This window comes from Triticum aestivum, chromosome 5B, assembly GCF_018294505.1.
Source record: "Triticum aestivum cultivar Chinese Spring chromosome 5B, IWGSC CS RefSeq v2.1, whole genome shotgun sequence".
In the NCBI taxonomy this organism is placed as follows: Eukaryota; Viridiplantae; Streptophyta; class Magnoliopsida; order Poales; family Poaceae; genus Triticum; species Triticum aestivum.
Window position 1 is genome coordinate 415,330,043 of NC_057807.1, and position 71,725 is coordinate 415,401,767.

General features: G+C 47.0%; 3 protein-coding genes across 3 annotated transcripts; 1 reads left to right on the plus strand and 2 right to left on the minus strand.

The window, feature by feature from the left end:
• Nucleotides 1-30,897: 30,897 nt before the first annotated feature.
• LOC123112173 (dipeptidyl aminopeptidase BI) lies at nt 30,898-38,590 on the minus strand. The gene is made up of 11 exons (XM_044533105.1): nt 37,937-38,590; nt 36,557-36,779; nt 36,335-36,476; nt 36,056-36,253; nt 35,678-35,812; nt 35,272-35,400; nt 33,741-34,144; nt 33,278-33,494; nt 32,524-32,714; nt 31,874-32,193; nt 30,898-31,759 (listed from the first exon to the last, which is right to left on the minus strand). The coding sequence occupies exons 1-10, from the start codon at nt 38,472-38,474 to the stop codon at nt 32,013-32,015; spliced, it is 2,358 nt and encodes a 785-aa protein (XP_044389040.1). The 5' UTR covers nt 38,475-38,590; the 3' UTR covers nt 30,898-31,759; nt 31,874-32,012.
• Nucleotides 38,591-38,883: 293 nt separating this feature from the next.
• On the plus strand, nt 38,884-42,948 carry LOC123112174 (probable N-succinyldiaminopimelate aminotransferase DapC). Its single transcript, XM_044533106.1, has 2 exons — nt 38,884-39,300; nt 41,657-42,948. The coding sequence occupies exons 1-2, from the start codon at nt 38,899-38,901 to the stop codon at nt 42,806-42,808; spliced, it is 1,554 nt and encodes a 517-aa protein (XP_044389041.1). The 5' UTR covers nt 38,884-38,898; the 3' UTR covers nt 42,809-42,948.
• Nucleotides 42,949-47,939: 4,991 nt separating this feature from the next.
• LOC123112176 (junctophilin-1) lies at nt 47,940-50,012 on the minus strand. Its single transcript, XM_044533107.1, has 3 exons — nt 49,010-50,012; nt 48,544-48,772; nt 47,940-48,446 (listed from the first exon to the last, which is right to left on the minus strand). The coding sequence occupies exons 1-3, from the start codon at nt 49,846-49,848 to the stop codon at nt 48,282-48,284; spliced, it is 1,233 nt and encodes a 410-aa protein (XP_044389042.1). The 5' UTR covers nt 49,849-50,012; the 3' UTR covers nt 47,940-48,281.
• Between the last annotated feature and the right edge of the window lie 21,713 nt (nt 50,013-71,725).

Consider the following 71,725-nt stretch of genomic DNA (forward strand, 5'->3'; position numbering starts at 1 on the left):
ATTGGTTCCTACATATTCTACGAAGATCTTTATAGGTCAAACCGCATAACAACAAATGATATTCCTTTTGTCATCGGCATGTTACTTACCCGAGATTCGACCGTCGGTATCATTGTACCTAGTTCAATCTCGTTACCGGCAAGTCTCTTTACTCGTTCCGTAATGCATCATCCCACAACTAACTCATTAGTCACATTGCTTGCAAGGCTTATAGTGATGTGCATTACTGAGAGGGCCTAGAGATACCTCTCCGATACACACAGTGACAAATCCTAATCTCGATCTATGCCAACTTACCAAACACCTTCAGAGACACATGTAGAGCATCTTTATAATCACCCAGTTACATTGTGACATTTGTTAGCACACAAGGTGTACCTCCGGTATTCGGGAGTTGCATAATCTTATAGTCAGAGGAATATGTATAAGTCATGAAGAAAGCAATAACAATAAAACTAAATGATCATAATGCTAAGCTAACAGATGGGTCTTGTCCATCACATCATTCTCTAATGATGTGATCCCGTTCATCAAATGACAACACATGTCTATGTTGGGTAATGCAGTAATTTCAAAAAAATTCCTATGCAAACGCAAGATCATGGTGATGCATAGCAAAGAGAGGGGAGAGTGTTGTCCACGTACCCTCGTAGACCGAAAGTGGAAGCATTAGCACAACGCGGTTGATGTAGTCGTACGTCTTCACGACCCGACCGATCAAGCACCGAAAGCACGCCACCTCCGAGTTCTTGCACACGTTCAGCTCGATGACGTCCCTCGAACTCCGATCCAGCAGAGTGTCGAGGGAGAGTTCCGTCAGCACGATGGCGTTGTAGCAATGATGATGTTCTACCAATGCAGGGCTTCACCTAAGCACCGCTACGATATTATCGAGGTGGACTATGGTGGAGGGGGGCACCGCACACGGCTAAGAGATCCAAGGGATCAATTGTTCTGTCTATGGGGTGCCCCCCTCCTCCATATATAAAGGAGGAGAGGAGGGGGCCGGCCAGGAGGAGGAGGCGCGCCCAAGGGGGGAGTCCTACTCCCACCGGGAGTAGGACTCCTCCTTTTCCTACTTAGAGAGGGAGAGGGAAGGAAGAGGAAGGAGGGAGGAAGAAAAGGGGGGCGGGCCCCCTCCCAATTCGGATTGGGCTTGGGGGGCGCCCCCTCCCTTGCTCCTTTCCCCTCCTTTTCTCTAAAGCCCATTAAGGCCCATATACCTCCTGGGGTGTTCCGATAACCTCCCGGTGCTCGGTATTATCCCGATCTCACCCGGAACCATTCTGATGTCCAAATATAGTCATCCAATATATCAATCTTTACGTCTCGACCATTTCGAGACTCCTCGTCATGACCATGATCACATCCGGGACTCCGAACTACCTTTGGTACATCAAAACACATAAACTCATAATATAACCGTCATCTAACTTTAAGCGTGCGGACCCTACGGGTTCGAGAACTATGTACACATGACCGAGACATGTCTCCGGTCAATAACCAATAGAGGAACCTAGATGCTCATATTGTCTCCCACATATTCTACGAAGATCTTTATCGGTCAAACCGCATAACAACATACGTTGTTCCCTTTGTCATCGGTATGTTACTTGCCCGAGATTCGATCGTCGGTATCTCAATACCTAGTTCAATCTCGTTACCGGCAAGTCTCTTTACTCATTCCGTAATACATCATCCCGCAACTAACTAATTAGTTGCAATGCTTGCAAGGCTTATAGTGATGTGCATTACCGAGTGGGCCCAGAGATACCTCTCCGACAATTGTAGTGACAAATCATAATCTCGAAATACGCCAATCCAACAAGTACCTTTGGAGACACCTATAGAGCACCTTTATAATCACCCAGTTACGTTGTGACGTTTGGTAGCACACAAAGTGTTCCTCCGGTAAACGGGAGTTGCATAATCTCATAGTCACAGGAACATGTATAAGTCATGAAGAAAGCAGTAGCAACATACTAAACGATCAAGTGCTAAGCTAACGGAATGGGTCAAGTCAATCACATCATTCTCCTAATGATGTGATCCCGTTAATCAAATGACAACTCTTTGTCCATGGCTAGGAAACATAACCATCTTTGATAAACGAGCTAGTCAAGTAGAGGCATACTAGTGACACTTAGTTTGTCTATGTATTCACACATGTATCAGGTTTCTGGTTAATACAATTCTAGCATGAATAATAAACATTCATCATGATATAAGGAAATAAATAATAACTTTATTATTGCCTCTAGGGTATATTTCCTTCAGTCTCCCACTTGCACTAGAGTCAATAATCTAGATTACACAGTAATGATTCTAACACCCATGGAGCCTTGGTGCTGATCATGTTTTGCTCGTGGAAGAGGCTTAGTCAACGGGTCTGCAACATTCAGATCCATATGTATCTTGCAAATCTCTATGTCTCCCACCTGGACTTGGTCCCAGATGGAATTGAAGCGTCTCTTGATGTGCTTGGTTCTCTTGTGATATCTGGATTCCTCTGCCAAGGCAATTGCACCATTATTGTCACAAAAGATTTTCATTGGACCCGATGCACTAGGTATGACACCTAGATCGGATATGAACTCCTTCATCCAGACTCCTTCATTTCTGCTTCCGAAGCAGCTATGTACTCCGCTTCACATGTAGATCCCGCCACGACGCTTTGTTTAGAACTGCACCAACTGACAGCTCCACCGTTCAATATAAACACGTATCCGGTTTGCGATTTAGAATCGTCCGGATCAGTGTCAAAGCTTGCATCGACGTAACCATTTGCGACTAGCTCTTTGTCGTCTCCATAAACGAGAAACATATCCTTAGTCCTTTTCAGGTATTTGAGGATGTTCTTGACCGCTGTCCAGTGATCCACTCCTGGATTACTTTGGTACCTCCCTGCTAAACTAATAGCAAGACACACATCAGGTCTGGTACACAGCATTGCATACATGATAGAGCCTATGGCTGAAGCATAGGGAACTTCTTTCATTTTCTCTCTATCTTCTGCAGTGGTCGGGCATTGAGTCTGACTCAATTTCACACCTTGTATTACAGGAAAGAACCCTTTCTTTGCTTGATCCATTTTGAACTTTTTCAAAACTTTATCAAGGTATGTACTTTGTGAAAGTCCAATTAGGCGTCTTGATCTATCTCTATAGATCTTGATGCCCAATATGTAAGCAGCTTCACCGAGGTCTTTCATTGAAAAACTTTTATTCAAGTATCCTTTTATGCTATCCAAAAATTCTATATCATTTCCAATCAATAATATGTCGTTCACATATAATATTAGAAATGCTACAGAGCTCCCACTCACTTTCTTGTAAATACAGGCTTCTCCAAAAGTCTATATAAAACCATATGCTTTGATCACACTATCAAAGTGTTTATTCCAACTCCGAGAGGCTTGCACCAGTCCGTAAATGGATTGCTGGAGCTTGCACACTTTGTTAGCATTCTTTGGATCGACAAAACCTTCTGGTTGCATCATACACAACTCTTCTTACAGAAATCCATTCAGGAATGCAGTTTTGACATCCATTTGCCAAATTTCATAATCGTAAAATGCGGCAATTGCTAACATGATTCGGACAGACTTAAGCATCACTACGGGTGAGAAAGTCTCATTGTAGTCAACCCCTTGAACTTGTCGAAAACCTTTCGCAACAAGTCGAGCTTTGTAGACGGTCACATTACCATCAGCGTCAGTCTTCTTGAAGATCCATTTATTCTCAATGGCCTGCCGATCATCGGGCAAGTCAACCAAAGTCCACACTTCGTTCTCATACATGACCTCCATAATAGGATTACCGAACCACTCTGGTGCGGATCTTACTCTGATTGACCTACGAGGTTCGGTAGTAACTTGATCTGAAGTTTCATGATCAATATCATCAGCTTCCTCACTAATTGGTGTAGTCGTCACAGGAACCGTTTTTTGTGATGAACTATTTTCCAATAAGGGAGCAGGTACAGTTATCTCATCAAGTTCTACTTTCCTCCCACTCACTTCTTTCGAGAGAAACTCTTTCTCTAGAAAGGATCCATTCTTGGCAACGAATGTCTTGCCTTTGGATATGTGATAGAAGGTGTACCCAACAGTCTCCTTTGGGTATCCTATGAAGACACATTTCTCCGATTTGGGTTCGAGCTTATCAGGTTGAAGCTTTTTCACATAAGCATCGCACCCCCAAACTTTAAGAAACGACAACTTTGGTTTCTTGCCAAACCACAGTTCATAAGGCATCGTCCCAACGGATTTTGATGGTGCCCTATTTAACATGAATGCGGCCATCTCTAAAGCATAACCCCAAAATGATAGCGGTAAATCAGTAAGAGACATGATAGATCGCACCATATCTAGTAAAGTACGATTACGACGTTCGGACACACCATTACGCTGTGGTGTTCCGGGTGGTGTGAGTTGCGAAACTATTCCGCATTGCTTCAAATGTAAACCAAACTCGTAACTCAAATATTCTCCTCCACGATCAGATCATAGAAATTTTATTTTCTTGTTACGATGATTTTCAACTTCACTCTGAAATTCTTTGAACTTTTCAAATGTTTCATACTTATGTTTCATTAAGTAGATATACCCATATCTGCTCAAATCATCTGTGAAGGTGAGAAAATAATGATACCTTCCGCGAGCCTCAACATTCATTGGACCACATACATCAGTATGTATGATTTCCAACAAATCAGTTGCTCGCTCCATAGTTCCGGAGAACGGCGTTTTAGTCATCTTGCCCATGAGGCATGGTTCGCAAGTACCAAGTGATTCATAATCAAGTGATTCCAAAAGTCCATTAGTATGGAGTTTCTTCATGCGCTTTATACCAATATGACCTAAACGGTAGTGCCACAAATAAGTTGCACTATCATTATCAACTCTGTATCTTTTGGTTTCAACATTATGAATATGTGTATCACTACTATCGAGATTCATCAAAAATAGACCACTCTTTAAGGGTGCATGACCATAAAAGGTATTACTCATATAAATAGAACAACCATTATTCACAAATTTAAATGAATAATCATCTCGCATCAAACAAGATCCAGATGTAATGTTCATGCTCAACGCTAGCACCAAATAACAATTATTTAGGTCTAAAACTAATCCCGAAGGTAGATGTAGAGGTGGCGTGCCGACAGCGATCACATCGACTATGGAACCATTTCCCACACGCATCATCACCTCGTCCTAGCTAGTGTCTGCTTAATCCGTAGGCCCTGTTTCGAGTTGAAAATATTAGCAACAGAACCAGTATCAAATACCCAGGTGCTACTGCGAGCTCTGGTAAGGTACACATCAATAACATGTATATCACATATACCTTTGTTCACCTTGCCATCCTTCTTATCCGCCAAATACTTGGGGCAGTTCCGCTTCCAGTGACCAGTCTGTTTGAAGTAGAAGCACTCAGCCTCAGGCTTAGGTCCAGACTTGGGTTTCTTCTCTTGAACAGCAACTTGTTTGCTGTTCTTCTTGAAGTTCCCCTTCTTTTTCCCTTTGCCCTTTTTCTTGAAAATGGTGGTCTTATTGACCATCAACACTTGATGCTCCTTCTTGATTTCTACCTCCGCAGCCTTCAGCATTGCGAAGAGCTCGAGAATTGTCTTATCCATCCCTTGCATATTATAGTTCATCAAGAAGCTCTTGTAGCTTGGTGGCAATGATTGGAGAATTCTGTCAATGACGCAATCATCCGTAAGATTAACTCCTAGTTGAATCAAGTGATTGTTATACCCAGACATTCTGAGTATATGCTTACTGACAGAACTATTCTCCTCCATCTTGTAGTTGTAGAACTTATTGGAGACTTCATATCTCTCAATTCGAGCATTTGCTTGAAATATTAACTTCAACTCCTGGAACATCTCATATGCTCCATGACGTTCAAACGTCGTTGAAGTCCCGGTTCTAAGCTGTAAAGCATGGCATACTCAACTATCGAGTAGTCATCAGCTTTGCTCTGCCAAACGTTCACAACGTCTGCAGTTGCATCTGCAACAGGCCTGGCACCTAGCGGTGCTTCCAGGACGTAATTCTTCTGTGCAGCAATGAGGATAATCCTCAAGTTATTGACCCAGTCCGTGTAATTGCTACCATCATCTTTCAACTTTGCTTTCTCAAGGAACGCATTAAAATTCAACGGAACAACAGCACGAGCCATCTATCTACAACAACATAGACATGCAAAATACTATCAGGTACTAAGTTCATGATAAATTTAAGTTCAATTAATCATATTACTTAAGAACTCCCACTTAGATAGACATCCCTCTAATCATATAAGTGATCACGTGATCCAAATCAACTAAACCATAACCGATCATCACGTGAAATGGAGTAGTTTTCAATGGTGAACATCACTATGTTGATCATATCTACTATATGATTCACGCTCGACCTTTCGGTCTCAGTGTTCCGAGGCCATATCTGCATATGCTAGGCTCGTCAAGTTTAACCTGAGTATTCTGCATGTGCAAAACTGGCTTGCACCCGTTGTAGATGGATGTAGAGCTTATCACACCCGATCATCGTGTGGTGTCTGGGCACGACGAACTTTGGCAACGGTGCATACTTTGGGAAAACACTTTTATCTTGAAATTTAGTGAGAGATCATCTTATAATGCTACCGTCAATCAAAGCAAGATAAGATGCATAAAGGATAAACATCACATGCAATCAATATAAGTGATATGATATGGCCATCATCATCTTGTGCTTGTGATCTCCATCTTCGAAGCATTGTCATGATCATCATTGTCACCGGCGCGACACCTTGATCTTCATCGTAGCATCATTGTCTTCTCGCCAACTATTGCTTCTACGACTATCGCTACCACTTAGAGATAAATTAAAGCAATTACAGGGTGATTGCATTGCATACAATAAAGCGACAACCATATGGCTCCTGCCAGTTGCCGATAACTCGGTTACAAAACATGATCATCTCATACAATAAAATATAGCATCATGTCTTGACCATATCACATCACAACATGCCCTGCAAAAACAAGTTAGACGTCCTCTACTTTGTTGTTGCACGTTTTACGTGGCTGCTACGGGCTGAGCAAGAACCGTTCTTACCTACGCATCAAAACCACAACGATAGTTCGTCAAGTTAGTGTTGTTTTAACCTTCTCAAGGACCAGGCGTAGCCACACTCGGTTCAACTGAAGTTGGAGAAACTGACACCCGCCAGCCACCTGTATGCAAAGCACGTCGGTAGAACCAGTCTCGCATAAGCGTACGCGTAATGTCGGTCCGGGCCGCTTCATCCAACAATACCGCCAAACCAAAGTATGACATGCTGGTAAGCAGTATGACTTGTATCGCCCACAACTCACTTGTGTTCTACTCGTGCATATAACATCAACGCATAAAACCTAGGCTCGGATGCCACTGTTGGGTAACGCAATAATTTCAAAAAAAAACCTACACACACGCAAGATCATGGTGATGCATAGAAACGAGAGGGAAGAGTGTTGTCCACGTACCCTCATAGACCGAAAGCGGAAGAGTTAGCACAACGCAGTTGATGTAGTCGTACGTCTTCACGGCCCGACCGATCAAGGACGGAAAGCACGGCACCTTCGAGTTCTTGCACACGTTCAGCTCAATGACGTCCCTCGAAATCCGATCTAGCCGAGTGTCGAGAGAGAGTTCCGTCAGCACGACAGCGTGGTGATGATGATGATGTTCTACCAATGCAGGGCTTCGCCTAAGCACCGCTACAATATTATCGAGGTGGACTATGGTGGAGGGGGCACCGCACACGGCTAAGAGATCCAAGGGATCAATTGTTCTGTCTATGGGGTGCCCCCCTCCTCCGTATATAAAGGAGGAGAGGAGGGGGCCGGCCAGGAGGAGGAGGCGCGCCCAAGGGGGGAGTCCACCGGGAGTAGGACTCCTCCTTTTCCTACTTGGAGAGGGAGAGGGAAGGAAGAGGAAGGAGGGAGGAAGAAAGGGGGGCCGGCCCCCCTCCCAATTCGGATTGGGCTTGGGGGGGTGCCCCCTCCCTTGCTCCTTGCCCCTCCTTTCCACTAAAGCCCATTAAGGCCCATATACCTCCCGGGGGGTTCCGATAACCTCCCGGTGCTCCGGTATTATCCCGATCTCACCCGGAACCATTCCGGTGTCCAAATATAGTCGTCCAATATATCGATCTTTACGTCTCGACCATTTCGAGACTCCTCGTCATGTCCGTGATCACATCCAAGACTCCAAACTACCTTCGATACATCAAAACACATAAACTCATAATATAATCGTCATCTAACTTTAAGCATGCGGACCCTACGGGTTCGAGAACTATGTAGACATGACCGAGACACGTCTCCGGGCAATAACCAATAGCGGAACCTGGATGCTCATATTGGCTCCCACATATTCTACGAAGATCTTTATTGGTCAAACCGCATAACAACATACGTTGTTCCCTTTGTCATCGGTATGTTAATTGCCCGAGAGTCGATCGTCGGTATCTCAATACCTAGTTCAATCTCGTTACCGGCAAGTCTCTTTACTCATTCCGTAATACATCATCCCACAACTAATTAGTTGCAATGCTTGCAAGGCTTATAGTGATGTGCATTACCGAGTGGGCCCATAGATACCTCTCCGACAATGTGAGTGTCAAATCCTAATCTCGAAATATGCCAATCCAACAAGTACCTTTGGAGAAACCTGTAGAGCACCTTTATAATCACCCAGTTACGTTGTGACGTTTGGTAGCACACAAAGTGTTACTCCGGTAAACGGGAGTTGCATAATCTCATAGTCACAGGAACATGTATAAGTCATGAAGAAAGCAGTAGCAACATACTAAACGATCAAGTGCTAAGCTAACGGAATGGGTCAAGTCAATCACATCATTCTCCTAATGATGTGATCCCGTTAATCAAATGACAACTCTTTGTCCATGGCTAGGAAACATAACCATCTTTGATAAACGAGCTAGTCAAGTAGAGGCATACTAGTGACACTTAGTTTGTCTATGTATTCACACATGTATCATGTTTCCGATTAATACAATTCTAGCATGAATAATAAACATTCATCATGATATAAGGAAATAAATAATAAATTTATTATAACCTCTAGGGCATATTTCCTTCAGTCTATGGTCAGGAAAGTTAACCATCTTTGATTAACGAGCTAGTCAAGTAGAGGCATACTAGGGACACTCTGTTTGTCTATGTATTCACACATGTACTAAATTTCCGGTTAATACAATTCTAGCATGAATAATAAACATTTACCATGATATAAGGAAATATAGATAACAAATTTATTATTGCCTCTAGGGCATATTTCCTTCATTCACCACCATTGAGTGTTTGTACAAGTTCTGTAGGGCAGGGTGGCAGTGTTTGGACCACAATACTTGCGATAACCCAATGCCGAAGACACTGCTCGGATCCTAGCACAGAATGTAGCAAGAGGATTTCCTGGGATGCTTGGAAGTGTCGACTACATCAATTGGCCATGGAAAAACTATCCATTTGCTTTGCAGGGGACGTACAAAGGTTTTCAAGGAGGTTGTGGTGTGGTACTTGAGGCAGTGGCCACACAGGACCTCTGAATTTGGCACTCCTTCTTTGGTATGCGAGGAACTCACAATGACATCAACGTACTGCAGTGCTCGAATGTCTTTACCATGCTTGTTGAAGGTCATGCTCCTCCGGTGAACTTCGAGGTCGATGGGCGCCACTACAACAAGGGATATTACCTAGCAGATGGCATGTATCCGAGATGGTCCACTTTTGTGAAGACTATCTCAAACCTTGTGTCAGGAGGCAAGAACTCCTACTTTGCCAAGTGTCAGGAGGCTTGCAGGAAGGATGTCGAGCGGGCGTTTAGTGTGCTCCGATCTCGATTTGCTGTTGTCCGGTACCCCGCTCTGACCGGGTCGAAAGATCAAATGTGGGAAGTCATGACTTGCTATGTCATTTTGCACAACATGATCATTGAGAGCGAGCAGGAAGAGCCAGTGTTTGACACTGAACCATATTACAGGCAGGGTCCTCTTGCACAAGGTGGTCTCCCGTGGCGCCAGTCATGCCTGGATTTATCCTTTAGAGCTCTCGGTCAGAGTCAGAGTTGCGATGTCTGGCCGTGGGTGGCTGAGCTTGGGCGCAGATTTTCATGCAGCTTTACGCGTCCGCTACGGTGTGGGTTGAGTTGACGATTGTCGATGTCAAAACCGGCAGATCTCGGGTAGGGGTCCCAAGCTATGGATCATGGATCGATGGGTAACAGGAGACGGGGAACACGGTGCTTACCCAGGTTTGGGCCCTCTCTAAGAGGTAAAACCCTACTCCTGCTTCATTATATTCGATGTATATGGTTACAGAGTTGATCTACCTCGAGATCATATGTTGTGGTCTAACCCCTAAGGGTATGATGAATAATGTCATAATCATCTATAGACTAGCCTAGCCTCGGCTTATATAATGCACCAAAGGCCTAGGATAACAAGAGTCCTAGTCGAATACGTCGGTGGAGAGGAGTCCTGTCTTGATCATCAAGTCTTGTGGAATCTTCCTCATGTCATTGGCTGTCCGAACTGGCCCATGAGTGAACGGCCATGGGGGTCCTCGGCCCAATCCAACTGATCGGGAGACGACGTGGTCAGTACCCCCTAGTCCAGGACACCGTCAGTAGCCCCCTGAACCGGTCTTCAAGTTGGGGACGCTCCTCGGTTCTTCCAAACTGTTCTTCGTCTTTGGTCGTTGGTCTTGAAAAATGGTTCAATAAATCTTCCCATCTTCGATCTTGAGGATTGCCGAGCTAAATCTGAAGATTTCACATGTCGCGTATCCGAGGAGCCCTTTAAGTCTTTGGCCTTTATCATTGCCTTGTTATTTTTATGCCACACCTCGGGTTTGAAATGTTTCCCGTGCGGCCGTGTCCTCTCGCGATCGAGCTCCAACGCTAGATTGCATTCGAGATGTCTTTTGGTAGCTGAGCTTCAATGTTGAACTATATCTGAGGTCCAACATCGGACTGTGTCCAAGCTCCAATGATGGACTGTATCCGAGCTCCAACGTAGGACTATATCCGAGGTGTCATAGATCACCTTGGTTCAAAACAGTTGAAGGAGTTTAGCCGAGCTTAATGCCGGAAATGCCCTCTAAGGACCAGCCACTTGCATCCGAGCTGTATGCCGGACTACATCCGAGGTGGTTTAGCATCTTGGTCATGAGCTGATTTTTTATAGAATTGTTTCCGATCGGTGCAATTTATTCACTGCCGATATGTATAACCAGTAGCCCTCAAGGTGTGTGTCAGTCTAAAACCTGAGATGCACCTGATGGAAAACATGAAACGGCTGAGCCTAGTAGCCCCTGAGACTCTGGCCTATTCATGAAATCAGCCTAAGGATCAACTCCTAGCTCGGCAGCATACATAGGAATAGAAACACAGTGTAATATATTAGAGGTAATTGTGGCCTTTGACAGAGGGTCGTGAGAAGTCGCCGTGATATATTATCTTGATGCTGGGTAAGTCCTAGATGGTACTTATTGTTGTCTGAAGACGCGCTCGTCCATAGTTCAGTCATGCCGAACACTGAGCACTTTGAATTTTCTGCATTGAATAGGCAATGCAGTAGCCCCCGAGCCACTGGTCGAGTGGCAACACCAGATCAAGGGATAGATGTGTCCCTTTAATATTTATAAATAATGAGCGAGAATCCCAGTAGCCCCGAGCCTTAATGTGAGCACGGGTGGCCGAATTAAGGATCGATATCCATTTGACAGAAAAATTTGTTGTGTTTAACACAAACTTCTCGAAAAGAGAATAAAGATCTGCTAGAGCTAGTGAAAGCTGAGCTCGTCAAGGTCGGCCCCAAGGGGCTTAATAGATAGGAAATCAAGGCCAAATAGGGAATGAGAGTGTTATGTCAGCCGCTCGGATGTCTCAGCGAGATTGTGCCCTTAACTTTTAGAAGGGCTGCAATAAATTTACTTTTGCTCGCAATTTATGTGTAATGATTCTATGTACCCAAGTACTTTACATCATTAATGCTCGGATCTGTATTGTACAAAACTTTGTTGACCGACCATCGGCTTCAATCTCCTCAGCTTGAAATATTATTATTTTTATGTCAATATTAAACTTTTCTCTTGAATCTTTTGGATCTGAACAATCATGCCACAATAAATAAAAATACATTGAGAATTATGTTAGGTGGCATTCCACATCAAAAATTATGTTTTTATCATTTACCTACTCGAGGACGAGCAGGAATTAAGCTTGGGGATGCTTGATACGTCTCCAACGTATCTATAATTTTTTATTGTACCATGCTATTATATTACCTGTTTTGGATGTTTAATGGGGCTTTACTATAGACTTTTATATTATTTTTGGGACAAACCTATTAACCGGAGGCCCAGTCCAATTTTTTGTTTTTTGCCTATTTCAGTGTTTCGCAGAAAAGAAATATCAAACGGAGTCCAAACGGAATGAAACCTATGGGAGAGTTATTTTTGGAACAAACGCAATCCAGGAGACTTGGAGTGGACGTCAATAAGCAATTGAGGAAGCCACGAGGCAGGGAGGCGCGCCCTAGGGGGTGGGCGTGCCCCCCACCCTCGTGGGCCCCTCGTGGCTCCCCTGACCGACTTTCTTCGCCTATATACACTCATGTACCCTGAAAACATCTAGGAGCACCACAAAACCCTATTTCCCCCGCCACAACCTTTTGTACTTGTGAGATCCCATCTTGGGGCCTTTCCCGGCGCTCCGCCGGAGGGGGAATCGATCACAGAGGGCTTCTACATCAACACCATAGCCTCTCCGATGAAGTGTGAGTAGTTTACCATAGACCTTCGGGTCCATAGTTATTAGCTCGGTGGCTTCTTCTCTCTCTTTGGATCTCAATACAAAGTTCTCCTTAATCTTCTTGGAGATCTATTTGATGTAATTCTTTTTGCGGTGTGTTTGTCGAGATCCGATGAATTGTGGGTTTATGATCAGGATTATCTATGAATGATATTTGAATCTCCTCTGAATTCTTTTATGTATGATTTGTTATCTTTGCAAGTCTCTTCGAACTATCAGTTTGGTTTGGCCTACTAGATTGATCTTTCTTGCAATGGGAGAAGTGCTTAGCTTTGGGTTCAATCTTGTGGTGTCCTTTCCCAGTGACAGCAGGGGCAGCAAGGCACATATTGTATTGTTGCCATCGAGGATAAAAAGATGGGATTTATATCATATTGCTTGAGTTTATCCCTCTACATCATGTCATCTTGCCTAATGATTTACTCTGTTCTTATGAACTTAATACTCTAGATGCATGCTGGATAGCGGTCGATGTGTGGAGTAATAGTAGTAGATGCAAAATCCTTTCAATCTACTTGTCACGGACGTGATGCCTATATACATGATCATGCCTAGATACTCTCATAGCTATGCACTTTTCTATCAATTGCTCGACAATAATTTGTTCACCCACCGTAATACTTATGCTATCTTGAGAGAAGCCACTAGTGAAACCTATGGCCCCGGGTCTATTTTCCATGATATAAGTTTCTGATCTACTTTATTTTGCAATCGTTACTTTCCAATCTATATCATAAAAATACCAAAAATATTTATTTATCTTATTATCTCTATCAGATCTCACTTTTGCAAGCGGACGTGAAGGGATTGACAACCCCTTTATCGTGTTGGTTGCAAGTTCTTATTTGTTTACGTAGGTACGAGGGACTGGATTGATACCTTGATTCTCAAAAAATGAGGGAAATACTTACGCTACTTTGTTGCATCACCCTTTCCTCTTCAAGGGAAAACCAACGCATGCTCAAGAGGTAGCAAGAAGGATTTCTAGCACCGTTGTCGGGGAGGTCTACGCACAAGTCAAGACATACCAAGTACCCATCACAAACCCTTATCCCTTGCATTACATTATTTGCCATTTGCCTCTCGTTTTCCTCTCCCCCACTTCACCCTTGTCGTTTTATTCGCCCTCTCTTTCCCGTTCGGCTCTTTTTCGCTTGCCTCCTATGTGCTTGTGTGTTGGATTGACTGTCACAATGGCTCAAGATAATACTAAATTGTGTGATTTTTCCAATACCAACAACAATGATTTTCTTAGCAATCCGATTGCTCCTCTTACCGATGCTGAATCGTGTGAAATTAATGCTGCTTTGTTGAATATTGTCATGAAAGATCAATTCTCTGGCCTTCCTAGTGAAGATGCCGCTACTCATCTAAACAACTTTGTTGATTGGTGTGATATGCAAAAGAAGAAAGACATGGATAATGATATTGTTAAATTGAAGCTATTTTGGTTTTCGCTTAGAGATCGTGCTAAAACTTGGTTTTCGTCTTTGCCTAAAAATAGTATTGATTCATGGAATAAGTGCGAAGATGCTTTTATTTCTAAGTATTTTCCTCCCGCTAAGGTCATCTCTCTTAGAAACGATATTATGAATTTTAAGCAACTTGATCATGAACATGTTGCACAATATTGGGAGAGGATGAAATTAATGATTTGCAATTGCCCTACACATGGATTAAATTTATGGATGATCATACAAAAAATTTATGTCGGATTGAATTTTTCTTCTAGAAATCTTTTAGATTTGGCTGCGGGAGGCACTTTTATGGAAATCACTTTAGGAGAAGCTACTAAACTCCTAGATAATATTATGGTGAATTATTCTCAATAGCACACCGAAAGATCTACTAGTAAAAAGGTTCATGTGATAGAGGAGATTGATATTTTGAGTGGAAAGATGGATGAACTTATGAAATTGTTTGCTAATAAGAGTGCTCATATTGATCCTAATGATATGCCTTTGTCTACTTTGATTGAGAATAATAATGAATCTATGGATGTGAATTTTGTTGGTAGGAATAATTTTGGTAACAATGCGTATAGAGGAAACTTTAATCCTAGACGTTTCCTAGTAATTCCTCTAATAATTATGGTAATTCCTACAACAACTCTTATGGAAATTTTAATAAGATGCCCTCTGATTTTGAGATTAGTGTTAAATAATTTATGATTTCTCAAAAGAATTTCAATACTTTGCTTGAAGAAAAATTGCCTAAGATTGATGAGTTGGCTAGGAACGTGGATAGAGTTTCTCTTGATGTTGATTCTTTAAAACTTAGATCTATTCCACCTAAGCATGATATCAATGAGTCTCTCAAATCTATGAGAATTTCCATCGATGATTGCAAGGAAAGAACCGCTAGGATGCGTGCTAAGAAAGATTGCTTTGTAAAAGCGTGTTCTTCCAGTTTTCATGATAATAGGGATGAAGATCTAAAAGTGATTGATGTGTCTCCTATTAAATCTTTGTTTTGCAATATGAATCTTGATAATAATGGGACTGGAGATGAGTCAACTTTAGTTAAGAGGCATCCCAATGATTCGGAGTTTTTAGATCTTAATGCAAAAATTGGTAAAAGTGGGATCGAAGAGGTCAAAACTTTACATAGCAATGAACCCACTATTTCGGATTTCAAGGAATTTAATTATGATCATTGTTCTTTAATAGATTGTATTTCCTTGTTGCAATCCGTGTTAAATTCTCCTCATGCTTCTAGTCAAAATAAAGCTTTTACTAAACGTATCGTTGATGCTTTAATGCAATCTTATGAAGAAAAACTTGAATTAGAAGTTTCTATCCCTAGAAAACTTTATGATGAGTGGGAACCTACTATTAAAATTAAAATTAAAGATTATGAATGCTATGCTTTGTGTGATTTGGGTGCTAGTGTTTCCACGATTCCAAAAACTTTGTGTGATGTGTTAGGTTTCCGTGAATTTGATGATTGCTCTTTAAACTTGCACCTTGCAGATTCCACTATTAAGAAACCTATGGGAAGGATTAATGATGTTATTATTGTTGCAAATAGGAATTATGTGCCCATAGATTTTATTGTTCTTGATATAGATTGCAATCTTTCATGTCCTATTATTCTTGGTAGACCTTTCCTTAGAACGATTGGTGCAATTATTGATATGAAAGAAGGAAATATTAGATTCCAATTTCCATTAAGGAAAGGCATGGAACACTTCCTTAGGAAGAAAATCAAATTAACTTATGAATCTATTATGATAGCCACCTATCAATTGAATACCAAAGATGGCAATACTTAGATCTATTCTCGCTTTTATGCCTAGCTAGGGGCGTTAAACGATAGCGCTTGTTGGGAGGCAACCTAATTTTATTTTTGTTCTTTGCTTTTTGTTCCTATTTAGTAATAAATAATCCATCTAGCCTCTGGTTAGATGTGGTTTTATGTTTTAGTTAGTGTTTGTGCCAAGTAAAACCTTTAGGATAACCTACGGTGATAGTTAACTTGATCTTGCTGAAAAAACATAAACTTTTGCGCACACGAGAATAATTTTCATAAATCACAAAGACGTGATTTTTAGTTGATTCTTTTTGAAGAATATTAATAGACTAATTACCTAGAACTTACCAATTTGGTAGGATTTTTGAGGTTCTAGAAATATTCGAAAGTTACAGATTGCTACAAACTGTTCTGTTTTTGACAGATTCTGTTTTTCGTGTGTTGTTTGCTTATTTTGATGAATCTATGGCTAGTATCGGGGGGTATGAACCATAGAGAAGTTGGAATACATTAGGTTTAAAACCAATATAAATAAAGAATGAGTTCACTACAGTACCTTAAAGTGGTGGTTTGTTTTCTTGTACTAACGGAGCTCATGAGATTTTCTGTTGAGTTTTGTGTTGTGAAGTTTTCAAGTTTTGGGTAAAGATTTGATGGATTATGGAATAAGGGGTGGCAAGAGCCTAATCTTGGGGATGACCAAGGCACCCCAAGGTAAAATTCAAGGACAACCAAAAGCCTAAGCTTGGGGACGCCCCGGAAGGCATCCCCTCTTTCGTCTTCGTCCATCGGTAACTTTACTTGAGGCTATATTTTTATTCACCACATGGTATGTGTTTTGCTTGGAGCGTCTTGTATGATTTGAGTCTTTGCTTTTTAGTTTCCACAATCATCCTTGTTGTACACACCTTTTGGAGAGACACGCATGAATCAGAATTTATTAGAAGACTCTATGTGCTTCACTTATATCTTTTGAGCTAGAAAATTTTGCTCTAGTACTTCACTTATATCTTTTTAGAGCACGGTGGTGGTTTTATTTAATAGAAATTATTGATCTCTCATGCTTCACTTATATTATTTTGAGAGTCTTTTAGAACAGCATGGTAATTTGCTTTGGTTATAAAACTATTCCTAATATGATGGGCATCCAAGTTGGGTATAATAAAAACTATCATATAAAGTGCATTGAGTACTATGATAATTTGATACTTGATAATTGTTTTGAGATATAAAGGTGGTAATGTTAGAGTCATGCTAGTTGGGTAATTGAGAAATTGAGAAATACTTGTGTTAAAGTTGGCAAGTCTCGTAGCATGCACGTATGGTAAAAGTTGTGTGACAAATTTGAAGCATGGGGTGTTCTTTGAGTGCCTTCCTTATGAGTGGCGGTCGGGGACGGCAATGGTCTTTTCCTACCAATCTATCCCTCTAGGGGCATGCGTATTAGTACTTTGCTTCGAGGGCTAAACTTTTGCAATAAGTATATGAGTTCTTTATGACTAATGTGAGTCCATGGATTATACGCACTCTTACCTTTCCGCATTTTGCTATGCATTGCCCTTTCTCACCTTGAGAGTTGGTGCAAACTTCGCCGGTGCATCCAAACCCCGTGATATGATACGCTCTATCACACATAAACCTCCTTATATCTTCCTCAAAACAGCCACCATACCTACCTATTATGGCATTTCCATAGCCATTCCGAGATATATTGCCATGTAACTTTCCACCGTTTCGTTTATTATGACACGGTCCATCATTTCATATTGCTTTTGCATGATCATGTAGTTGACATCGTATTTGTGGCAAAGCCACCTTTATAATTCTTTCATACATGTCACTCTTGATTCATCGCATATCCCGGTACACCGCCGGAGGCATTTACATAGAGTCATATTTTGTCCTAAGTATTGAGTTGTAATTTTCTTGAGTTGTAAATAAATAGAAGTGTGATGATTTCCATTACTAGAGCATTGTCCCATGTGAGGAAATGATGATGGAGACTATAATTCCCCCACAAGTCTGGATGAGACTCCGGACTTTATGAAAAATAAAAGAGGCCAAAGAAGCCCAAAGAAAAAAAGGCCAAAGAAGCCCACCAAAAAAATGAGAGAAAAAGGGAGAAGGGACAATGTTACTATCCTTTTACCACACTTGTGCTTCAAAGTAGCACCATGATCTTCATGATAAGAGAGTCTCATATGTTGTCACTTTCATATACTAGTGGGAATTTTTCATTATAGAACTTGGCTTGTATGTTCCAATGATGGGCTTCCTCAAATTGCCCTAGGTCTTCGTGAGCAAGCAAGTTGTATGCACAACCACTTAGTTTCCTTTTGATGAGCTTTCATACATTTATAGCTCTAATGCATCCATTGCTTGGCAATCTCTACTCCTTGCATTGACATCAATTAATGGGCATCTCCCTAGCTCGTTGATTAGCCGCGTCAATGTGAGACTTTCTTCCTTTTTTGTCTTCTCTCATAACCCCTATCATCATATTCTATTCCACCTATACTGCTATATACATGGCTTGCGCTCATGTATTGCGTAAGAGTTGAAAAGGCTGAAGCGCATTAAAAATTATGAACCAATTGCTCGGCTTGTTATCGGGGTTATGCATAAGGGGAGCATTTTGTGTTACGAAAATGAAGCATGGCCAAACTATATGATTTTGTAGGGATAAGCTTTCTTTGGCTATGTTATTTTGATAAGACATGATTACTTTGTTAGTATGCTTGAAGTATTATTATTTTTATGTCAATATTGAACTTTTATCTTGAATCTTTTGGATCTGAACAATCATGCCACGATAAAGAAAAATAGATTGAGAATTATGTTAGGTAGCATTCCACATCAAAAATTCTGTTTTTATCATTTACCTACTCGAGGACGAGCAGGAATTAAGCTTGGGGATGCTCGATATGTCTCCAACGTATCTATAATTTTTGATTGTTCCATGCTATTATATTACCTGTTTTGGATGTTTAATGGGCTTTACTATACACTTCTATATTATTTTTGGGACTAACCTATTAACCGAAGGCCCAGTCCAAATTGTTGTTTTTTGCCTATTTCAATGTTTCGTAGAAAAGGAATATCAAACAGAGTCCAAACGGAATGAAACCTTCGGGAGAGTTATTTTTGGAACAAACGCAATCCAGGAGACTTGGAGTGGACGTCAAGAAGCAATCGAGGAAGCCATGAGGCAGGGAGGCGCGCCCTAGGGGAGTGGGCGCGCCCCCCACCCTCATGGGCCCCTCGTGGCTCCCCTGACCGACTTCCTACGCCTATATATACTCATGTACCCTGAAAACATCCAGGAGCACCACGAAACCCTATTTCCACCGCCGCAACCTTCTGTGCCCGTGAGATCCCATCTTGGGGCCTTTTCCGGCGCTTCGCCGGAGGGGGAATCGATCATGGAGGGCTTCTACATAAACACCATAGCCTCTCCGATGAAGTGTGGGTAGTTTACCACAGACCTTCGGGTCCATAGTTATTAGCTAGATGGCTTTTTCTATCTCTTTGGATCTCAATACAAAGTTCTCCTTAATATTCTTGGAGATCTATTTTATGTAATTCTTTTTGCGGTGTGTTTGTCGAGATCCGATGAATTGTGGGTCTATGATCAAGATTATCTATGAACAATATTTGAATCTCCTATGGATTCTTTTATGTATGATTTGTTATCTTTGCAAGTCTCTTCGAATTATCAGTTTGGTTTGGCCTACTAGATTGATCTTTGTTGCAATGGGAGAAGTGCTTAGCTTTGGGTTCAGTCTTGCGGTGTCCTTTCCCAGTGACAGCAGGGGCAGCAAGGCACGTATTGTATTGTTGCCATCAAGGATAAAAAGATGGGGTTTATATCATATTGGTTGAGTTTATCCCTCTACATCATGTCATCTTGCCTAATGCGTTACTCTGTTCTTATGAACTTAATACTCTAGATGCATGCTAGATAGCGGTCGATGTGTGGAGTAATAGCAGTAGATGCAGAATCCTTTCGATCTACTTGTCGCGGACGTGATGCCTATATACATGATCATGCCTAGATACTCTCAGAACTATGCACTTTTCTATCAATTACTCGACAGTAATTTGTTCACCCACCGTAATACTTATGTTATCTTGAGAGAAGCCACTAGTGAAACTTATGGCCCCCGGGTCTATTTTCCATCATATAAGTTTCTGATCTACTTTATTTTGCAATCTTTACTTTCTAATCTATATTATAAAAATACCAAAAATATTTATTTATCTTATTATCTCTATCAGATCTCACTTTTGAAAGTGGCCGTGAAGGGATTGACAACCCCTTTATCGCGTTGGTTGCAAGGTTCTTATTTGTTTATGTAGGTATGAGGGACTTGCGTGTAGCCTCCTATTGGATTGATACCTTGGTTCTCAAAAACTGAGGGAAATACTTACTCTACTTTGCTGCATCACCCTTTCCTCTTCAACAATACAACCCTTAGTCGACGTCTCGGTGCCCGAAGGCGGTTGTGTTTAGCGGAAACGAGGCATCATATATGTGGGCTCTATAACTTTCACTTAGTCATAGGAGTTTAAATTTTGGGGCCAGTTACTAGACCCCGGTTAGTGTTCGGCGTCGGCCGAGGTTAAGTTGTTAACACTTTGGCTAGTTTTATGGAAGGTCCGTCATTTAACACGGTCGTCGGATCGTTGACCAGTTTACGCTCATCATGACAGTCAATTTTCGGCTTTCTCCACTGAGGTCTTGACCAGCTTAACCGGAAGTACAATCGCAGTGGTTCTTCCTTTGCACACCTAGCCAAACAAAACGTAACATAGGAGGCAAGCACAGGAGCCAGGCAACCCAATTATTGGCTAAAGACACAAATCGAAACTCATGCATATAAAGCAATATCCGAAAACATTTTGCCGAGGACTCCTCAGAGTACCTTGGCTTTTGGTGGGTTCGGCTCAAGTCGCAACCCCCCGTTGATATTGTCGATGCTTAAAAAGTTTCCAGCAATGTGCTGCGGGATTTATGCTCGGACCCAACACCGAGGTGCAGGTCGGCAGGAAAAATGCTGAACTATGGGTCGAAAAAGATTTCCCAAGCTGGATTATTACGCAGGGTACCTTTGTCAAGAGGATGTCCCACCTCATAAAAGAAAAACACACAAATAGATTAAAAGTGCCATAAGCTTAAAAAACCAAAAAACTTATGGGAAAACTTTACGTCCGAACTAAATCAAGTTTTTTTTGTGCCAATCCAAAAATTGGTCTTAAAATTAGTTTGTGCTTCTGTCGTGCTTTAACATGACACATCCGATCTCAAGACTTCGAGTGGGTCAGGCTTCGGCTTCAACCTCCTATCCCAAAGGCAGAGTGCTTCTCAGGCAGTTTAGCAAACTAAACTCGAGCGGCTTTAGAGAGAAAACAGGCTATCCGGCTATTAACCACACATTCGAGTCGAGGAAGGAGCGATAAAAAAAGACTTTGCATGAACAAGAAGAAAACACATTTATTATAAAAGGGCTCATATAAATTTTAAGAGCCCCCAGTTAACATGGGTAAAGGGAGTTTCTTTTAACAAACAACTCATGTGAGCATGGTTGAACCGAACACAAATTAAAATTTTAAAAACTTTGAGCATGAAAGTGATTTAGCTGATTAATGTGTTCGGCATTGATGACGCGGGTCGAGCTTGCAGCGGGTCGAGGTCCCAGCCCCCAAGCCAGTCCCGAGGTGCCCGAGAAAGAGCCCGGCTTGATGAAGTGGCGATTCCGCATGGTCGATGTGGCGAGTCGAAGCCCCCAGTCCAGCCGAGGTGACGAAAACCCTCATGACTGAGGTGTCAAAAAAAAGAAGTGTTCAACAATAGGTCACGAAGCCACTCTGCTTCAACAGTGGCAGTGTCTAATGCTGTGAGTTCTGCTTCCATAGTTGACCTCGTTAAGATGGTCTGCTTGCAAGACTTCTAGGAAACAGCGCCACCACCAAGTGTAAAAACATAACCACTTGTGGCCTTAATCTCATCAGCATCAGATATCCAGTTCGAGTCACTATAACCCTCCAGTACCCTTGGATACCCGGTGTAGTGAATCCCATAGCTCGTAGTGCCTTTCAAGTAGCGCATAACTCTCTCAAGCGCACGCCAATGATCATCTCCCGGTTTTGACACAAACCGACTCAGCTTGCTCACGGCAAAAGAGATGTCAGGCCTCGTGGCACTCGCCAGATACATAAGCGAGCCAATAATCTGAGAATACCTCAGTTGATCTCTAGCAATACATCGACTCTTTTGAATCAACACACTAGCATCATATGGAGTTGGAGAAGGCGTGCAGTCGCTATACCCAAAACGACTCAAGATATTTTCCACATAATGAGACTGAAGCAGTGTGATCCCACCATTCTCACCTCTCAACAGCTTGATGTTCAAGATAACATCAGCTACTCCTAGATCCTTCATCTCAAAACAGCGAGATAAGAAATCCTTAACCTCCTTGATTAGATCAAGTTTGGTTCCAAAGATCAATATGTCATCGACATACAGACAAGGAATAACTCCTTCGCCCCCACCATGGCGATAGGTCGGGGAAGAAGTCGTTGTTCGCGAAGTCGTCGCTGCCAGCAGTCGCGCGAGTGCACTCCCCAAAAACCTGATCGCCCCTCTCTCGTACAGGATCACGAGAGGCGGGGTTCCGGAGGCCTGCTGTCCCTTCTCCCGCTGAAAGGAGGGATGGAGAAGACTTGCTTGGCGGTGCAATGATCTGGAACGGTGGTGAGAAACCATATGAAGTGGCGGCGGCTAGGGTAGACGTCTGCCAGACTATATAGTGCGGGCCAGGTAGGTCATGGGAGTAAACTCCACGTCCGAGTCGTCACGATCCAAAAGAATCAGAAACGATTCAGTAATTAACGCGTCCATTAATTATTAATTAATGACTCATTAATTTTTCCCGAGCAGCAAAAATATAGACAACGTGCATAGCTCTGTCCTCGGCTCGGCTCAATCCTGCAACCCGCGGCGCGTCGTGACGAGGCATGGCGTGGCGAGGTGAGCGAGGAGGAGGAGCGCGCGTGTAGGTCTCCTCTTCTCATGCTCATACAAGTGGTAGAAGAGCTCACCTTATAAAGAGGTGCAACTTTCTCTCAACTTCCGAGGTGGGACTAAACTTTAGTCTCACTCACTCCACTCACATGTGTGCATGAATGGGCCAAGAGAATTTCAGAATTTTAGTTGGGCTTTGGGCCAAAGGCCTACTAGCAAATTCCAACAATTGTCATATACCCAATTCCGCACTATTCCACTAAAGCAATCGTCAAACCGACGCTCAAGGAGGCGGTGACGGCGGATACAAGTTCGATGTCCAAAAAAGTAGCACGGTCGCACGAGGGCAATGTTGACGTTGAGCCCCCGGGCTCCATGGATGATTCCTCCATGATCTTGATAGAGATCGGAGTTTGAAGACGAGGACATATGTCCGATCTTGACGATCCGAAGAGGAGCCTGGTCCTCGGACCAGCCGAGGTGACCAGTCGAGCCGGCAATGAAGACGCCGACGTCGCAGATGATCTGCAGACCAGCCATTGATCCATTGCCGATCACACAGCGGAACTCTCAATGAAAGCACCATTGTCGGTGTCAAAACCGGTAGATCTCGGGTAGGGGTCCCAAGCTATGGATCATGGATCGATGGGTAACAGGAGACGGGGGACACGGTGTTTACCCAGGTTCGGGCCCTCTCTAAGAGGTAAAACCCTACTCATGCTTCATTATATTCGATTTATATGGTTACAGAGTTGATCTACCTCGAGATCATATGTTGTGGTCTAAGCCCTAAGGGTATGATGAATAATGTCATAATCATCTATCGACTAGCCTGGCCTCGGCTTATATAATGCACCATAGGCCTAGGATAACAAGAGTCCTAGTCGAATATGTCGGTGGAGAGGAGTCCTTGTCTTGATCATCAAGTCTTGTGGAATCTTCCTCATGTATGTCATCGGTTGTCTGAACTGGCCCATGAGTGAACGACCATAGGGGTCCTCGGCCCAATCCAACTGATCGGGAGACGATGTGGTGAGTACCCCCCTAGTCCAGGACACCATCAACGATCGCATGAGGTGAAGTCAGAGTCGCTTGCTCAGATTTTAGGGATGGCGATGACGCCTTTAGGGGAGGAGTGATGACGATGATGCATGTGTGTCGTCTGCATGTGGCCCTCTTTGGAGTGGTGTGCGTGGGGTATCTTATGTGTGTCGCTCAATGGTTGTGATGGTTTTTGCTCGGTTCTCCATAATTAACTAGACAATCTGGTTTTCGCTCGGTTTCCCTAATTAACCGAGCAACTCTCTTCTGCTTATTTAATCGATTAGGCAAAACTTTTGCCTCCGTTTCGAAAAAATAGGGAAAAATTGTGATGTGACAAATAAGAAGGGTGTTATCCCTGAATCTTCTTCCTCAAAGGGTTCCTGGATAGAAGCACACTTTTTCCTTAAGGAAGAGGAGAAGACTTTCCCCCCACACCCGCAGAGGAGCTACCTTTCTTATCCTCGTTTAACCCCTGCATTTCATTTCTTATGCGTAGAACTACTGGGTCCAGAAGTAGTGGTTACAACAACTTTTGCTCTCTCGGGATCTCTGACGACAATTTGGTCAATCCCAAAAATGAAGTCATAGAAATAACCTCCCGGGACAGCCTCGGCTATTGGACGAATTTTAGTAACATCACAGAAACCAAGTTTCACTCTAGCAGAACCAGGCGATGAAGAGTATAGCACTATCAATTTCCAAAGGAACACCCACTAGCGACGAGACATAATCCAAGTTTCGCTCATTGGTAGAGCTCCAACGGTAGGTCCAACGATGGGGATTGGGGGTCATATGATTTGCATGTGCTTTTCGTGTAGAAGAAGATGGTGGAATGAGACAACTGGGGAGGGGGGCATGTGATCTCTCCAGCGGTTGATTGTGCCGGACGACGTCGGGAGGGCGGGTACGATGGACGAGTCTTGCCTGCTCCCTGCGACATGCTCCCATCCGTGCTCCACTCCGTTTATGAATGTGTACGCCGTCCTTGTGTAGGTATGCTTGAACAACTTTCGGCATCAACGCGAGTATGGTCGATGATGTTTGTTCTGCCGGCCACACAGTTATGCAAGCCACGGTCATGAGCGCGTACGCCATCGTTGCACGGGTCAGCTTGAGTAACCTCCCGCATCGATGTGAGGACCGTCGATGCCGCCTGTCATGTCGGTCTCTTTGCTCGGTCCAGCTCAAATTACCTCCGGCATCAACGCAAGGCGGCGAGGACCGCCGCCGGGGACTGTCGTGCCGGTCACGTCGCCGTGCACGCCACGGCCGTGAATGTGTACGCCGTCTTTGCGCGGGTTAGATCGCACGGGCTTCCCTCTGCAAGAGAAGGAAATACGGTGGTTGTTTCAGTACTACAGGGAAAGCGGAGGAAAATACAGATTTGTGTTGTCTCTTGGGTGAAAAAGGGACGTGGAGGAGAAAAATTGGTGTGGCCGTTGGTGGATGGAAAATAAGTGAAGGTACTTTCCTAACGTGGATCCGAGGGGCCGGCTCTTACCATAAATGGCCTGCCGCTATCTTTCCCTAGCTTCCAAGTTCCCCGGATACAAAACTCCTGGTAGCCGCCGCCGCCCGCCGTGCACATCCCCATGGCCGCTTCCCCTCCTCCGACAAAAGGGCAGTCTAACTCGATCGATACGCTCAACCGCTGCCTGCTCGATTCAACCGGGGACACCGAGATCACACCGAGCGAGACTGAACTCGGCAATATGGAGATGGCTGGAGACAAAGGTTGCTCCGCCGACACCCACTTGATTCCGCCAACGGAGATCAAGGTCGCCGGCGCTGAAGACGGGAATTCCACCTCCGCCAACCCCAAGATCCAGCCGACAGAGGCCGAAGTCGGTGAAGAGAAGGCCGGCGCCATGGGTTCAACGTCATGGCTTGGCCGCTTTGGCCAGCTCTACTTGGCCCTCCGTTCACTGCTCATCCGCGCCTCGCCGGTGAAGACCGAAACCGATGCCAGAGACGGGAATTCCTCCGCCGCCAGTCCCAAGATCCAGCCGCCGCACACCGCAAGTGCCTGTGGGAAGACGTCCTGGTTCTACGCCGCCCTTCTTTCACTGGTCGTGAGCAAGCAGTGGCTCGAGGGCTTCTATAAGCTCAACCCCGTCCTCTAGGCAGCGATCGTCCGCGCCTTCGTGACCATGTCTTCCTTGCTGATCCTAGCCTTGGCCGTTCCCACCCTGTTACTGGTGCACTTCCACGGGCAGGAGATGGCCCAGGTGTGGGTCATGTCGCTCACCCTCTGCTCATACGCCTTCCTCGCCTCGCTCTTCATCTGGAGGGTCTGGTGGTTCTACGCGGACCTCGTCCGCCTCTCCTACGGCCCCCTGCTGGCCTTCTACGCCGCCGCCGCCATCGGCCCTCGCACCGCCATCTTCATCCTGCACTGGAGCACGGTGTGGGCCGCCGGGTACCTGGGCCGCTCCATCGCCTTGCACCGCCTGCACGAGGGGACCGAGAGGGGCATCGACGAGCTGCCTCGGCCGTCGTGCTCGTGCCCTAGCACGTACACACCCAAAGAACTCGCCCACTTGGTCTATGTCATAGCATTCATCATCTCGGTGGGCTGGACGATGTACATGGCGGTGATGATCTACGGGCTGAACATGACTCAGGAGCTGTATGTTGTCTTAAACCTCTCCATCATTGGCTGGCCCTATGCCGCCCTCTCACCCCTCTGGCTATGCCATGCCTCTAGTAGTCTCACGCGCGGAGTTCTCCTTAAGGGGCCGATGGATGCACTTCCCTATCTGGTCCCATGTGTGGCGCTCGCTCCTACCATCATGTTCCTGTCTGTTATCCTCGCCGTATTGTTCAATTGGCTGTTGCTCATGGTCTTGGTTGGCTTCCTTGGGTACCATCTCGCTGTTTACTCACGCTACTTGCACACCGCCGCCGCACCATGGTATGTACTGTGTGATCTACAGCTTAACTCCTTCATTTAATTAATTGTTCTATCCACTAGCTAGGGTATGTGTGTATGTATATTCTCCATATATATGTTCTACAACTTGGGTGCGATTTTTATGTCTATGAAATTTGCTACGTTTTCATACCAATTAAGTTGACATTTGGTGCAAGTGATTTAATGCCTAATTTGATAGGAAACCTTAGTATGGTCTTTAGTAATCAATATCTAGAGTTAACGATCAGTAAAAATACCACTACGGTTCCTCGTTTCCTTGGGTAAAATGCATGCAGAAAATGAATTTCAATTATTCAGGAAGATACCAGGAATAATTAGGCTTTGCTTCATGTTTGATGACACAAGTTTTGATCAAGTCAGTGGTACATGAGCAATTACCCAACTCTATTTATATATGCATCAAGTGTCTCATGCAACTTGCATGCATTTATCTATAAGACATCACAGTTGATCCCATATGTGGGTAATATAAACATCGCAAATTGTAACACTAAAACTTCGTAAAATTGATCATCAGTGTTACCTTTTCAATTTGTGATTGCTGCTAACAAGGCGAAAAAACCACCTCCCCTTTAGTTTATGCAAGATGTGGTGACCATGGTATGTTCTGAACCAAGTTCCATTTAGGCATGGTTTGAAGAAGTATATGTAGTTGTTTTGCAGTAAACCAAACTATTAGTGTGTAAGAATGCAGGCTAGCATGAAGACTATTGATTTAATGAGTAGTGGCAAAGTACTAGCATAAGCTGTAATGTGGTGGTTTCCCAACAACTCAATCAGGTCGCTGATTGGTTTCTCACCTATTAATCTTATATCCAAACTTATTCATACACTAGACAATGGTATAGAACTATCGATAATTGTTATGGCTCTGCTAGAAGGAGGGCGTGAGAGGGCCGGCCGAGGGTCTTTTTGCCCACGGCCGGGCAAGAGGGAAGGGATTTCCTTCTTAATTCTTGCTTGATTAGATTGATACATCTCCTCTCTTTATATAGAGAGGTTTACTTGACTCCCAAGCAAGGCTTACTTGACCCCTAAGCAAGCGACCCTTATCTCTAATTAACCCTAAGACTAATGGGCCCATTAGGCCCATTACGTACTCTAACACTACACCCCACCTGGACATGCAGCTTGTCCTCGAGCTGCAGCCTAACCAACTTATAACCATGACTCGATGCAACACAAACCTAACACCTAAAAACAAGCCTTTTACATCTCGGCTTGTTTTATTATTCTCAACCTGAAATGGACTGGGACACTTTATTTTGAACCCCTTAGCAAAACGTGGACACCATCCGCACATCGGACGTGCACGTGTACAGCCACCTGGATCCCATGGACACCACAAGAGTGACCAGCAGAGGCGCCCTCGTGGCGGCCGGTGACGGAATGCACTGGTGCTACGCGGTGCGCTGTTGTTGATGACACCATGCCTTCTCCCTGCCGGACGGCTGTTGGATTGCACCGCACAGAGAAGAGTGGAGGGTTTGCGATGGAGAATGACGAGGAGGGGTGCGCCCCCCCCCCCCAACCGCCGATGTCGCAGACTTTGAGGTCGCTGCCTGTGAGGAAAACAGCATGCCCGCCGCCCGTGGCGGAAACCGCATGCCCAAGATCCCCGACGCAGCGGATGAGATCGAGGTCCTTTGCACAGCGAAGGGCAACTTGGAGGACCGGCAGCTGCAGACCGCGCATCTCCCGCACACGCCGACGCGCTAGGAAGCCGCACAGCAGCCTGCAGCCTCACCGCCTTCGACACGTGGCGGGTAGCGATCCAAGACGGAAGCGGTGACGGCGACGGCGGGGACTGGACTTGGTGAAGCGGGACTCCCACCGGCGCGGTCGATGCGGGGCCGGAGCTGACCGGCGATGGCTGCTGCAGCTGCGGCGGCGGAGGCCGCCAGGAGCGGCGGCTGCCATTGCAGCCAAGGCTGGGCGGTGGTGGCGATGGATGGCAGCTGCAGTAGCCCAGCGAGCGCGGCGAAGGCCGCCTGGTGCGGCGGCTGCCACGGTAGCCACGGCGGCGCGGGGGCGGCGATGCGCGCTGGAGGCGTGGCGGGAGCCGGCGCCGGCCACAGCGGCCACCGCGGGACGGCGACGGGTGGCTGCGGCAACTGCAGCTGGGGCTGCAGCGTCCCAGTGAACGCCGCGGAGGCCCCTGGATGCGGCGAGTACCACGGCAGGGCCGGCGGCTCGGTGGCGACTGTCGGCGGCAGGGGCGGCGGCGGCCCGTAGGGGCTGGCCAGGTACAGCCGGATCCCCTGGACGGCTGTGACGAGGTCGTTGAGGACCCCGGTGATCTCCTTCGGGGTGTAGGCGGCGGCCGGTGGTGCGGTGGAGGGCGCCGGCATCTCGGCGGTGGCGGCGCCAGAGGATGCGACCAGCGGCGCGGGCGGGGAGGGCAGCGGCGCGGTGGTAACGATCGGCAGCGGAAGCGACGGGGTGGGCGACGGCGAAGACATGATCAGAACTGAGCTACCTGATACCAAATTGTTATGGCTCTGCTAGAAGGAGGGCACGAGAGGGCCGGACGGGGGTCTTTTTGCCCATAATCGGGCAAGAGGAAGGGATTTCGTTCTTAATTCTTACTTGATTAGATTGATACATCTCCTTTCTTTATATATAGAGGTTTACTTGACTCCCAAGTAAGGCTTACTTGACCCCTAAATAAACGACCCTTATCTCTAATTAACCCTAAGACTAATGGGTCTATTAGGCCCATTACGTACTCTAACAATAATTGTCTGGTTTCCCTTTTCTCTTCAAGGCTAGTAAATTGCTATGTTGTCTTTCTTTGGTTCAAAATCGTAGGAAACTTGGGAGAAGATGGTCAAAATAATAAATACTACCTCCATCCGGAAATACTTGTCTCGAAGATGTATTTTAATTTTAGATACATCCACTTTTATCCATTTCGCCGCAAGTATTTCCGGACGGAGGGAGTATGTTTTTACAATGCCTGCGTTCTTCTCTTAATATTCTAAAGATGTTGCTGCCAGCTATTCATGACCGTTCTCGTGCTCAGGTGCTTCTTATTTTATGAAATGTGTCTTTGACCAAGTCTTTTTTTGCCGCAGACCAACAACGGTATGGAGGGCCTGGAGATTATTTTGGTGTATGTTCATCGAAAGATGGCCCCTTAAACTCTATGTAAGACAATGTGCACTGCCAGCTTTTTATGTGTTTGCATTGAGATATTATGTACTTTTACTGTTGGGGTGTTGGACAGTATGTACTTCCACTGTTGGGTGTTTGAGCATAACTGTCCAGCTCGCCGCAGGACAATATATACTTCTAATTTTATACTCCCTCCCTTCTTCCTTTTCATGTGGTCATTTGTGTGTGCATGTGAGGTACTGATTTGATGATAATTTCGGACTAAGAGCGTGTTCAGATTCACTCCGCTCCGAACACTACTACCTGAACAGAGCAGACTGTAGTTCAATCCGGCAGAGTCGCTGCAACCGAGCTCCGTGTGCCACTCCCTGGCCTCTTGCGCAAAACTTAGGGGTTCGCTTGATCCTATTTTCTCGCTAGCGCAGCAACTACCTGAACCTCACACCCCGTGGAGTTAGTTAAGAAACGTGATATCTACTTCCGATTTTTGGGGGCGGAGCCAACAATCCAAGAGCAGGGAGCGGAGCCAAGGATAGGTAACTCTCCCATAATAGTGACAATGATGCTACACGGTGGCTACACGTCGTGCTAGGCATTGACCTTATCAGAAGGTAATATACTGATTGACAAAAAATAAAAATAGAAATAGAAATCGAAGATATACTGATTCACATCACAACACTCCTGCACAACAGCTTCTTCTTTTTTCCTGAATGGTACTGTACGAACATATGGACATTTGTCATCGAGACTGCAAGGTGTCCTCCGGCTAATCCGAATTGCACCGGATGGAAGTTCGGTTTATACAGAGCAACAACATCACCAGTGCAAATAAGCTACAAAAATGAAAACCAGACGTAATCTCTCTCCAACTGAATCCCCTATGTTCAGTGCTTCATGCCTCGTGACATCTTTCCAGCTTCTCATCTGTAGAAGTTCCCACATCGACAAAAACTTATGGTATACATGGTCATCCAACTGCTCCACCCACCCTGATTATCACACCAAATTCACTTTGTTCATTCCTTACTTCGCTACAGGCGTTCATAAGCTGTGAGAATTTGAATTTCAGTGGAAGGATGAAAGAATGATTTGGCACTTCCGCTGCTAAGACATGTATGTTCTGGTCTCACTGTCGTAGTGCACGTATACTATACAGCAGCAGTACATCTCCAAGGCCATGAAGAATCGAGTTTGCACTACCTAGCATCAGGTCTAGTATAGTATCAGCTTTCCATGTACAATATGAATATCTTGGTCTAATTTAACTTGATGTGCCAATTGATAGATGACGGCGTGTTCCACCTCTAGATCATGACATGTGATGTCAATTCCATGATTGAGGAGGGGAGATAACAATACTTTGATATGGTTCAACTGAGATGATCCAATTGTAACATCATACAACTGGTAGAACCGTGGGATACCAGGTCGGTGGTGGCAAGAGATCAGGCCATTTAAGATAGCGTGAGTGGGGAGTATAATATGTGCATATGATTTCCTAGGACATCTGCAAAGAATCGATGAGAGAATCAATCCATCATGTGTGTTACAATCAATGTGCTTGGAATCTGCAAGAGAAGCTATTTCTACTTGGTAAGAAAGTAGAATAGGAGTACATTACCTCGTATAAGCTCCAATTGATGGACTAATCCTCAGATCTCGTTAAACATGGAGGACTAGCGACATAGCACATGTCCCACATGGGCCACATCATTGAGTTTGAGAAACAATTTCGGAAGCCGAAAGGCAAAGGATGTTGTTCAGGTATTGTTCACCATTTTAATTAGGAAAGCAGTCTCCGTTGCTAATTCCTTGGTTTCCAAATACTTGCTTTCTTCCACAACATCTGTTGTCAAGTTGAGAATTACAGGCCGCTCCGGATCATATTGAGTAAGTTCACGGACTTTTGCAACCCATTTAGCTGCTTCCCATACACCAAACCTACCGTTGTCAAATGCAATAATTGGTTTAGTCAAACACAGTAACTGGAGGATCAGAGCAGAATAGTCCATATGCAGACAATTTACAATAGCTTCTAGTAAAATACTCCAAATGCAGGTAACTTACAATTTAATCTCTGAGTGTAGTATACTACAGATGCAGATAACTTGAGCAAAATGGAATTAAGTGCAGAGCATCACAAGGTTTTGACCTAGGAGTGGAGTGCGGACTATGATGCTGGAAGGTACTGAGTAATGACTAGCAAGTTTGGCCAAGTATACTGCAGATCCTAATGGTCCAGGCATAACTCTGTACCCAGGTAATGCATACCTTGTATTAAATGATGATGTCACAAACACAGCTGGGTAAGGAACATCCTTCTGGATATTATCATAGGGAGAATACTTCTTGATTGAAAGGAATTCTTCATGGTCCACAGGAAATCCAAACTCTTCATAATCAATGGCTGTAAGAGGTAGAATAGGATGGAGCAGTGTGTTGCAAACATCCAAGAAAGGGACCTGAGAAAGATAAAATGTAAGTTGTGGTAATGAACCATCAATAATAGGAACAAAAATAGATGCGGTAATAGCACATCTTGGAGATCACCAAGAATGGATGACTAATATGGCCATTCCAAGCTCAGCAAACAATTCGAGAACATTAACTTGCCTGCAGGCAATCCATTACTAAAAATGGTCATTAGTTGCTTTTACCTATCATATTTAGTGACAAAGAAAACAGCACTGAAAGGGCTTTAAAAAAATCTCTAGGTTATTCTGCACGTAAGTTTGAAATGTGTGGGCCGCTTGGTTTGTGATTAGCAGATATTTAGGCTGCATTTGGCATTGCGGTGGATTATCATTATCGCATTTACCCCACCGCTTTTGCATATTTTAGCGTTTGTTTGACCAGCTTTTGCCTACTTTTGTGGTTATTTCAACAGCAGATTATAAAATAAGCACAGCCCAGAACAGTTCAGCAAACCAAACTGAGTCTAGCTTTGTTTGAAACTTTAGCATGGACATATAATTTTGGGGAACATGGAGTGACATACTGATTGCTACACATAAATCATGCATACCTTTAAAACAGCGGCACGGAACAAATCTGGACGAGTATTGATTGCCGAAGCCACCAGAAGTCCTCCAGCACTGTATCCCCATCCAGCAAGCTTATTTTCTTGTATGATACCTTTTTCAAGAAGAAATTCACCACAAGAGACAAAATCATATATAGAATTCATCTTTTTGGTACGTGCACCATCCCGGTGCCACTCCTTGCCATAACCTCCACCACCCCTGAAACCATGTATTTTCAAGTCAATACAAATGTGGCCTGTAAAAACTCTAAAGGCAAAAGCAGGCATGTTTTTGAAGATGGCATAAGCTCCCATGAACCAAAATCAGTCAAACTCATTAGATATCCATTTCTCACTGAAAATATTGTCAATGGGACAACGGAAGTCTCCATGGTATCTTTTCAGAAAGAATACTGTTGTTTCAGGAGGTAAAGACGCCTTTTTCCAGAAAGTAGGCTATGCGTACCTAACATCAGCATATGCAATCACCCAACCACGATCGAGTAGGCTCTTTAACTCACTACGCCAACGCTTATCCAGAATCTCACCATAAGCACCATGCCCATGAAGTAATCCTGGATTCCCCTCTTGCTTGTGCTTTCGTGAATATACCAAGGTGAGTGGAATCAAAACTCCGTCCTTCGATGGAACATCATAGTACTCACATGCATAGTATTCAGAGAGCTCGTTCCAGTCACAATCTCCCAAATCTTCACTTGACAAATCAGCTCCATCTGAAGACAGCTTGCCCGCATTAGAAGCAAAAGCATTCCCATACAGTACCTTTGTTCTCTCATGAAGCATGTTTTGCTGTTGCACCATTTGCCACTTTCCACTTAGTAAGTTGTAATCAACAACTGCATCTGGCATCTAATTTGAAAGATTAGGTTACTGCTAAGAAATAAAATGCACTGACAAATACGAATTTTAACTAATCCATTTTAGTTCCCTAGATTACATGATGGCAAAACAAGAAGATCCACAAAGATAGTGGACAGCGGTGTAATGCTAAGGTGCCACATACCTTCCAAGATGTCGAGTGGTATTGTGGTAACAGTTTAATAGTTGGTTGCACGAAACTTAAGGACAATAGAGGAAAAGGTTTTAAAGTAGTATAGTAGATATATAACAGGTTGCTTGTTAATTACCATGAAAATATTTAAAAAAAAAAGCCCGGCTAATGAATAATGTTGAACTTTTTGTTCCATTTGGTTTTATTATATGGATAACAGCAACATCGTGTATGAATGCACCTTTCCATATAGGCGACCAGGCAACAATTACATAAGTTAATTAAATCAAGATACAGAGTTGTAGAAGAAACAAAATCAAGATACAACCATAGTCAGCCCTTTAGATATCAGAAAAGAACGATAAGAAACAATAACAAAATGTACTAGTGAACAACTGCGCAAGCAGATTATCACAAGAGATACTAAGTTGCTAGCACTTAACCACGCTGTAAAGGGAATAAGGCATAGCACTGAATTCACAAAAGAAAAAGAAAATATAACATTGGAAACATGGTAGGAGATGATTTAAATTGCAATGTAGATAAAATACTGTGTACTGTTGGGAAGGAGGGTATATCAGAGTGGAAAGTGGCTTCCAAGGATATGTTTTCTTCTACAGTAAGTTTGTAACATCATTCATCTGTTGTGCTACTTTATAAATGAAGACCTTCAATGACACTCAGAACCAAAGGATATCTAGGACTAATAAATCTTAAGTTTTCATGTAAATGATTTCTCTTTACAATCTGGATAGTATTTACATAAACTAATGAAGATGAGTTAACTCAACAAAATAATGGGATGTCCAAAATCCACATTTCCATACATAAGAAAGATGGTGTTACTGCATAAAAATAGAAAAACAGTACAGGTAACCAATTCGGCTCTGCTGTGCAAAGCAAAACGAAAAACAACTGTCCCAGTGTCGATGGTGTACAAGGATGAAACAATGAGCTAAGACAAACAGCAGACAGATATGCATACCACGGGTGATGATATTGTGAAACGCATTGTTGAGGAATAGTAGTCATAATTTGGGCCAGATAAAATCTGACACACATGATTGGGAAGAGGCAAGTCAAGTGGGTGAAAATCTGATAGATGAGCAGGTACCTGAGAAGTGTGAATACGAATATGTAAGTTATAGTTCTATAATGTACAATTATGATTGCAGCATATAAATAGCCCATAACAGGAAAATATGCTAAAAATGATGAGAATCATAGCTCAGTTTCAGATATCCAAAGGCTATATGACCACGGACTGAGTAAATTTAGTGAACAACAAAGATTTGCAATGTTGTCGCTCCCGAACAGAGTAACAGTATAATTATTCATATCTCAACTTAGACTCTTGTATATAACATCATATGAAAAGAAAATTGGCTTACTTGAATATTTTCAGGTAGAGGCAGATTAACTGAACAAAGTCTGAGTTTTCTGCCTTGTCTCAGAATAAGCACCATATGAGTATTGCAAAAGTCAACATCTTCAAGAATAATACCTGGTTCCTCAAGGAAAACATTCTGAATTCAAACATCAAAAGAGTGTCAAATAGACCACACAAAGTCACTTATCTGAATTAACTCAGAGCATAATATTTTTCGTGACAGCTGGGCTTATGGTGCATTTGCCTAAAATATATTAGAAAGTGCAACTGCTATTTCCGAAGGATTCATTTCATAATTTGTGAAGATAATGCATGCATATCTAGAGAACAGGTGCACTCGGACAACTTTGACATGACATAGTAGATGTATAGCACAAACCTTCCAACTCTTTGGCCCAGGAGATTCCACATCACACTGCATTAGGTAATGCGAATTAACACAGACACCTTCTCTTGCAGCATCTGTGAATAAATACAGGCGTCCATGATGATGCTCCACAATGCAATGAACTTGGGATTCACCTTCCCATACCAGTGTCATTCTGGACAAGGGGTCAGAAGCCCTTATTAAATATACCTGCAAAAGGATAATCTTCCATGAGTAACAAACAGGGGACCAACTATGAATAATACAGATAAGGTGTATGAAAGGCAGAACCTTTGAGTGCGTGTCTGAAAAGACATTTAATGTTATAAACCGAAAATCCTTCGTATGTCTGATATTCAAATAAATATTCTCATCAGGTTCTTCCAATATAAGAATATCATCCTTGTTTGATCCAATAATGCTGCAAAACAGCCTAACCAAAGAAAAACTTCAGTTACGATGCAATACAGCACAGCATAGATGAACCAACACAACAAAAACAAATCCACCAACCTATATGGTCTTCTATCCTCATTTGTAACAATATAAACCAGCGCTTTCCCATCCATAGCCCATGAAATATTTGAGACCCGATCAGCACGAGGTTTATCACATAGTGTGCCCGTCACCAGATCCCTGACCATTAAAGTGAAAGAATCCTTATCTTTGTCATACATGGTGTACGCAATGAAGCGGTGATCTGGAGAAACTTCTGATAGCTCCTCATATGAGTATCCTGCATAATATCGATAGTCTTTAGCTTTTGTAATCTGGATAATCAGAACTAAAAAATGGACTAACTACCTTCGAGCGCCCACTTCAGGACCAAAAGGATTTAGCAAGTGTATTCCTCCAAAGATGTACTCCCTCTGTAAAGAATGTTTAGATCACTAAAGTAGTGGTCCAAATGCTCTTATATTTCTTTACGGAGGGAGTAGTATTTATGTCTGTATTCTCTAGTGTGGAGTTGGAAAAGCGCATAAAGCATAAAAAATGGCAGGATGGGGATGCACCAGAGTATCTTTACTAGTCTTTGATTTGATATTTGGTATAAGTGTAGAATATTTGTACTAATTTAGATCACAAGCCGATACAAGAACAATACAGCAAGATCATAGAATTAAAACAGCAAAAATGAAATAAAAATCAAGTACTATCATGATTGTGGAGAATAATTTAGGACCGCAATATCTGGCAAACGTTCGCTGGGAGGGTTGGCATTTGCGAACGTTTTAGATTGCGAGTTTAGTTGTATGGGTCAGTTTCTTCACAAACGCATGGCAATTTCTGGAAACAAGAGAAATTTTGCAGCAAAAAAGGGCAGGATTTGCCATCTCCTACCAGCTAAAGTTGCCACAAAAAAAGTTTGCTTGCCATCCCCCTCCCAGCTGACGTTTACCAGTTAGCATTGCCAATAATTTATGGCACATCAATGATCAACTGCAGTAGCATTATGCAATTACAACCTAGCAAACTTATTTGGCACTAACTAACAAATGCCCAAACTTCTGGTAATTCTAAGGTAAAACGCGGCAGATGCCTAGATGGTAAAAAGGTACTGTACTAGGTAACAAGGATAGGAGCAAGTCAAGAAAAAAAATTGCCCTGTTAACAAATGCATATACCAATGATAAAATCAAATATAAACAACAGCTACAGCAATTAAACACCAAACCTCACATTTGCTTCACCAGGATATCAAACATCTTAATATATCCAGTCCATAAAACAGAATGTACACAATAATAGCAATGAATTATTAAGAAATATAAATAGCATTGAGCCATTGGCACCGCACTTTGAAAGGTAAAAATAACAATAACTGTGTAACAGAAGCCCTCATGCTCGAGACGACTGGATTCGTAGCAATGCCAAAATTAATCTCGGTGTTACCTCCGAATCGCTCGGCTTCCTTGTTGTAATCCACCAATTTCTGTTCGATGCGCTTCCCAGCGGTGAAGTCGAACCCCGCGGAGGGGTCGCTGTAGGAGACGAACTCCCCATGGAGGGCGGCGGAGCGGCGGCAGAGCACGGGGTACTGCTTGCCCTCGTCCGCTCGGCGGTAGTAGAGCCAGGGGCCCCAGCGGGCGGGCGGCGTGCAGGCGTCGGAGGCGAGGCGGGAGGCCATCTCGAGCTGGAGCTTGCGGGCGAGGCGGTCGGCGCCGGCGGCGGCGAGGCAGGCCTCGGCGTACTTCTCCTCGGCCTCCATGTGGACGTCCATGTGGCGCATGGCGGCGGCGTCGGAGAGCGAGCCCATCCAGGCGTAGCTGTCGTGCCACGTCTCCCCGTGGATGGTGACGGGCTCGGGCTTCTGCGGCGGGCGCGGCGGGTTGGGCGGCGGGGGCGGGAGCGGCGAGGCCCCGGGACTGGCGCGGCGGTGGACGTGGCGGCGGAGGAGGAGGCGGGGGAGCAGGTCGAGATGACGGCGCATGGTCGCCGTCGCCGGTGGTGGTGGAGGCTAGCGAGGTTTTAGGTGGGGTTTTGCCGTTTTGGCTCGCCGGATTTGGGGGAGGCGAATGATTTGGGAAATGGGGACGACCGAAATGGGCTTCTGCTGTTCGGTGCTTTGTCGGGCCGGTAAAGGAGGATGGAACGGCCCAGCAGGCCGTATGGCTCTTCACAGTAACGCACTGTCGAGTGCCTGGTTGTTGGCCCACCACAACGGACGGTCAGCAGAAACCAGTCCAGATTCTTTTTTTTTAGAAACTAACCCGTCCAGATTCAATGGCACGCGACAACGCTGGAGCCACAAAGCTCACTCGCCGACGAGGGCCCCGGCCTCGAATCACATACGGCGGCATCTCCGGTCCCAAAACGAGTAGGAGTAATGACCAAACCGAAAGCAGTTTCCCACAATGACGGGCGGGCCAGCGACGCACCCGGGCCCACCCGTCATCCACCCTAACCCGCGCACGCCCCCACCTGGCAGTCTCGTCTCGCCAAAAGGCGCCGCACAGCGGGTGGCGGCGCGACGCACGCACGCACGGCTCCTCCTGTCCTGCTCACTCGACCGGCTCGGCAGCCTCATGAATCTGGCCGCCCTCACCTCCACGGCCGTCCCTCCCCATGCCCATGGGCTCATGCCATTAAACCTCGCCTCCGCCTCCTCCTCCTCGCTCCGTCGCTCCCTCTTCGCCTCCCTCCGGAAGAAGATCTCCCCGATGGCATCCGCCCCCGCCTCCGCCTCCGCGGCCCTCTCCACCGCCGCCCCCGCCGACAACGGCGCCGCCAAGCCCGCGGAGCAGCGGCCCGTTCAGGTCCGTGCGCGTCGCCCTCCCTTTTTCTTCCTGCCGCCTCGCTAGGTGTCAGCCCGCGGCTCTGTGTGGCTACTCACGGCCGGGAATCAAAATTAGCTTACCTCTGAACTCTGAAGCGTATTGCCAGTGTCCTATCTATCGAACTACTGTTGCTGCAGAGTGGACTGGAGATCAGATGATTCTGATATTAGGTTTTGAGCTGGCCTTTTGCTTCGGTTTGGCAGCTCCTGCCGTGAATAACCATGTGAACTGAGTTTAGGAGTAGCTCCAGTGTAGGACTTATTTTGTCACATGCAAGCTGCATTGCTGGAAAAGCAAAGTAATCTTGGGGCTAGTTACAACTTCAGCTTGGTGTGCCACCACGTTTGCTGTTGTGAATGGTGTGCTTACCTGTATGCAGAAGGGAAACATTTGTTGAACCCATTTAACTAGGAAAGGGGAAACCTAACTGCCGGACAGTATTCAGTGCAATTTTAGCTTCTTTATACTGGTGCGGTTGTAGACCTGAGCCATATGAAGTTAGTTTAGTTATTTGTGTAGCATGTTGCTAAGAAGCATATAGCAAGCTAGTGCAAGAACGTTCGCAGCTTTTGCAGTGCAGAAAGTAACCACTGAGGTTTTCTTCCAGAATTGAAGAACGTCAGAAGGGGGATAAAAATAACTGTTTGAGAGAAAAGGATCGATATCTTAATATACCTGTTGACTCTATTGGCCATGTTTTTCACGGGATGATATAAACTTGTAATGGAATCCCTTGTCGTGCAATTATTCAAGTAGAGAAGTGACAGCATATACCATCCCAAAATATTTTTCAGTTTTCCACAGCTATGAGCCAATGACCCATGTAAAGAACGGGTTGTACATTATCATATTGTAAAAACAAAATTTATATGTGTATGTGCCACCCTACGGACTACACTATTACTTTCTTTTCATTTTTTAATTACGTCCATTTTGTCCTTACATAAATCGTACATGGCCTAAAATGCTCCAGATAGCCCAAAAATAGTGAGCCAAGCCAATAGTTTAGGGGGGAAATCAGACTTCTATTTTGGCATGATTGCAGTTTCCCATGCCATTAGTCAAAAGAACTACTGTAATGAGTTTTAGGCAGATAGGAAGAGGTTTTGCTAGCACAATCTGAATTTTTACAACTTATGATGCAGAACCTAGCCACTTGGGGTTTCTTCCGGAAATTATATACATCAGAAAGGGAACAAAACAAATTTAGGAGAAAGGAACAAAATCTTAGCATACATGTAGGTTTTTTTGGTCATTTATTATTGGATATTATTAACTTATAAGAAAAGTGGCAGACCATCCAAAATATCACAAATTCCCATCTTGCTGGTCAGTCCCATTATTACTCATCAACTACTACTTCCATGCTTGTTCTGACCATATCTGTCTAGTTCCTATCAAATTCGTGCCTACGAATGTGAAGTGAAATACACACTTCTCCCATGAGGAAATTGAAAATACACATTTGTGTGAAAACCATATTAGAAGATAGAAATGTTGAGTTCCGATCAAATTCGTGCAGCACGAAAGGGAAATTACAATACTCCCTCTTTTCCATAATGTAGTGCATGTAGATTTTTTTTTGAAGTCAAACCTCACAAACTTTGACCAAGTTCGTGGAGAAAAATATGTACATCTAGAATGCCAAACATATATCATCTAGTATTGTAGATATAAATAGTTTTCTCTATCAACTTGATCAAACTTTGCAAAGTCTGACTTTTCAAAAAAAAAAAATTTACACACAATTGCAGATTTTGACAGTTTGTGGCCAGTTTTCCTTACTAACTGGTCAATCCTCTTCTTCTATATGAAAAGGCAGAGCTCCTGCTGGTTGCTCGATTTTATTTTATTTTGCAGAGTTTGGAGCAGTTTGATCATTTTGATATCTCTCTTTTTATTATGTATGTGTGCGGAGTCAGGGTACTCCAAAATAGATGACAGAAGACAGGTCGGACAGAAAAATGTTAGCCAAACTGTTCCTTAGAGCCTTGGATTTTGCCAAGGCATGACCGCTTGTAATGTCGAATCAACGGTCAAACCTGTAAAATCTGTCCAATTTACAAACATATTATGTGTACAACACGATGCATAACTTTCATGCTTGGTAAAATATTGTTAAAGTTCAACTGGCATGAACCAGATGTCCAGGGATTATTCTGTAACTTCTATGATGATAGGAATAAACATAAATTTTGCTTTGATGTATTCTAGTTTTATTTTGAGTAATATAGGATTTTTCTTGTGTTTGTACCCATTCTTAAACGAGTTAGAGTTGTATTTCTTATCTAGTATATAAACTTGAGCTTGTGATTTAATCTCTTATGTATTGCAGGTGGCGAAGCGATTGGAGAAGTTTAAAACAACAATTTTCACACAGATGAGCATGCTCGCCGTGAAGCATGGAGCAATAAACCTTGGTCAGGGCTTTCCCAATTTTGATGGCCCTGACTTTGTCAAAGAGGCTGCTATTGAGGCTATCAAGGATGGAAAGAATCAGTATGCAAGAGGATATGGTGTGCCTGAATTGAACTCAGCTGTTGCTGAAAGATTTCTCAAGGACAGTGGATTGCAGATCGATCCTGATAAGGAAGTTACTGTTACATCTGGGTGCACAGAAGCAATAGCTGCAACGATATTGGGTCTGATCAACCCTGGGGATGAAGTGATCTTGTTTGCTCCATTCTATGATTCTTATGAGGCTACACTGTCCATGGCTGGTGCGAATGTTAAAGCCATTACACTACGCCCTCCAGACTTTGCAGTCCCTCTTGAAGAGCTAAAGGCCGCAGTCTCGAAGAATACCAGAGCAATAATGATCAATACACCTCACAATCCTACTGGGAAAATGTTTACAAGGGAGGAACTTGAATTCATTGCTGATCTCTGCAAGGAAAATGATGTGTTGCTCTTTGCCGATGAGGTCTATGACAAGTTGGCGTTTGAGGCAGATCATATATCAATGGCTTCAATTCCTGGCATGTATGAGAGGACCGTCACCATGAACTCTCTGGGGAAGACGTTCTCCTTAACCGGATGGAAGATCGGCTGGGCGATAGCACCACCGCACCTGACATGGGGCGTGAGGCAGGCACACTCCTTCCTCACATTCGCCACCTCCACACCAATGCAATCAGCAGCGGCGGCAGCTCTGAGAGCACCAGACAGCTACTTCGAGGAGCTGAAGAGGGACTACGGCGCAAAGAAAGCACTGCTGGTCGACGGGCTTAAGGCCGCGGGCTTCATCGTCTACCCGTCAAGCGGAACCTACTTCGTCATGGTCGACCACACCCCGTTCGGGTTCGACAACGACATCGAGTTCTGCGAGTACTTGATCCGCGAGGTTGGCGTGGTCGCCATCCCGCCCAGCGTGTTCTACCTGAACCCCGAGGACGGGAAGAACCTGGTGAGGTTCACCTTCTGCAAGGACGACGACACGCTGAGGGCCGCGGTGGACCGGATGAAGGCCAAGCTGAGGAAGAAATGATTGGGGGGCAGTTTCGTGTAGCTGTTGATTGATCGTTGAGTTGAATAAAAGACCTGCCTGATCTGATCCGCATTCCGGTGCGATGCATGTAGTAACACTTTTCTGGCAGCAGTTATCTATATGTCCTGTCTGTGACTTCATCTCTTGCGTCCTTGCTATTTTGTCTGTGTAAGGCGATGGCGACGGCTCGGGGCAGCTGACGGTCGTACGAGTACTAGAACTTGTGCAGAGCAAACCTGCGGCTCGTCTGCTATTGGCTCGGGCCTTTTCACCTGTCGTGTCACCACTCCATCAATCAAAGTGATCACAGCAGAGTGCTTGATTTGTAGCACAAGTGAAAAACATGCACTTGTAAAATTCTACCTCCTTCTAGTGTAATTGATCTACCAAAGCTTCAGCTCTATCATTGACATTTGAAAGCCCTGTCATTTGAGAGCCAAATAAATGTGTCAAGCCGCCTCCTTTTACTTGCACGACACCGGTTCCCCTGGTGTCATTATCAGATTGTTACATTACACGCACGACATGTCCGGACAAAAACGTCGTCCGCACACAGTACCATCCGTGCGATTCGCGAAACTCGTAGCCGCGAACGGACCATTCCGTGCACGGCGCTGCATCGCCAGGAGCCCAGGAGGGGCCGCCTCCACGGCCACATGTGCTCCGGTGAAGATAGATCGCCCATGGGCCATGGGTTGTTGTTTCTTGTGTGCGCCATGAAAACTGTGACGCCCGCCCGCCCTGCTGTTACCATCGCAGTTACCCAGCGCCACACACCAGACCAGACCGGAGACGGTTGGCTGGGAAACGAATCAAACGACGATAAGAACGGGCCGCACCACTCAGTCGCACCGGTCGGTCATACGAGGCGGGACGTGGCACACCAGACGCGCGACCGTATTCCCCCGATGCCAATCCGTTGCCCGGGTTCACACACACCTCACGCCCACGCCGCCATGGCACGGCGGCATGTGGCGCCATGCCATGCTGATTGCCGTTTGCTTCTCTCCTCCTCTCGACAGCGACAGCGACTGATGCGACGGACGTGAAAAATACATTATCCCTCGTCTTTGCGCCGTCAGCATGTTGCAGCACGAATAATCGCGCGCGCACACATATACACACACCGCTGAGAGATGTATTATGTAGATATAAACAATGGCCCGGCGCTCGTCAACGGCACTGCCCCGTCGATATTTGTTACAGTGCTAGTGGACAATGTCGAAATTGTAGTTTAGACCGGCTGTCGAGCATAGTTGCATATGGCTGTCACGCGAGCCCTGTCTGGTTGCAACTACACTAGTATGATGATTTCTTTTCTTTTGGCAAACAAACTGATCCTATGATGAGTGATTGGTGCGTCTGCCTGCGCGCCCTTGGTTTGCCGTTGCCGTTGCCGACCTGGAGAGTGGAGTGCTTGTGTGTATATAAAAGAAGCGTACGGGCGAGTTTCCAACGTCTAATTTTTCGCACATGGCACGAAAGAAGTGCGGTTCCGGCTCCCGAGCGGTCTCTGCATCGAGCGAGATGCAGTGACCGGCCATCCTGCTGGTATGATTGGTATTGAATCTCTACGCCAAGGCCAAGGGGTACGAATTAGTACGGTGGGGGTGCTTGTTTATGGTTGCTAGCAGGTGCTTAGTACGGCACTATGCTATTACTAGTATCTACTTACTCCCACAGTACTAGTAACAACTTTTTGTATTCTTTCGTTTACTCCATCGGATGCTAATTACCAAACATCGGATGCTAGTACTCCCAAGTACTGGTAATTACCGTCGCAAGCAAGCAACCATCGTACTAGTACTATTACCTCGCTGCGCCACAACTGAAGTAGTGTGAGCAGTGACACAAATAAGCGCGTGACATGTCCGTTATGTACCTATAACCGTGACCTGACGCACGCTCCAACTGCCGACGACGTACTGCATGCACATTTACTGCTGTGTGAGGTTGGACCTGGGTGGGACGCATGAATGAAACGAAACGAAATGAAAAGCCTCTGACCTCAGCAAACTCTTGTGTGCGTCAAACAACCAACAGAATCGCTCGAATCCCGGCCTCCCCTTGGTGTCAACAGTCAAAAGGCCGCCCAAGGAGCTCGGACGTGAAATGCCGCGGGTCGGGTCGGGTCGGGTCGGGTCGCACGCATGCATTTCTCAATCCCTTCACTGCCGGCCGGTTTTCAACCCGCCCGCCAAAGCGAGCCCCGTGTTACCTGGCTCCGTGATCCACCACCCACCAACACCACCACCAGTCCACCACCTACCTACCCGACGAGGCTCTGCGAGTACGCTTAACCAATGCACCACCAAGAAAAAGAGATCTCTCAAAACGCATGATCTCTAGTACTGTATGAATGTATGATCGATGCTACGCAGGTCGTCCACCCTGTGGCGTCACCGCCGTTGACAAAGAGCAAACGATATTCGGTTCGTCCGTTCAAAGTTCAAACAGGCCACGATAGGGCAGACCAAATCCATCATCATCATCATCTTCTTCTTCTTCTTCTTCTCGAGTCTTGTCCACACGCTTCGACGAAAAAAGAAAAATGTTTTTTAATAACTTTAAATGGAAAGTAAGTATAAAAAGAAGAAAAATGTACCACCAATGTGGCAATTTCGTCTGGCCCGTCGATCACCTGCTCCATGAGCACGACTGCATGAGGCGTGCGTGTGATGCACAAGGAGGGAGAGGAAAGCTGCACGTTGCCTCTTGTTTGCTGGGAGGCTTTTCCTCTTCAAGGGACGAATTAAAAAAGTACTTTTTTTTTTGTGTGTGCGTTCTGTTTTTCCTGCGAAGTGGTTGCATGCGCTTTGAACGCAGGCAGGCGACAAGCGGAGGCTACAAGGCGGGCGATCCTTTCCACGGCCGGCTACCGTGGCGCAGCTCCTGTTTACTACTTGTCGGAGCTCACACCGCACCGCGGCGCCATCTTCTTCGTCCTCCTCTTATTATTTTTCTAAGTGGTCGGCATTGTATCATACTAGCCCATGACTGATGCGTCATGGAAGTATACTAAATGATCCGCGTTAACAAAACAATGGATGGATCGGGTGCCTGGTCACATGATGGCTACCGAAAGCAAGGTCTGTTGGCAGCGACGCATTCTTTGAACGAAACCATGGGGAGATGTTTATTTATATTATTAGCCGGTGAATTGATTTATAGAGAAAGAAAATGGTAAAAGGGATGAATGGGTCCTTGCCGTTGCGGGCCATGTCTGTGGCCTGCTTCTCACGCAAGCGAGAGCATCATGGGATCAACAGGCGTGAGTTGACCTCTTTCACGCTTGATCAAGGCCCCGTTCGTTTGGATGAACAATTCAATTCATTTTTTATTTTAATAAGAAAATAACACTAGTACTTCGTTCTTTCTTGCAGGAAAAACCAGTTCAGTTAACGCGCAAAGAAATAAGGGGAATTTTTCCATGTTCCAAAACAGGCCAACAAGTCACACGAAAAAATGGTTTCGAGCATGAAACAAAACACAACAATCATGTCATCAACAGATGCTCCTCTTAGTTTAGGCATGTCACCATGATTGAAGCCCTCAACATAGAATAACTAGGCAGATTATTTATTATCAACGATGTGTTAGGCTCATGCCGGGTTTGTAATTAGCCGTTGTGCGAGGCCAATAATCATGTCTAGAACCTGTTGCATCTTCTGCACAAAAGGAGAAAAGACGTTGGAATGGAAAGCGCAAGTTGGCTCCTGCTGCTTTTCATTCAAACAGAAACGGAAAACAGGAGAAGCTGCCGGGGTCAGAAAACCGGCCGCCGTTGGTTCTTCCCGCCCATGTTTTTTGATTGTACTGTAGACAGAACAGGAGCTCTTGCCATGCATGCACACACTGCGTCGCACAGTGGAGGAAGGCATGGCAGCCAGTGAGCAGAGAAACAGTGGAAGGCAGGTCGCCTTGAGATGAGCAATCCAGCACATTGGAGGATTAAGTTTTGTTTGGTTTCAAATAAGTCACCAACTTATAAGTCGAAAGTGAAAAAAGTGATTTATTTTGCCAAACAGACCCGACTTATAAGTCATCCCAATTTATAAGTCATAAGTTGCTTCACCCCAACTTAAAACTTATAAGTCACCCCCTTTTGCGTGGGGCCCATCACATGCATGATGTGGATTGGTGTGGGAAGGTGTGTCAGGTGACTTATAAGTCAGGTGACAACCAAACAGGCGTGACTTATAAGTCATCGGTTTTAAGTCACCTGACTTACAAGTCAGGTGACTTATTGGAACAGTGTAGGGGCTATTGAGTGTCACAAGCTCCGAGATCAGCCCTGTTTGCTCTGTACTTAAGGCCACCATCAGCAACAATTTAGAATGCGACATGTTTCTAGGGCACTACAGCGCATATGGACCATGTTTATACGCCCAATGTTTCTGCGATCGATCGACAAATTTGCGGGTCAAACGGTTTCAACAGCAACATGTTCCCAATGGATGTTAACGAAGATCGGTCGCGAAGATAAGAGCGACCATGAGGCATGCAGAATAATGTGGATTTCTGACATTATGGAATATGAGCATATGCAACATAATGCAGCGGAATCATTGGTTGGTGCCTTGGTGGTATGATTTTCCTGATCCACAAAATGGATAATAGCATACAGCAACAGCACTTCCCCCAGCACACAGCAACGCAATTGCGACAGCCTAACATTTCCTCCATGATTTCTTCCTCCCCTGCATTCATGCTTCTGGTGGGAAAATCTGGGGCAGCAAGGGGGGCCCAAGGCTATGAATCGCTGCTGCTGGTTTTGAATCGACACGGTGGGGCTCAGATTCAGGGAGTGGATAGGCAGCAAATGGTAGTACTGCAAATACAATACTACTACTACTACTCTGATGATAGGGGCCAACATCACAGCTAAACAAAGTTGGTGAAGGACCGGAAGAAATTCACAACCCCCCATGTGCATCTCCGTGTCCTACCGTTGCAAAATGGGGAATCACCGCACATGGAGTCCGACCCGGGCAGTCAAGATTTAGATTGGTGCCATGAAAATGCTGCAGGTGCAAGTGCAAGCACATTCGTGGTATGTGCAAGTGCAATGCACACAGAGAACTTGCTTAGGATATGCAGCAAGTGGTAAGAAAGAACCAAGAAGGGCAACTGAACTGGAAAGGCTCACTCTTCCATTGATACAAACAACTTGGATCTATGTACAATTTACAGCTTGCTGGAAGGAAGGGGGGGAAGGAAGGGACCGCCGATGATCGCGATCGCGATCGTCGCAGGATCTGAGCTGTTTTTGAAATGCAAAACTTGTCAGCTCCGCTCCTCGGAGGCTCCCGCCTTGTTGCTGGTCTCTCTCACGGACTCGGAGCACGCGGTTGTGCCGCCCCGGTCGTCGTCGTCGCCGTCGTCTGAAACTCTCACCGATTAGTGTTATTGGCCTCCACTACCCTAATGTACAGTTAGAGGAAAGGGGCATGTTTTCTTGAACACACACGCTTCACACATAGGTATCGCAGAATTTCCCGTCCATCCTGTTCTGGACCGCCTTGATCGCCGCCACCCGCGCCGCCGTGGCTGCCCTGTTCGCGGCCATGACCACCTTGTGCACCTGCTCGTCGACTCTCGGCAGGTGGAAGGCGTTCTCCGCGGCCCGTTGCGCAGCCTGATCATCATACAATGGAACCATTAGAATTCCACAAGGAATTGCAGAGGCAAGAAGACACCTAGGGAGCAATATGTGCAAGTAAATCGGTTTGTACCTGCACGGCACGCTCGACGGAAGGATCTGTTGGGGGCAGGGGGCTCTTGAGAGTCCCGAAGTCCCACTCCCCGGATCGCTTGTCGCCGTTCCGAAACGTGTACATTCCGAATCCCTGCTTCTTGCCTTCATGCCAGGAGCCTTCGTAGCAATGGCCATTGGCAAAGCGGTAGACACCGAAGCCGTGGATCTTGTCCCCGAAGTACTCCCCGGCATAGCGATCACCATTTCTGAAACAAATTGCAACACAACGTTAGAAATTAGCAACCAATGGACGAATTTCTCGCCGATGTTGCTTGAATTATTACTACTGTGAATGAATGAAGATGTGAGGCTTGAATTATTACTGTGAATGAAGATAGAGTAGTAAGGTTGTTGGAGTTATTAATGAAGCAATCGAACAGTTGAGAAGATATGGAAACAACAGTGTGACCAAATCAAATCAGGGAATTTCGCAAGAGGCTCACCGGAAATGGTAGCTGCCGAGGCCGTGCTTGACGCCGCACTTGAACTCCCCTACATAGGAGCTCCCGTCGGAGCAAGTCTGCGCGCCGATGCCGTGGCTCTGGCCGCCGGCCCACTCGCCGGCGTAGCAGTCGCCGCTGTAGAAGCGGTAGACCCCGTGGCCGTGGCGGAGGCCCTGGCGGTACTGGCCGCGGTAGCGGCTGCCGCGCGCCCAGCTCTCGATGCCGTAGCCGTCGTACTTGCCGTCGACCCAGTCCCCCTCGTACTTGCCCTTGCCGAAGAAGTTGTAGACGCCGCTGCCGTTGCAGCGGCCCTTGTGGAACTCCCCCTCGTAGCAGTCGCCATTGCTGTAGAACTCGACGCCCTCCCGCACCACGCGGCCGTGCGCGGCGGCGCCGCCCCTGCCCTTGCCGTTGTCCCGGGCGTGGTGCGTCCTGTCGTCCTCGTCGCCGATGAACCACTGCACGGAGCCGGTCTGCGAGGAGCGGCGCATCCGCAGGCGGCCGCGGAGGAGGCGCGCGGCCGCGGCCGCCGCGGCGAGCGCGGCGGTGGCGGCAGCCGCGAGGAGGAGTAGGTGGCGGTCGTCGCGGAGGAGGAGCAGCAGGAGGAGCAGGGCGAGGGGGAGCGCGAGGATGAGGGCCGGGTGGGGCGGGCCGCCCGGGCGGAGGCGGTGCGGGTGCAGCGCCTTGCCCTGCGCCGGCGCCTGCGACTTCTTGTCGTCGGGCTCGGGGTCCTCGACCAGCACCGCCTGGAAGGAGGAGCAGTTGCGCACAGTCGGGGAGCGCAGCAGCGAGGAGGGCGTCCGCGTGAGCTTGCCCGCGCCGGCCCCGTGGCCGTCCATTGCTCGCCGGCGCCGCTCCCCGCCGCTGTCCCGTTCCTCAATTTCTGACGGATCTTCTTCCTCCTCGGTCGCCGGTGTGGAAGCCCCTGGGGCCGCGAACGCAGATCGGAGGGGAGGGGGGAGCAGAGGGGGGAGTGGGTGGAGCGGAGAGAAGAGAGGAGAGGAGAGGAGGGGAGGGGAGGCGGGCTGAGGGGTCTCTTATAACTACCGGGGGGGAGGTGAGCAGCTCGGGCGGGCGCCGACCTCGACCCGCCGTGCCTCGCGGATCCTCCTCCGAAACTCCTAGCGCCCCACGGCGGGCGCTGGGCACACTGCCATGTGGGGCGCCCTCCCTTGGTGGCGCCCGGGGTCAGTGGGTCGTTGACGGATCCCGCGGGATCGCGACCCGGGTGTTCCGCGGGGGCGAGGGAGGGAAGACAGGGTCTGTACTGCCGGTGTTTGATTGGTCCGGGCGGGTGCCTGCGCGCGGAGTAGTACCCGGCCGGGATCGGAATCGAACCGGACCCGACCGGACCGGGAGCGCCTTGTGCGTGAGTGTGGGCGGGAGGGGCCCGCCGGTTCCGGATCTGAATCCCTGGGGAAGGAGGAGTAGGGTAGGGTAGTGTGCGGTGCGGTGAGGCGAGTGCGTCCAAGGCTTGGCATGTGCGAGGGGGAGCGAGGGCGGAGGACGGTGGTCGAGGCCGCGCCGCGGCGACGGGGCCAAAAACGAACTGGACTGGCGCGGGCGCGGCACGGCGTGCCCAGCTTGGAAACGGCTGGGGGCTCCTGGCACCGCGTGCCTGGCCGCCTTGCCCCTCTTTGACCGCTGGACTTTTGGGGTAAAAAAAACCGTCACGTCCTGATGTTTTCTCGGTCGAGGCTCGCTTTTTCGCTGTCTTTTTAGCGGCCGCTTTCTTCTTTCTGTTGTGTATATGGAAGTGAAACGACTGGGCTTTCCAGTAATGTCTTACGCTCGTGGAGTACAGATGGATGGCGGCGTTGGGAAGAAAATATTTACATTAGTAAAGAGCGCTCGGCAACTTTCACTCTACCTTTTCTTCTACTACTACTTAACGTACCAGTAATATAATTAGGAAAGCGAAATAACATTGGCTTCAAGATCATAATTGTCTTCAAGATCATTGCTTTGAAAGATCTTCATTGCCTTCTTTCTCGCTGTTGTGGCTTGGCACGTTGCGAACATTGCCTTGTGATCCATCCATGCCGTCACCTTCACCGAAGCCACCTTGATAGACAGAATCTCCGGGCGCAACATTTGACATGCGCATAAATGTTTCATAATACACACCGTAAGTACACATAGACACAACCTCACATTCTATTCATATGAGCATGAAAAAAAAAACGATCGAAAAAGAAGAAGAGTTTTTTTTACCTTTGCGACACTTCATCGAGCATGCTGGAGACGGTGGCCGCGAGCATGGGGTGGCCGGTGTCGACGGTGACGAGCTCCGTGGCGGACGCCGGAGCTCGGGCCTCAACGAAGACAACGCTCATGGCCACTATTTGGTCCGGGAGGATGGGAGGAGGTACTACGGGACCTACGTGGTACGGTGATCACAACGGTGGCATGCACGGGACCAAAAGGTCACCGGGACCGTGCCGCAGACGAGCTCGTGCGGCTGCGAGCTCGGCTGCGAAGGGGGCGACGGCTACGTGTGCGGAGAGGGGCAGGTAAGGGGGAGAACGGTGCGGGTGCTCACCATGGTCCCGCAGATGAGCAAAGCGGGCGCGGGGAAGGCTCGTGGTGGCCGGAATCGACGATGGTGTGTTGCGGGTGATGGGAGTATTTTGTGTGATAAAAATGAAGCATGGCCTAACTATATGATTTTATAGGGATGAGCTTTCTTTGGCTATGCTATTTTGATAAGACATGGTTATTTGTTAGTATGCTTCAAGTATTACTATTTTTATGTTTTATAAGCTTTTATTTTGAATCATTTGGATCTGAACAATCATGCCACAATAAAGAAAATTACATTGAGAAATATGCTAGGTAGCATTTCACATCAAAATTTTATTTTTATCATTTACCTACTCGAGGACGAGCAGGAATTAAGCTTGGGGATGCTTGATACGTCTCCAACGTATCCATAATTTTTGATTGTTCCATGCTATTATATTACCCGTTTTGGATGTTTATGGGATTTACCCTACACTTTTGTATCATATTTGGGACTAACCTACTAATCGGAGGCCCAGCCCGAATTGCTGTTTTTTGCCTATTTCAGTATTTCGAAGGAAAGGAATATCAAACGGAGTCCAAACGGAATGAAACCTTCGGGAGCGATCTTTTTGGAACAAACGCAACCCAGGGGACTTGGAGTGGACGTCAAGCAACAAACGAGGCGGCCACGAGGGTACCCGGCGCGCCCCCCACCCTCATGGGCCCGCGTACCCCGAAAACATTCAGGAGCACCACGGAAAACTATTTCCACCGCCGCAACCTTCTGTATTCGTGAGATCCCATCTTGCAGCCTTCGCCGGCGCTCCGCCAGAGGGGGAATCGACCATGGAGGGCCTCTACATCATCTCCAAGGCCTCTTTGATGAGTTGTGAGTAGTTTATCACAGACCTTCGGGTCCATAGTTATTAGCTAGATGGCTTCTTCTCTCTCTTTGAATCTCAATACAAAGTTCTCCTCGATCTTCTTGTACATCTATTCGATGTAACTCTTTTTGTGGTGTGTTTGTCGAGATCCGATGAATTGTGGATTTATGATTAAGTTTTTCTATGAAATATTTGAATCTCCTCTAAATTCTTTTATGTGTGATTAAGTTATCTTTGCAAGTCTCTTCGAATTATCAGTTTGATTTGGCCTACTAGATTGATCTTTCTTGCAACGGGAGAAGTGCTTAGCTTTGGGTTCAATCTTGCGGTGTCCTTTCCCAGTGACAGCAGGGGCAACAAGGCACGTATTGTATTGTTGCCATCGAGGATAAAAAGATGGGGTTTATATCATATTGCATGAGTTTATCCCTCTACATCATGTCATCTTTCTTAATGCGTTACTCTGTTCTTCATGAACTTAATACTCTAGATGCAGACAGGAGTCGGTCGATGTGTGGAGTAATAGTAGTAGATACAGAATCGTTTCGATCTACTTGTCACGGACGTGATGCCTATATACATGATCATGCCTAGATAATCTCATAACTATGCGCTTTTGTATCAATTGCTCGATAGTAATTTGTTCACCCACCGTAATACTTATGCTATCTTGAGAGAAGCCACTAGTGAAACCTATGGCCCCCGGGTCTATCTTTTATCATATAAGTTTTCATCTACTTTTATTTGCATCTTTTACTTTCCAATCTATATCATAAAAATACCAAAAATATTTATCTTATCTTATTATCTCTATCAGATCTCACTTTCGCAAGTGGCCGTGAAGGGATTGACAACCCCTTTATTGCGTTGGTTGCGAGGTTCTTATTTGTTTGTGTAGGTGCGTGGGACTTTTGAGGAGCGTCCTACTGGATTGATATCTTGGTTCTCAAAAACTGAGGAAACTACTTACGCTACTTTACTGCATCACCATTTCCTCTTCAAGGAAAACCAACGCAGTGCTCAAGAGGTAGCAAGCTCCTCCTCGGCCCGCTCCAGATTCTGCTTCAGTCCGGAGACTTCTGCAGTGTGAGCGGTCGCAGCCAGCAGCGACGCCTGCTTATTCACATAGACATATCAGATTAGACTCATGCAAAAATTATTTGATCCTCTGTTTGACTTTTCTTTCTGAACACCGAACAGAGTATCAGGGGCTATTGTCTATACTGTGACATTCTTTTTACAATTATATTACTTACCTCAAAGCATGTTAGAAGGCTAGTGCAGGCTTCAATTAGTCCGCTTTTTGTGGACTGGATCCTTTCAATCACCGTACCCATAAGGGTACAGGTGTTCTTCGACGATGGAAGTGCCTCAAAGCGCTTCCAGCAAAATGTCCGGTGCCTTTGGTTGGACAGAGGTCACCGGCGGGATAGGCATGCCCCCTTCCGTCGAAGGGGCTACTCGCCTGATTCCGGAGCCGTAGGGGTCTCCGGAATTATATTTGGATGAGGGCTGAATTGAATATGGCCCCCATCGACAGTATCCATGGGGGTCTGTGTCAGCATTCTGGGAACGGGGGTCCCCAGACTTGCCTGCCTGCGGCCTGCAGCGTGGCTTAGTAAGTGGCCCACTACAGCCTGTCTTCATCAACCCAAGTTCAAGACCCTTGCGAGGGGCCAAGCCTCGCGGGACGGGCGACGCAAGGCCTCCTCAGGGGCAGCCTCACGAGGCAGGCTCACGAGGAGGCGGAGAGATCAAGGCAAGAGGTGCCTTGCGAGGTGCTCATGACGCAAGCCATGACGATCAAGACCAGGCGGGCGCCAGCCTGCGTAGTGTCCTCGTTTCCTCTTTGGTGCAAAGGGGGCAAGCGCATGCGCGGAATACCGAGGCATCAGGCAAAGGTTTCCATATCGGTGCAACGAGACCAAGACTAGCAGGACGGCAGGATGGAGGTCACCATGGAGCCCAAGACGGCGTCATCGCCAGGACCTTTGGCAGTCGAAGACCACCTTTAGTCAGGATAACTTGTACTAGTTGTCCCCTTTCGAAATGGCCGTTGTTGGCTCCCTTCCCGCTCAATATTTGGGAAGAGGACCAAGGCCTCTATAAATAGGGCTAGCCACCATAGTAGAAGGCATCTCGTCTAGAGCCAAGAGAGACGGATCGATTCCTCCTCAAGCACACCACCACAAGAACACCTCTCCTCGCGAGGCTGTTCTTCCTCTGTAATGTTCATCATCAGCCCAAGAGGCAATCCACCACACCACACACTGGATTAGGGTATTACACCACAACGGTGGCCCGAACCAGTATAAACCTCGTGTCTCTTGTGTTGTTCATCGATCTAGCTTAGAATCGCGGCGAGGTTGTGGGCGTGTTTCGGTAGGGAGAAGATCTTCGTGCGCACCCCAGAGTTCAAACCTTAAGGATTTTGCCGGAACCTGATATCCGACATTTGGCGCGTGAGGTAGGGGTGCGCCGAAATCTTCTTTCCGCTGATCTGCGTCCCATCGCTTCGTCGCATCCATGGCAGACGCTCACGCCGAGCGCCGGGCTGCTCTCGCCGCCCGCGTCGCCCAGACGGCTCCCGTCGGTGGGCCTCCTCGTTGTTCTCCGTCGCCTGCCGCCAACGTTGCCACTGGCCTGGCAGGGAACAAGCAGCAAGCATCTTCCGTGCACCCCTCAGTGCGGCGAGAAGGCCGCACCGCCACTCCGTTGCTGACCCAAGCTGGTTCGTCCTCTCACGCACGTCGTGCCACCACGGACACGCAGGCCGTGTTGCTCCTAGCACGTGAGCTCCTGCACTACCGCCCCGTCGACGACCTCTACGAAGAATGGCTCACTCGCATCACCAAGCTCGTCAGTGCCGCAGGGGGCTCTCCCGCGCCGTCCCTCTCGCTGCCTCGCCTTCTGTCATGCATGGGCGATGCGGCTCAGGGAGCGCCTCCGCCACCTCCTCCCCAAGAACGCGCCCTGGCTCCAAGGCGCGCGGCCCCTGGACGTGACCCACCGTGTCCCGCACCCGCGCGGCAAGAAAGAAGCTGCCAAGAAATCCCTCAGCCTCAAGAAGGCGCTCACGTGCTCCCTGCACCAGCACGACAAGACCGCATCCATGCACCAGCATGCCAACACCCGCGCTGCCCCTAGCGGCGGTGCGCGAGAACCATCAAGAGCAAGCCCCGCGTCTGCAAAGGGCTTTGGTGGCCACAGCAGGTTGCCGCGCCTTGACCACCGAGTTGCGTAGCGTCGCCTGGCCCGACAAGTTCAAGCCGGGCCTGCCTCCTTGCTACGGCGGTACTACCGACCCCGTGGAGTTCCTGCAGCTCTGTGAGCTGGGCATCAAGGCAGCCAACAGAGATGAAAAGGTCATGGTGAACTGGTTTCCTATGGTGCTCAAGAATGGTGCCCGCACCTGGCTCCTGAACCTACCTCCCGGTTCGATCTCCTCTTGGGACGAGATGCGTAGCCGCTTCATCGCCAACTTCCAAGGCACTCGCGACCGCCCCCCGGCCGCGGGTGACCTGCGCCGCATCAAGCAGCAGCCTAGAGAGACCCTGCAGAAATACATCCAGCGCTTCAACAGCGCCCGCCTCAAGATCCCCAAGGTGACGGACGAGGCCATCATCTCAGCATTTTCTGATGGCGTCCGCGACGTCAAGATGAAGGAGGAGCTCGCCATCCATGAGGATCTGTGCGCATCTCTGGAGCTGTTCAACCTGGCGACCAAGTCCGCAAGAGTTGAGGAAGGACGCCTGTTCCTCCTCGAGCTTCCAACTGCTGACCCAGAAGAGAAGAAAGCCAAGGCCAAGGACGTGAAGCGCAAAGGAGCAGCCGTGCTCGCAGCAGAACCAGACACGAAGTATGGCAGGGACTAGCCGGAGTCGTCCAAGGGCAGCCGATTCTGCGCCTACCACAACCTCCACACCCACAACACCAACGAGTGCCAGGAGCTCAGGGCCGTTCGAGAAGGATGCTTCGGTCGACGCCCTAAGCGCAACGACCGGGGCTACGGCTGAGGAGGAGGACGAGGCAGAGGACGATGGGACGACCGAGGCCCTCGCCAGGAGTGGTGTGACCGACCTCGCGAGGATCACTGGCAGGACCAGCCTCACGAGGGAGCTTAGAGGGATCATCCTCGCGAGGATCGCCCGCAGGGCAACGCAGGCCTTCTTCCTCTGTTGCCGCCGCCAAGAAGGAATGACGACCACCACCAGGACAAGGGGGCTGGGGGCTTCCGGGAGCCACGTGCTATCGCTTGCATCTTGGGCGGTGCCCAGGCCCCAGCCTCTCAACGCATCTTCAAGCAGTTTGCTCGCGAGGTGAATGCAGTCCTCCCCAAGCTCGAGGCCACACGCCCGCTCAGGTGGTCCAAGTACGCTATCACTTTCAGCTCAGTAGATCAACTCAAGTGTGCGGCTATCACTGGCGTCCTCCAGATGCTTTGTTCCCCAGTCATTAGCAACGTGCAAGTCACCAGGACCCTCATCGATGGCGGCGCAGGACTCAACGTTCTGTCCATCGAGATGTTCAACAACCTTCAAGTGCCATATGATCAACTTCAGCTACCAAGCCTTTCTCAGGAGTTACTGACGACTCCACCACCCCGATAGGGCAGGTCCGCCTCTCGATCACTTTCGGGCAGCGCAACAACTACCACACCGAGCTCATTGACTTTGACGTCGCCCACATCTGCCTGCCATACAATGCCATCATCGGGTATCTAGCCCTGGCCAAGTTCATGGCAGTGACCCACCATGGCTACAACGTCCTCAAGATGCCAGGAAGCGGTGGAATCATCACAGTCCCCTGCAAAGAGAAAGATGCGGTGTGCTCCCTCGAGCGCGCTGTAGGACCTTGAAGTATGTCTAGAGGGGGGGGTGATTAGACTACTTGGCCAATTAAAAACTTAACCTTTTCCCAATTTTAGACTTTGGTAGATTTTAACTATTTTGCACAAGTCAAGCAATCTTCACACAAATCAAGCAAGCATGCAAAGAGTATATGAGCAGCGGAAATTAAAGCATGCAACTTGCAAGAATGTAAAGGGAAGGGTTTAGGAGGATTCAAACGCAATTGGAGACACAGATGTTTTTTTCGTGGTTTCGATAGGTGGTGCTATCGTACATCCACGCTGATGGAGACTTCAACCCACGAAGGGTAACGATTGCGCGAGTCCACGGAGGGCTCCACTCACGAAGGGTCCACGAAGAAGCAACCTTGTCTATCCCACCATGGCCGTCGCCCATGAAGGACTTGCCTCACTAGCGGTAGATCTTCACAAAGTAGGCGATCTCCTTGCCCTTACAAACTCCTTGGTTCAACTCCACAATCTTGTGGGAGGCTCCCAAGTGACACCTAGCCAATCCAGGAGACACCACTCTCCAAGAAGTAACAAATGGTGCGTTGATGATGAACTCCTTGCTCTGGTGCTTCAAATGATAGTCTCCCCAACACTCAACTCTCTCTCATAGGATTTGGATCTAGTGGAAAGAAGATTTGAGTGGAAAGCAACTTGGGGAAGGCTAGAGATCAAGATTCATATGGTAGGAATGGAATATCTTGGCCTCAACACATGAGTAGGTGGTTCTCTCTCGGAAATGGTAAGTTGGAAGTGTAGGTTTGTTCTGATGGCTCTCTCCACGAATGAAGAGGAGGTGGAGGGGTATATATAGCCTCCACACAAAATCTAACCGTTACACACAACTTGCCAAACTCGGTGGGACCAAATTGATAAACTCGGTCGGACCGATTCAGCAAATCTAGTGACCGTTAGGATTTTCGGTGGGATCGACATGCAACTCGGTAGGACCGATATGGTTAGGGTTAGGGCATAACATAATCTCGATGAGACCGATTACACAAACTCGGTAAGACCGATTTTGGTAATTAGCTAACCTGAGAGTTGGTGAGGTAAACTCGGTGGGACCGATTCGCTCTTTTCGGTGAGACCGAAATGTTATGAAAGGGAAACAGAGAGTTTACATTGCAATCTCGGTGGGACCGATCGCTCACTTCGGTTAGACCGAAACGTTACGAAGGGAAACAGAGAGATTACAATCCCATCTCGGTGAGACCGAGATCCCTATCGGTGAGACCGATTTGCCTAGGGTTTGTGGCAGTGGCTATGACAATTGAACTCGGTGGCGCCGGATAGGAAGAATCGGTGGGACCGATTTTGACTTTGGGTTTAGGTCATATGTGGATGTGAGAAAGTAGTTGAGGGTTTTTGGAGCATATCACTAAGCACTTGAAGCAAGAGGCTCATTAAGCAACACATCATCCCTCCTTGATAGTATTGGCTTTTCCTATAGACTCAATGTGATCTTGGATCACTAAAATGTAAAATGTAGAGTCTTGAACTTTTGAGCTTGAGCCAATCCTTTGTCCTTAATATTTTGAGGGATCCACTTTCATCATCCATGACATGCCATTCATTGAGCTTTCCTGAAATAATAGTCTTGGAATAGCATTAGCTCAATGAGCTATATGTTGTTATGAATTACCAAAACCACCTAGGGATAGTTGCACTTTCAATCTCCCCCTTTTTAGTAATTGATGACAACATATAGATCAAAGCTTCGACAAATGATAATAAGATTGAAAAAAAACATCGTCGCTTTGAGAAGTATGTGATAAGCAAGAGCTCCCCCTAAATTTGTTCATAGTTTAAGATTTGCTTTGGACTGCAAATGCACAAGGAATTAGGCTCATGGGTTACTCTTCCATGTCACATACATCTTGGTGGAGCGCTCAAAATAATAATGATTAAATACATGCACTCATCACCAAGCAAAGTGAATGATCATATAAGGATAAGTAAGATAGTATCATCAAACAGGCATAAGTGTAGCTTATGACCAAACACATGATCATCAATGCCTCACACAGGCAATAACGTAGTATCTCAAGCAAGCAAATAAAGTTCAACCACAAAAGCAAGAGAGAACAAAAGCAACACTCTCTCTCGAAGCCTATGATCTATATATTTTTCTCCCCCTTTGGCAACAAGTTACCATAAAGTTCATAGAAAATGCATAGTACTAGATCAACTCTCAGGCTTGGTCTTCAGGTGGTGGTGTAGATAGAACGCCAAGGACGAAAGCATCAGTTGATGTAGTTGGAGTTGGAGTGTGGGTGTTGAAGCTTGTTGCACTGGAGCTGTAGGAGCTGTAGCTGGTGCAGATGAAGTGGCTCTGGTGTCTGTCACAGGCACTGCAGCTGATCTCTGAGCTCGAGGTACTCTGGCAAATGCATTAGTAGTTGTCCTGCCCTTCCTCTCCTGCATATTATCCTGAAGCTGCTCCACAACTGACTGAATCTCAGTTACTTTGACATCTAGATCATAGAATTTTTGTTCCATGATTCTTTCCAGGCTCTCGTGGTTTTGAGTTAGGGTGGCCAACCCCTTCTCAATCCTCAGTGTTGACGCTATCAAGTAACCAAGCTGCTCCTGCTTGTTCTTCAAAAAGCACTCAGATGCCTCCTCTTGAGTTGGCATCTTGGGAGCTTTCTCTCTCTGTGTTTTCTCCTTCTTCTCTTGAGCTTGTACTGATGATGGTTCATTCTCATTCATTACAACTTGATTATCCTCAAAGTCTAGATAGAGAGCAAAGTGTTCCTTATCCAACAGATATTTTCCTGTGCCCATCTTTGAGTTAATCAACTCCTGAATTTGTGGGGCATATCCACAACTCCACTTTTGGTCTGCTGCAGTCCTCTTGATAGTCTCAACCATAAGGCTCATGACCTTGAATTTTCGTGGCACATCAAATATATGTAGCAAGTTTATTGCATGCCCTCTGATCATGTTGTGGTCACCTGACTTAGGCAAAAGAGTGTGCCTTAGGATCCAGTTGATCGTTGGCAGCCCTGACAGAAGAAAATGGACTGACCCAAACTTGAAAGTCTCAAGAGCTTTGTCTGGGATCTCCTTGTACATATGGGACATAGAATTGTGTCCCATCTTCTTCTTGGCATAAACGTCCAAGTCATCTTCACTCTCCTTTGGGGCACTGATTTGATTTGCCCACTCCTTAATGGTTGACTGGTATCTCGTACCTTCAGACATCCAAACTATCCTGCCATCTGGATAGAAATGTGCTGTGGAGTAGAATTGCATAATGAGCTCACCATTCCAGTTTGGGAGCTTCTGCCCAACAAAATCTGCAACTCCACATGCAATGAAACTGTCTTGCACTCCAGGATAGTGTTCTTCATTCTCTTTCATGTAGGTCCAGTCGACCCACCTCATATCACACACTATGGGCTTCTTGTCCAACAAGATTGTCTCATAGAAGTCCTGCTGTTCCTTTTTGTGGAACCTGTAATCAACAGCAGTCCTTCTCCTGGTGGCATATGGATCTGTCATCCTCCGTAGCCTCAACCCTGAGTCTCTCCTGATATTCATGTCCTCATCCACAGGATGAGCATCATTGTGGTCTGGAATCTTGGGTTTGAGCTTCCTCAGGACTTGTCCTTCATCATCTTCCTCAGCAGCAACTTCAGGCACTTGGGCCTTGTTCTTCTCAGTAGCTGGTATATTCCTGGTATTCCTCTTTGGTGCACTCTTGGCCTTAGAGGCAGGTTTGGGTGCTTCCTTGGGCTTTGATGTTGCAGCCCCTGACCTTATAGCATCACCCATCAGCTTTTGTGCCTTGGGTGCTGGTGCAACAACCTCTTCTTCCTCTTCCTCTTCCATCATGGAAGGTTGACCAACAACTCTGGCCATGGTCTTTTTGACCCTTTCCTTCCTCTTCTTTCCTTCTGCAACTGGCTCTTTGGGATCAGGCTTTTCAGGTACTTGTGTTGATCCTCTGACCTTCAGCATAGGTGTCTTCTTGGCAGGAACCTTCCTATTGAGTCCAGGCTTTGTGGTCTTTGCTAAGCCATGCTCCTTTTTGAGCACTACCTTCTTGGAAGTAGCCTCATCTTCAGCTGCCACATAGTCCTCATCCTCAGAGTCTGAGGTTCTCTTCCTTCTGGCTCTTGTGGCTGCTTTAGGCAGATTGCTAGGAGTGCTTCTGCTGCCATCATCTGAAGAACTTGAGGGACTAGTGCCCTCACTCATGTGAATCCGCTCTTATTCCCTGTTCTGACTGTCACTTTGGTCTGACATGCTGGAAACACTGACTGCTGACCCTGTGAACAGTTATAGATGAGACAGAATGGATGAGCATCACAAATGCAGAGATTTTTGCAAAAGAATGATTCAAAAACTTAGTTTTAGTTTTCCATATAAAGCATCTCGGATCAACCGATTCTCAAACTCGGTGATACCAAAGCAGTTTTGGAACCTAAACTAGTGAACTCGGTCAGACCGAGTCACAGTTTGGTGGCACCGAGACTGCTAGGGTTTCACAAAGTTTCAAAATCGGTCACACCGATTAGCAATTCTAGGTCGGACCGAGAGTTACTAGTGCAATGGCGTTAGCCGAATCGGTGAGACCGAGTTTTTCAACTCAGTGGGTCCGAGATGGTTTCGGCGGAAACCTAACCCTAAATTTTCAAATCGCATCTATTCTACGGATTGTTTTGACTGGATAGAGGTGTTTCAATCATGGCAAGATTCATAATGAACACAATGTGCTGAGAATTAGACGAGGATAGCACTGTGATCGAGTCCATACCCTAGTTCGGCGATGAACTCACTATGGCGGCAACGGCGGAGAAGAAATCTGTTGACGGCGGCGGAGACCAGCGACAGGAGGCGGCTGGCAACGAAGTCGACGATCCGAAGACCTAGGAGGCAGAGCGAGCTATGCGCGGGCAAAGAGGTTTGGAGAAAGTTTTCCAAATTTTTGCACGTGAGTATATATAGCCCGACACTGTCGGTGTGACCGAGTGGAACAACTCGGTGGCACCGAGATGCATAACTGTTGACAGTTATAGCAACTCGGTGAGACCGAAAAGTTCAAATCGGTTGCACCGAGATTGAAAACCTAGATCGACTTAGTGATCTCGGTATGACCGAAATGGAAGAATCGGTCAGACCGAAAATCACAAAGAAGTTTTGGAAGTTTAAGTCCATGACGAATCAGGGACTCCGAGTGCTCCTCACATAGAGTGGTTCGAATCTGACTTGATCAAATTTTGTGATGTAGCATGAATAGAGTTTGAGACGAGAAAAGCATAGATAGCTGGAGAAGGTTCTTAGGCATTCTTGTCCATCCACTTGGGAAAATAAAAAGAAACCAAACAATCAAAACAAGTGGATGTCCTTGAATGAGTAAAATATGCAACCAACATGCTCACACAATAAAATGGAAAATGAAATATGTGGCAAAGCATGCACAACCAATTCTAGCATCTATCAAACAATTGGCGATGACTAGGTCATCTATATATGAGTATATTGGCTTAGGAGTCAAATGATAACATTTGATCATAGGTCATACTCATCGTTTAAGCTCAAGTGGGGTTACCACTTTTACATAATGCATTGATGTGTTCACATCATTAGAGTTGCTTTGACTCAATTCTTAGAGTTAAGCTCCCCCTGGATGTGAGATGTCCCTTTAGAGGGATGAACTAACCTTGGGTTTTGTTGATGATGACTTCATGTAGGTGTTGAAGATGTGGATGCTCAATGTTGATGTAGATCATTTGGAGCAATCCTTTGGAGTGAGTTGCACTTTCAATACCTACATGGGTTAGTCCCACAAGGAACAAACAAGAATATCCATAGACATAGAGTGATGCACACACAAGATGATGTCCATCAAAACATTAGGTTACCTTGTCCCTTGCCTTACCAACATGAGGGTTTGTGAATCCATGAACTAGTGCAAGATATGAAAGTTGATTGCACTTGTCCTTGCCATAATGCTATGAGTGAAGAATGTTGGCAGAGTCACCCTCAAGAACTCTCTAGTTCTTCTTCTTCGGGATCCACATCATCTTGATGGGAATCCTTGGAGTTGTAGTTGTACTTGATGAAGTAGAACTTGACGTAGTCTTGGGAAACCACTTGACGAAGGCCTTAGGTGCTTCTTCAAATGCATCAATCTCCTCTTGAAGCTTGGCCTTGCCTTTGTTCTTGTGGTCTTGTGGTGGAAGATCATCTTGTGCTTGTGTTCCCTTGAAGGAAGTAGGATCATACTTCTCTTGTTGAGGGATAAACTTCGTCTTGGGGTATTGATCTTCTTCCCACTCAACTCCATTGGCATTGAACTTTCGTTCAAAACCAACACCTTGATTCTTCCGGTGCCTTCCTTGCTTGCGTACAATTTCCTCGAATTGCTTACTCCTGGCAAGGCTCTTGTATACACCTTTCTCTATAATTCCCTTCAATAAGCTATTTTCTTGCTCAAGTGTAACTTGGCTAAGAGAATCATTAGTGGAATCAAGAGAACTACTAGAAGCAACAATATTGGATTTAGCATTATTATTGTTACTACTAGAGGAAGAATCCTTCTTGTTCTTGTTACTAGACTTGACTTGAGGCATGCAAGTAGATAAGAGTAAACTCTTGGCAATGTAAGAAGAACTTTTCTTATGAAGATCGTCATTGATTGCCTTTAAGAACTCATGCTCTTGCTCAAGATTGAGATTTTCAAAGCGTAACTTCTCATGAGCAATTAAAAGTTCTCGATGATCTTCGAAGATAGTTTCATGAGCTAACTTAAGAGTGTTTAGTTCTTTAGTTAGAAGCTCAATCTTCTCATTATCATTGTCATTCATTTTACCTTGATTAGCATGATTAATTAACGTTTCATCATAGTATTCACTACTAGAGTTGTCAATAAGTAGATCATCATCACCTAGCAGGTCATCTTCATCACTATTGAAATCAACATACTCGGGATGTGTTACCTTTGGGCCTTTGGCCATGAAACATCTTCCAATTCCTTCATTTGGTGAATCAAATATGTCATAGGAGTTGGTTGACACAAGTGCTAGACCGGCAACACCTTCATCTTGAGTATATTCGGAGTCGGAGTGATAGCTTCTCTCAGAGTGATTGTCGGAGTCGGAGCCGGATACCCATTCACCAACATGAGCTTGATGTCTTTGTTTTGTGTAGCTCTTTGATGACTTGTCCTTCCTTTCCGAATCCTTGCTTCTTCGTGAGGGTCTTCGTTCATAACGATCATCTCTTCTCCTTCTCTCCCTTGGTGGTGATTCTTCTCTTCTACTTCTTCTTTTTGGAGAATCTTCTCTTCTTTTGTAGGGTGCCGTACACTCATTGAGTAGTGTCCGGGTCTCCCACAATTGTAGCAATTGCGCTCTCGACTAGAAGATCTTTTGTCATTATAGGACCTTGACTTGGAGATTCTTTCTTTGCTTCTACTCTTGTAGAACTTGTTGAAGTTCTTCACCATTAAGCTCAATTCTTCATCGAAGGTTTGTTTCTCACTTGATGATGTGGGGGCTTCACATGAGGCTTTGTAAGCACCACTGGACTTGTTGTGAAGTTCCTCCTTATCCTTAAGTGACATCTCATGAGCAACAATTCTTCCAATGACTTCCGTTGGCTTTAGATCTTTGTAATTTGGCATCATTTGGATCAATGTGCACACGGTATCATACTTTCCATCCAATGATCTTAGGATCTTCTTGATGATGAATCTGTCGGTCATCTCTTCACTTCCTAAGCCAGCAATCTCATTTGTGATAAGAGCAAGCCTAGAGTATATTTTAGCGACACCTTCACCATCCTTCATTTTGAACTTGTCAAGCTGACTTTGGAGCACATCCAGCTTGGATTCCTTGACGGAGTCGGTACCTTCATGCATATCAATCAAAGTATCCCAAATTTCCTTTGCATTCTCAAGACGGCTGATTTTGTTGAATTCCTCGGGGCACAAGCCATTGAAGAGGATATCACACGCTTGAGCGTTGTATTGCAGCATCTTCAATTCATCTGCATTAGCTTCACGGTTCAGCTCTCTCCCATCAAAGAATTCACCTTGCAAGCCAATACAAACAATAGCCCAAACGGCGGGGTTATGTCCGAGAATATGCATTTTCATCTTATGTTTCCAACTAGCAAAATTAGTACCATCAAAGTAAGGACCTCTACGATGATAATTTCCCTCGCTAGACGCCATACTCTCCTAGGTTGTGAAACCAAGGCTATGACCACCAAAAGCTATGGAAATCAAAGCAAATGGAGAGCAAAGCTCTGATACCACTTGTAGGACCATGAAGTATGTCTAGAGGGGGGGGGGTGATTAGACTACTTGACCAATTAAAACTTAACCTTTTCCCAATTTTAGACTTTGGCAGATTTTAGCTATTTTGCACAAGTCAAGCAATCTTCACACAAATCAAGCAAGCATGCAAAGAGTATATGAGCAGCGGAAATTAAAGCATGCAACTTGCAAGAATGTAAAGGGAAGGGTTTAGGAGGATTCAAACGCAATTGGAGACACGGATGTTTTTGTCGTGGTTCCGATAGGTGGTGCTATCATACATCCACGTTGATGGAGACTTCAACCCACGAAGGGTAACGGTTGCGTGAGTCCACGGAGGGCTCCACCCACGAAGGGTCCACGAAGAAACAACCTTGTCTATCCCACCATGGCCGTCGCCCACGAAGGACTTGCCTCACTAGCGTAGATCTTCACGAAGTAGGCGATCTCCTTGCCCTTACAAACTCCTTGGTTCAACTCCACAATCTTGTGGGAGGCTCCCAAGTGACACCTAGCCAATCTAGGAGACACCACTCTCCAAGAAGTAACAAATGGTGCGTTGATGATGAACTCCTTGCTCTTGTGCTTCAAACGATAGTCTCCCCAACACTCAACTCTCTCTCATAGGATTTGGATCTGGTGGAAAGAAGATTTGAGTGGAAAGCAACTTGGGGAAGGCTAGAGATCAAAATTCATATGGTAGGAATGGAATATCTTAGCCTCAACACATGAGTAGGTGGTTCTCTCTCGGAAATGGTAAGTTGGAAGTGTAGGTTTGTTCTGATGGCTCTCTCCATGAATGAAGAGGAGGTGGAGGGGTATATATAGCCTCCACACAAAATCTAACCGTTACACACAACTTGCCAAACTCGGTGGGACCGAATTGATAAACTCGGTCGGACCAATTCAGCAAATCTAGTGACCGTTAGGATTTTGGGTGGGACCGACATGCAACTCGGTAGGACCGATATGGTTAGGGTTAGGGCATAACGTAATCTCGGTGAGACCGATTACACAAACTCGGTAAGACCGATTTTGGTAATTAGCTAACCTGAGAGTGGGTCAGGTAAACTCGGTGGGACCGATTCGCTCTTTTTGGTGAGACCGAAATGTTACAAAAGGGAAACAGAGAGTTTACATTGCAATCTCGGTGGGACCGATCGCTCACTTCGGTTAGACCGAAACGTTACGAAGGGAAACAGAGAGATTACAATCCCATCTCGGTGAGACCGAGATCCCTATCGGTGAGACCGATTTGCCTAGGGTTTGTGGCAGTGGCTATGACAATTGAACTCGGTGGCGCCGGATAGAAAGAATCGGTGGGACCGATTTTGACTTTGGGTTTAGGTCATATGTGGATGTGAGAAAGTAGTTGAGGGTTTTTGGAGCATATCACTAGGCACTTGAAGCAAGAGGCTCATTAAGCAACACCTCATCCCTCCTTGATAGTATTGATTTTCCTATAGACTCAATGTGATATTGGATCACTAAAATGTAAAATGTATAGTCTTGAACTTTTGAGCTCGAGCCAATCTTTGTCCTTAATATTTTGAGGGATCCACTTTCATCATCCATGCCATGCCATTCATTGAGCTTTCCTGAAATAATAGTCTTGGAATAGCATTAGCTCAATGAGCTATATGTTGTTATGAATTACCAAAACCACCTTGGGATAGTTGCACTTTCACGCGCCTTCCAAGCTGCATCAATCGAGGACCCGAACAGCAAGGGCGAGAACCCTCCTAAGGCAGTCCCCAAGAAGAAGAAGACATCGCCCAGCTCAAGGCCTCAGGAGGTTGGCATTTCAGGAGGTGCCGCCTCAGGATCCGCGCCCGCACAAGGGATGCCTTCTTCCATCGCATAGGAAGGCGCGCCCAGTGCCCTCCTCAAGCAGGGCTTGGGGGCTCTCTTCTGGAGGGCCTCAGACTTTGCCAGAATCACGAGGGAGGCGCTCGGGCACCACTTGGAGGTGTGCTTCGTGGCACGTTTCCCTCAGGAAGCCTCAGGGCGTGGAAAGCCCAACCCTCAGGAGTTCATCACCAAGGCCACTCAGGAGCTTCAGGAGGCAAGAGTCATGCGCGGCGATCGCCGTTTGCCTGTCGTAGCTCCCCATCCAAGCGAGGATGGTGGGCTACGCATCTGCATCGATGTCCCAGTGCTCAACCGAGCCGCAACTCAGGAGCGCCTCTGGCCTTCGCACGTGGGATGTTGTGAGGGTCCGCCACACAGCTACGTTCGCATGCCATTCAGCCCGCCGAACGCGGCTGCCACTGTCGAATTTCGGGTTCCGGCAGACCCTCTAGGTTCAAACTCTGGGGTGCGCGCGGAGATCTAGCCTTCTACTGCCCGCGCCTCGCCGCCTCGCTAGGATCTAAGCAATCAAAGGAATAACACAAGAGACACAGAGTTTATACTGGTTCAGGCCACCATTGTGGTGTAATACCCTACTCCAGTGTGTGGTGTGGTGGATTGCCTCTTGGGCTGATGATGAACAATACAAGGAAGAACAACCTCACGAGGGTCTATTCTTGGCTGGTGCGATGAACTACTAGGGGGAGTTCAGTCGCTCTCTCTACTGGTTTCCTGGTGAGGCTCCCATTCTCTTCCCTCTTGTGGTGGCTAGTCCTATTTATAGACAAAGGCCCTGGGCCTCCTCCCAAATATTGAGCGGGAAGGGCGCCAACAATTGGCCATTTTGAAGGGGAACATCTAGTACACTTATTCTGACTAAAGTTGGTCCTCGCGTGCCAAAGGCTCTGGTGGTGACGCCGGCTTGGGCTCCACGATAACCTCCATCCTGCTGTTCTGCTGGTCTTGGTCTTGTTGCACCAAAATGGATGCCTTTGCTTGATGCTCTCGCTTGCGCTTGCTCCCTTTGCACCAAAGAGGAAAGGGAGGACACTGCGCGGCCTGGCGCCCGCCTGGCGCCCTTGATCGTCATGGCTTGTGTCATGGGCACCTCGTGAGGTACCCCGCCTTGATCTCTCCGCCTCCTCGCGAGCCAGCCTGACGAGGCCGTGCCTGAGGAAGCCTCCTGTCGTCCGCCCCGTGAGGCTTGGCCCCTCGCGAGGGTCTTGAGCTTGCGCTGATGGAGATGGGCCATGCTGGTCCGCCCCTTCAGCCACGCCGCAGGCCGCAGGCAGGCAAGTCTAGGGACCCTCGTTCCTAGAACGCCGACAGTAGCCCCCAGGCCCAAGGCGCGCCCAGACTTGGCTGAGCAGAGAGGCGAAGGGGCAAGTGCAAAGCGTCGCGGGCCCTAATAGCCTGCGGCCTCGGGCGCCGCATGGCGGTTGATTGGACGTGGGCGGCTCCGCTCCCCCACAACGCCTCGGCGACTACGCGAGCTGACAAGTCCCTGCATGCAAAGCGGGTCATGATTACCTGTGATCGTGGAGGCCGGCGATTGGCCTCCTCTGGCTATAAGTACGGGAAGGCGCCTGCCCTTCCGGTCGATCCCCTCTCACTTCTCTTCCTTCTTCATGGCTCCGCCAAAGAGGTTCTCGGCCGCGGAGAAAGGGAAGGCCCGCCAGGTAGAGCTTGACTCTCCTCCACCCAAGCGTGGTCGAGGTCGTCCCCGCAAACACCCTGCGACTCCCATGGTGGCTCCCCGCGGTCGCGGAGGCGATCTTCCGCGTGGTGAAGGGTGGCCGACCGCCGCTGGGGGACGCGCTACGGCTGCACGACCCCCTAGGCCGCGCTCCCACTCGGCAGAGGTACCACCGGAGTTCGTTGTGTGGGCGGCGGAACCGGCCAGCACCCGGCTCCAACTTCCTCGCTTCCTCCTAGGTGAGCTTCCGGCTGGCGCCCCGGGCAGCCTCTAGCTTCAGGCGGACGGTTGCTGCGGCCGAGCCTCCTGGGCTTCGCTGGAGGTCTCTGCAGCCAGGAGCTTGGCCCTGACCCGCGGCTGGCAAACGTTTGCCCGCGCGCGTGGTCTGATCCGGTGGTGCACCCTGCACTTCAAGTTCGACGGCGATGCCACCCTCTACGTGAGGGTGTTTGGGGAAGATGGTCACCGCGCTGGGTGTTGCCCTAAGAACGACGATGAAGATGACAGCACGCGCGCAGCCGGTGGCGGTCGAGGTTCATCGAGCTTCGACGGCTCTTCTTCGGGCAGCAGCTCCTCCAGTAGTGGCCGCAATCAGCCTCCGCGCCGCCGCGCCCGCCTGGAGGGAGGTAGCGGGTCTGCCCGCCGTCGTGCCTCGGTGAAGCGCGAGAGGGAGTCCTCCCGAGCTCCGCAGGCAGTTCGAGTCTCTCCCGCGAGCTGGTGTCAGGCGAGTCGCGCCTGTTTTGTTCTTTTTCTCTTTTCCTGCGCAAAAAGACAGTAGTGTAGGGCCCCGCGAGGGTGTGCTTGGACTATTGCTGTTTAATTATCGTACTGCTTCCGCTATCCTGGTATTGTGCCTTTGTGCCGCGCGCCTGCGCGCAAAAATTACTTAGCTCGGGGGGAGGTCTTGTCGTGGCCCTTGCTTCCTGAGGCTGAGGCTTCGTCGAACATTCCATGTCCTGCGAGGGTTAGTCTGGAGAGGTAGTTTCCGGCCTCAGCCGTGGAGGCGATCGACCCAGGCCCTGTGTTCGTGTCACGGTGCCCGTGGGGCACGGAGTGGAGGGGTGCTCCTGTAGTGGACCCGGGTAGGGAAGCCTCGAACGACAAAGGCAGAAAACACTCGCGAGGGTGCCCGCGGTGCTCCCTCGCGAGACTTGCGCGAGAGAAATCGGGGCAGGAGAGCGAGAAAGGCAAAGAGTCACAAACCAAAGACGACAACAACTTCAGCAAAACCTCAAATGGGGATGAACAAGCCAACTGCAGAAAGCAAATGAGAAAAGCTGCATCCGGCACCTAATCTAGTCTTCGACGTCTTCTCACCAGCGCGGAGCTAAGTGCTGCCACTGGGCGTGGGAGGGAGCCCCAGGGCCTGAGGCCGGCGCTCCTGAGACTCCAGGGCGTGTACAGCCCCACTCATTATTATGTGAGAGTGTCAGGAGCGGCGAGCTTCACAGGCATTGGCCTTCTTCACAGGCTCCGGGCCTTTCTCGGAAGGATAAACCTCACAGGCATTTGCCTTCTTCACAGGCTTTGGGCCTTTTCCAAAACGCAACATCTTCATAGGCGTTCGCCTTCTTCACAGGCTCCGGGCCTTTTCCAAAACGCAACATCTTCACAGGCGTTCGCCTTCTTCACAGGCTCTGGGCCTTTTCCAAAATTCAACATCTTCACAGGTGTTCGCCTTCTTCACAGGCTCTGGGCCTTTTCCAAAACGCAACATCTTCACAGGCGTTCGCCTTCTTCGCAGGCTCTGGGCCTTTTCCAAAATGCAGCATCTTCACAGGCGTTCGCCTTCTTCGCAGGCTCTGGGCCTTTTCCAAAACGCAACATCTTCACAGGCGTTTGCCTTCTTCACAGGCTCTGTGCCTTTTTGGGGTAAAACCTCCGGAGGTGCTGAATGTTCCACGCGTTCTTGACGGGTACCCCCTCCTAAGTCTCTAAGCGCGCGGAGCCATGCCTGGAAACATGAACAACCTTGAACGGGCCCTCCCACATGGGAGAGAGCTTATGCAGTCCCTCCCTGGAGAGAACCCGCTTGAGCACGAGGTCCCCTACCTCGAGAGTCCTGGGGCGGATGTTGCGGCAATGGTATCGCTGCAGCGCTTGCTGGTATCTTGCCGCTCGGAGCGCGGCCTCCCGTCGACGCTCCTCCCCCAACACGAGGTCTGCCCCCCGCATGGCATCCTGCTGCGCCTCGTCGAACGCCAGGACCCGTGCGGAGCGACGTCTGACCTCATGAGGGTGGACCGCTTCAGCTCCGTAGACTAGGAAGAATGGGGTCTCGCCAGTTGGCTTGGTCGCGGTTGTGCGGATGGACCACGGCACGGCCTGAAGCTCGTCGTACCAGCCTCGGCCGCAAGCCTCCAACTTCTTCTTGAATGTCCTGGTCTTGAGGCCTCTCAGGACCTCCGCGTTGGCCCGCTCGGCCTGACCGTTGCTCCGTGGGTGCGCCACCGAAGCGTAGCATATCTGCGTTCCAAGGTTAGCACAATATGTTTTGAAGAGGTTACTGGTGAACTGCGAACCGTTGTCGGTGATGATGCGGTTCGGCACCCCGAACCGGCTCACGATGCCCTTGATGAACTTGACTGCAGACCCTGCGGGGATGGTGCGTACGGCTTCCACTTCAGCCCACTTAGTGAACTTGTCC

Excerpts from the sequence above, each read along its gene's own strand:
- LOC123112173 (XM_044533105.1), bottom strand. The coding sequence starts at position 38,474 with ATGCGCCGTCATCTCGACCTGCTCCCCCGCCTCCTCCTCCGCCGCCAC. Across the intron at positions 35,813-36,055 it reads CTGGGCCAAAGAGTTGGAAG|AATGTTTTCCTTGAGGAACC; the intron begins GTTTGTGCTATA and ends GTTTGAATTCAG. Across the intron at positions 32,715-33,277 it reads TCCGTGCCGCTGTTTTAAAG|GTCCCTTTCTTGGATGTTTG; the intron begins GTATGCATGATT and ends TATCTTTCTCAG.
- LOC123112174 (XM_044533106.1), top strand. The coding sequence starts at position 38,899 with ATGACGGGCGGGCCAGCGACGCACCCGGGCCCACCCGTCATCCACCCT. Across the intron at positions 39,301-41,656 it reads CGGAGCAGCGGCCCGTTCAG|GTGGCGAAGCGATTGGAGAA; the intron begins GTCCGTGCGCGT and ends TATGTATTGCAG.
- LOC123112176 (XM_044533107.1), bottom strand. The coding sequence starts at position 49,848 with ATGGACGGCCACGGGGCCGGCGCGGGCAAGCTCACGCGGACGCCCTCC. Across the intron at positions 48,773-49,009 it reads CTCGGCAGCTACCATTTCCG|AAATGGTGATCGCTATGCCG; the intron begins GTGAGCCTCTTG and ends AATTTGTTTCAG. Across the intron at positions 48,447-48,543 it reads CCGTCGAGCGTGCCGTGCAG|GCTGCGCAACGGGCCGCGGA; the intron begins GTACAAACCGAT and ends TATGATGATCAG.